Genomic DNA, 72,089 nt, shown 5'->3' on the forward strand with positions numbered 1-72,089 from the left:
TATTTTTTGCTTTTTTTGTAATTAAAAATTCTTGATGTAATCGCTAGTATGTTCCATGATTCGTATACGTTTCTCAGAATATTTTATGTCTAATATACATACATATATAATCCAGCCTTTACCTATTACCTGTACTAGTGCGATAGAGGCACGTGAGCACTCCAAGCAATAGACGGAGTGATAGAGAGATAGAATTTTTTTTGTTTTAATGATTTTCTCGATTAAAAAATAATCATTTAAAAATATGTATTAGATACTTTTCTGAATAGAAGAAAAAGTCATACATGTAACTAGGAGAGAAATAAACTTTTTCTTCCGCGTATGGATTGCCACCCAAGGTACAACTGATCCTTACTTCTATCTTACGTAGCGTAATATATTATAATTTATGTATAAAATAAATCTATTAATGCTTAACTATCCATGGTTTTATTAAGCCAGTGATAAGTCTTCATTAATAATGTGAACTGTAAATATTACAGCTTCTTGAAAATGAATTAGCGCTATGTACATTTAATTATGGAACATTTATTTAGTGGCAAGCGCGAAAGTTGGAAAAAGTTAACGAATTGTGGGTTTGATTCCCGTCAGAAAGTATTAATATTTGTCTCTGTTGTTTTTTTTTTTTTTTTTTTTTTTTTCATACAGTAAGTATCTAACATACCGAAAAATTACTTATCCCATTTTTAAGACGGACAGTAGATTTTTTCGGATAAAGTCTGGATCTCTAGAAGCTTCCTTTTCAAGAGAAACCAACACTTGATCATGTAATTGATAATGCTGCTATTATTTAAAAAAAATTCTGTACAGCAAATTAGATGATCAATTAAAGAGATCCTAATCACATAATTGTAGATGCAGATGATTAAACTGTCAAACATTTTATTTGTTGAACGACGTTTTGGTCCACACAGAAAAAGTTCAACGCCCTTATAAGGTTTAATAATTGATGACACAACACCTTCTGTCATAAGAGCTACTTAACATAAATGAAACATATACTTTCAGAAAATCTGATAACACGTAGAATTTCTTAATACCTATTTTTTATTGTTACTTCATTCATTGGTATATGATAATTGATATAATTATACTTTGCCTTCAAGAGTTTTATTTTAATATGTCGTATTACATTGCAACTGAACATTCCTTAAAAAACCGATGGTTATTTACTCATTAAGTCGAAAAGAAAAATATGATTAACCAACAGTCATTTTATGGTGCTTGATTACGAATCAGGCGTATAATATTTTTCTTTTTCTTTGTTGAAAAGTCTTTTTTTCTAATTTGAACATAAAAGTACGTTTAAAAGAAGATTGTTTTAGTTAAATAAAAAAAAAAAAATTCAAAGTAGTATCCCTGAGTAAAACCATAACCTTGATAAAAAGCAAATGACAAGTTATAATTAAACCACCACTTTAATAGTTCTCAGAAAAAAATTTATGAAAAACTGTGTAGTTAATTTTTATTACAATTAAGCACTCAAAAAACCGTGTATAAAAGAAGACATTGTTTTGTTTATGTAATAAAAATTGAAACATACTAAAACAAATTTAAAAAAAAAAAAAAAAAACTCAGTTGCACAGATAAAGAAGTCAGAAAACTTTTTATACGGTATTATTTGTAAATTAAATATCAGTGCTTAATATTCAGTAAAAAAAAAAAAAAAAATGAAAGTAATTTATTAAAGAACCATTGTGCTCTGATGGGAGTTAGAGAATTTTGATTTTTGTTACCTTTTTTCTGTAATATGTACGTTATTAATGTTTACAAGGCCTTAAATTTTATCGATTCTTTCGAGCTATTTTTTTAAATACAAAAGTTATCTGTATGAAGTGCATTTTATTCTTTAAAGATGTGACTTGCCATGAACCCACAAGACTTAAACTGAGTTATGTTTCCGTCAAAACTCATTAGTTTGTACACTTTTATTTATCTCTGAACCCTGATATAGTATGGACAGTGCTATACCTAGTGACCAGTTTTATATAATCTTTTAGTCGATGAATCGTTGAATGGTGAAAATGTATTTGTTAGCAACGTAGCTTAACTTTATGTGGCCCTTAAGAGAACCGATGAGATTGATGGTCAAGTAGAAAGCGTAAATACTTATAACAGCCAGGCAAAGGGCTAGTGAAGGAACTTCTAGCTGTTTCGTATTATTATTCTTGATGACTAAGAGCTGGTTGCGGTAAGCTTGACTCTTACTTCTGGAGTCTCTGGGTATGGAGACCGAGCTGGAGAAAGGTACGCCGCTGACCCAAAGAAAATTTCGTCTTCAGATCGTTCTCCAGATAACCAACCGCTTATAGTTAGTCGAGGAAGTAAGTTGGAGAATGCCTTCTTTGTGGGTATGCCGTTGGAACGACCACTGAGAATTCGGTCGTTGTGGCTACCTAAACTTCTCAGGATTGTTTTCCCTGGCTTGCTGTTGTAACAAAGTTGGCTCTGGTAACCCCAAGATGGTGAGAAAAATGGCCATGAAATCGCAAAATGCTAAAACAGATTGTGCTCTGGCTAGACATATCTCCTGATATTTTGCCAAAGACGTTAACATGTAGAACATCTTTTTATTGGTGACACTCGTCAATCTTGGTGGTTTGAGAAGTTTTACGTAAATTGCTCATCCATTACAGAACAGTATTGTCAGTAGCTTGGATACCCATCTGCACGACTCTCAGCTCTATGCTTCATGCACTGCCAATGATCGACTGTTGTATTCGGTACTTTGCTTCGGGATATAATAAATAGGCTTAATTTTATTGCAAGTAGCTTCGATATTACTTCTACGTTACCTATCGGATCTCACTGAACTAAAGTAAAAAGCTAGCGTATTTTTGCAAAACTTTGAGCTTATTGATAACTATTGTAATTAATTTTGTCAAGATAAAAACTATACTAAAATCATCTAGAAAGTGTCAAGAATCCGTGTACAAAACTTTAGCAAGTTCGGTTGAGTAGTTTTCGTAGTTAGCGATTACAACGGTTTTAGTGACTTTGCTTTATATATTGGTAAGATAAGATACTTATGAGAGCGCATATACACACTATTGTCCAGTGTTCTTTTAGCTCGCGCAGTTTCTTTAAAAGAAATTTTCAAGTCTCCATAGTAGTTTGTACGCTTATGTCCACAATACGGTCCACAGTGTACTATTAGTGTACAATGAAAATTTTTCTTAGTAAACAAGTTTACACAAGTAGTGAGTAGTCCCTAGCTTCTTGCAAAAGATAACACTGAATGCATCGTTTCTTATGTTTACTGTAAAAATAAACAGTTTTGGCAATATCCAATAATAATTACTTATAAGATTTGATAGCTTGCACACAAATTGTGATTAGGTGAAACGTCATATTTATGGGCAAAATAACATAGCTCTCAGGAGAGTAAAAATGGAAATAAGTTTTGAAATTTGATAGCTTTAACAAAGCTTTTAATCAGGCTAAACGTCATAATTTTAAGCAAAATGCAAGCATTTACTTAAAATATTAAGAGGGGAAATCATAGTTTTCATAGCTTAAATAAGCCTTTCGATTAGGCAAAATGTCATAAAAGAAAGTTTGTATTGCTAGTTTCAACAAGATATTTGATTAGTTGTAATGTCATGAATATTTGTCAAACTAACATAGATTTTAGGTAAAATTTAAAAAATTAGGCGTTATGACATACATTAAGTGATTTGACAATTAAGTGAAATGTCCACACCCCATTTCAACTGTTACTGCCTGACATCGAAGTTATGAGACATACAATTTTAATTTCAATTTTTTGGCATGCTTAATCGGTATAAAGTTATTTAAAATGTGTATAATAAGATAAAAATATAAATGCTTACGTATATCTCTGTTAATTTAATCTCTAACCAAATACATACATAGATGTATTGGCCTGGGGAGCTATTAACTTCAGTTTTTTTAATGTTTTGCAAAACGAATTCAATTATAAAAATTTTAAACTCTGATCAACGATATATGTACCGTTTTGATCAACGACTTTTTGACACTTTTGGATACAACTATAATTCTGTCACTACAGAACTTCTAACGTTTCTTGGCGAAAATCTGAATAAAGTGATTTGAAGCCTGTGTTAAAGCTAACTTTATACCACTAAGAGAATTCTGCAGGGATCAAAACAAATAGTAGTCAGACAGGGCAAGGTCCCGGCTATAAGGCGGATGCATTAAATTTTCCTGCCAAGCTTTTTCAGTTTTTAGCAACAATTGAACTCTATCATGCAACTCGATGATTTTTCAGTTTTTACCGAGTCATCAAAGATATGTGTGGTCTAGCAATGTTGTGATGGAAGACAACGCCTTTCTCACTGTTTAATTCTATCTGTTTTTTTTTATCACCTGATGAAATTGCATAAGTTGTTGACAGTAGAGAGTTGAATGAGTTGTTTGACCAGGTTCAAGCAGCGCATGATGAACAATTTCTTTTCCATCCCACCAAGTACTCAGCGCCACCTACCTTGGCATCAATACTGGCTTTGCAACCCTTTGTGAAGCTTCTCTAAGCTTCAACCACGATTTTTTTTGCACAGGAGTATCTTACATGATCCACTTTTTATCACTTGTAATCATTCGTTTCAAAAATAGCCCAAGTTCACTTCGTTGCAAGATGAAATACATCAGTCTACTTTTATTTTTTCATCCACTTTGTCAGCAATTGGCTGACCAAAGAGAAATTTATCTCTAACATCAAAATTTTCCAAACGGAAACGAGCAAACCAATTCTGATACTAGCGTTTACTTAAGCACTTATTATTATTAACACTACACAGTATTTGACTAGGTTGCACTGTATTTTTCCTTTTTCAGAAGTAAAAAGGAGAATATGACGAAAATGACTCTTTTGAATCTGCATTTTCAAAGCGCAATAACTTTTGCCTGAATGCCTGAATCGAATTATTTTGATAACTTTAATACTTCATAAATTGTTATCTATGAATTACACTATAGTATGGCTTCATTGAATAAGTATTAGTAGTCAAATGTGGTACAAGCGCGATCTATTTAGGAAAATTGAAGTACCTGTCTTCCCAACTCAATATATATCGATTACAATCTTACTCCATGCTACTACATGAACTTTTTAAAACAGTATTAAACTCTAAGCTAATAACTTTTTTGATTTATTATATTATTTTTTTAACAGCTACTACCTCCAATACAAAGTTTCTTATTTTAACGATACCGATCCGACCCCTTACTTTTAATTGACATTGAAAAGAAACTTAAATGCTTTGAGGTTAAAAACAAGTAGAATGCAAAAAAGCTGAATCGATCAATTTCTAAACTTTTTTATGTCTGTAGATCGCGAGGTACTGTTAAATGCTACGGCTGTCTCAGACACGTTAAAAAACCTTTAGAAGACATGGCCTCCATGCACTTGCTAAATATTTTTAGAAACAAGAAACTAAATCAATTCTATTAAAACATGTTATTCATTTTATATAAGTAGTGGAGTGAAACTACCTACATGTAATTCAATTATTACTAGTTTAAATTGTCAGAATACAATAGGTTCATTTGTATTCAATACTTTACGTGCACAAGTATTAAAAAAATTTTTTTTTCAATTGCAGTTAAAAATGACAGTGTTTAACGAATACAACTAATCCAAGCTTAGATAAGCCTTCTGGCGTTAGTTAAATTTCCTTTCCTGTAACATCAGAATGTACTAATCTTGCAGACGTATTTAAAAAGGTAAGTATCAGTGTGCATTTATAGTTAATATCATCATCTGGCCATACTACTGAGTTGAGCTAATGGTTTAGAATTAAAGAAGTTTGATCTCTTTGCTGGAAAAAACTTCTTGATCTGACTTTTTTAATTTATGTGCAAGTAAAGTCTTGTAAGCATATGATCCTTATTCACTATAAAAGTAAAAGTACAAGTACATGTTAAAAAAAAAACTAACATTTTTCTATTACTGATCATACTATTTTATAGAGTATTGTCAAGAAAATAGCCAATTAGTGCATTTTTTTGTTTTAGAAAAGTTATGTTTCTACATCTTATTGTCTTTGAGTTTGTTTTATTAAATAATTATATTGAATTTAAAAATACTTTCCCTAAAAAGATATACGTCTTTTTTATGTTGTGTACTAAAATAAGAGAAATTAAAAATAAACTAATGATAATTACAAATTTTAAGATCTTTCAAACTTCTACTCTGGCATTAAAATCGATGATCGTACTGAAAGTTTCTTGCAATTACCTCTCAAGTGACAAACTTTTTTACATAATCCTGTTTGTCACAGTGTATGAGCGTGTGACACTTCAGTTTACGTAAGTAATTAATACCAGTACACACTTTAATGGTAGGAGCACCCAAGCAGTTAAAATAGAGATTAGCTTTCAGCTGTTTGTCTCTTTTTTTCTCATGATTTTTAATTAAAATATTTGATAAGTAAAATACATTGCTCTGTGAGGTAGCGTCACCACACGGCAATAGCCACCAAATGGGATCAGCGGAGTCAGTCGAGTCCGATCCTTGCTATGGGACGCAGACTCACGTTCACTCAAGTCTTCCACCGAGTACTTTCCCATACGAGCACTTCTCATCCACCCACTCCCAGCTACTCCAACATAGTGGCATTCGTAAAACATCAACACTAAACGCGCAAAGATGAGATAAGCTTGCGCGCGAAAAAGAGTTTTGAAATCTAATTTCCGTAAACGGGTTATACAGGCACCTCATCGTGAAAATGGGAGAAAGCCAAAGAAACATTTCAGGGTCGGCCCCAAGCATTAGGCCACCCAACGAGTTTAACTTCAGCAAGCCAGAATCTTGGTCCACGTGAAAGAAAAGATTTCTAAGATACGTTTTAGTAGCAATATGTTGGAAATAGAAGAAAAAGAGAAAATCGATCTTCTATGCTACGTTATAGGCAAACAAACGGAAGACATTTTGAAAAAAATAATGCCTATCATCACGAGCATGACAACATTTGACGAAGTTGGACAAAAAATTCGACGAATATTTTTCTCCAAAGAAAAACACAATATTTAAAAGATTCAGATTTAATTCACGTATACAAAGAGAGCGTAGACTCTTTTGTTACAGCATTACAAACACTGGCGGAATCATGCGAGTATAGTACCGTTAAAGACGAGCTCATCCGAGATCGTATAGTCATTGGCATACGCAACCAACGTACGTCAAAGAGGTTTCAGCTTATATGTCTAATCTTACTCTGAAAGACGCGACAGCAACGGCACGCCAAGCAGAAGCCGAAGCTCGAGAGAACAAGACCATTTGACAAGACAAGGGGTTCAATTCCGACATAAGCAGAGTCACAAAACAAAAAACCAAAACAGAGAGAAAATATCAGCCAAGTTTGGACATCAAAGACAGAAAGGACGTCTAAGCATGCTACAGATGTGGTCACAAACAACATGAAGATATCAATACATGTCCTGCGATCAACTCCATTTGCCATAAATGCAACAAAACAGGACACTAGGGTCGAGTCTGCAGATCCAAGAAGGTATAACAAGTAGAAAGCAGACACAGCGATGAGAGCAGTGGCAATGACAACAACGACGGACTAGCGTTTCTCACTATAGTAAAAGGTAACTGCAAGCGTGTGGAGAATTTAGTTATTAACCTTAAAATTTCAGATCTCCAAGAAAAAATTTGTTTTCTAATCGACACTGGCGCGAACGTAACCTGCATTTCGTCTAAGTACGTTTCGAAGAATGCTTAAGTATATCCGACCGATAAAAAATTGCTTGCAGCAAGTAACACCAAGATACTTATCGAGGGTTCCATTACTGAAAACATTATATACAAAACCTAAAGCCGTTCATGCAAAAATGTACATCATAAGAAATCTTAAAAATAATTTACTAGGCCAACCAGAAATTCGTGAGTTCGATGTCTTGAGAAAAATTTTTAATATGCGTTTAATAGAAAATACACAGATAAAACCAAACGAAATATTAAAAGAGCTTAAGAATGTATTTAACGGTCTTGGTCGTTTCAAAAGAATTTAAAATCTACTTGAAAGGAAATACAAAGGCATACATACAGTCAACGCCCCACTCAGTGGTAATACCACTAATACCAAAATTAAGACGAGAGTTAGGTAGATTGCTAAGTCTTGGCATACTATTATCAGTAGACTTTCCAACAGATTGGTGTAGCTCAATCACCATCATGTCTAAGAAAGACAGCGATGAAATCCGGCTGTGCATCGACTTTATTGAACTAAATAAAGGCGTCAAATGCGCAGTCTACCCTCTCCCAAAAATGAACATACAGCTAGCAACATTGAAAGCGAAGAACAACTTTTCAAAACTGGATGCAAATTCTCGGTATCACAAAATTCGGCTTGTTAAAGAAAGTCAGACTTAAACATGCTTTATAACCCCATTTGGGAGATTTTAATTTACTTGTTTGCGTTTTGGAGTTAACTACGCTTTGGAATACTTTCTCCAAATATTTTTAGAATTGTTGGTCGGGCTACCTAACGTAAGCGTCTATGTAGACGACGTATTGATATATGCCCAAACCTGGAAGGGGCACGATGATGCCCTAAGGTTCGTACTCGAACATTTGCGCGAAGAAGGCGCCACATTAAATGGAAAGAAATGTACGATTACTACCAAAAGCCTTGACTTCCTAGGCCACAAAATGTCAAGCAGAGATGTGGATATCCTCCCACAACGGGTGTGAGCAATATTATAATCTCCTACTCCTCAAAGCAAAGAGGCACTGCAACAACTCCTCGGTGTTGTTAACTACGTAGGAAAATACATACCTAATAAATCGTCAATCCTGAAGTTCCTTAATGCTCTAATAAAAAATAATATCCCGTTCGAATGGCTCGATCCACAGCAAAAAGCCTATGATTCGATCAAAAATTTAATAAAAAAAACCTCCGACATTAGCTTATTTTGATTATAAAAAAAGTATTATTGTTCAAGCAGACGCATCTGGACTTGGTCTGGGGAGCGGCCCTCATGCAAAAAGCAGAGAACAATATTCGCGAGATAATCGTTTACGCCTCAAAAACTCTGACACCTTGCGAACAGAGATACAGCCAAATCGAAAAAGAGACTCTAGCTTTAGCATTTGCACTGGAGCGCATTAAAGAGTACATGTGTGGCATAAGTGTGACACTCGAAACCGATCATGAACCTTAACTTCAAAGATTACAAATATAACCTCTGGATAAACTCACTCCCAGACTGCAACAGATCCGTCTGTGCTTAATGCGATATACCTATAAAATCGTATACGTCCCAGGCAAGCAACTTATTATTGCCGATGTCCTATCACACCACCCGTCACACGACACCAAAATAAGCGCAGATGACCTGTCAGACGAGATTATCTATTACGTGAACTCAATCATTAGCAACTTACCAGTGATCACACCCATGCTAGACAGAATTGAAAAAGAACAAAATGAGGACCCTGTTTGTCAGAAACTTAAAAAATACTATCTCTACGAGTGGCCTACGAAAAACAAGACTCCTCTCAATGTCATTCCATACTACGAACACTAAAATAATTTTTCAGTTTGCAACGTACTTCTATCATACAATGCCAGATTAATAATCCCATCGCTCATGCAATTAGAGACTATTATATGACTTAAATCCATGGAGGCCACTCAGGTGTCAATAAATGTCGCGAGAGAGCAAAACAGTCACTGTGGTGGCTCGGTCTTAGTTTACAACTGCGAAACTTTATCGAAAACTTCCTGACATGTGTCGAGAAAACAAAAAACAGTCACAAACCGATTGTTAAAGGAGAATACCCCGATTGACCTTGGCAAAAATTATGACTGGACCTTTTTCATGAAAAACGCTGGTATTTAATCATAACCGATTACTACTCCAGATTTTTCAAAATTTTCCCTTTCAAATCAATGACAGAAAATGAAATAATTGCTTATTGTAAAACAGTGTTTGCTCGTTTCGGTATACTGAACGTCGTGCGAAGCGATTGCGGCACACAATTTTCCACAAGCTTTTGGCAGTTCAGAAAAGAATACGACTTCTTACATGTAACGAGCTCTTCCAAATACTCCCAGAGCGACGGAGCTGCTGAGGCTGCCGTCAAAATAGCAAAAAAAAACATCAAATAGTGCCCATGCCCAGACTTTGGTTTGTTAGCATGCCGAACGACACCCCTAGAAAACGGATTCTCACAAGCAGAGCTCATGTTCTTGAAAAAGATAAAATCACGCCTACAAAGCGTTAAAAGACACCTTAGAACTTTCGCGCAACACACCGAAGTTGCTTTAAAAGAAAAATCGAGAAAAGACAATCAGGAGAGTATGTACAATAAGCGTCATCGTGCATCAAAACTAAGCGATGTAAAAATAGGTGATAGCATATGGCTAATAGACATGCGCTTATGCGGTAGCATTGTGAATTGCGACGATCCGCCAAACTCGTTCATCATAGTGACCGAAAAAGGCATCAAAATACGCCGAAACCGTTGGCACATCAGTCCAGCCCCTTACAAACACGACCTAGACACCAATGCCACTCCGGCTCCGATCATCATAGATCCTGCTCCCTGCAATTACTCTCCCCCTCTAAATAATCACCTAAATCAAAATACGAATAATCTGAACCCCGGTCCCTTGAGCTATCCCGAGGATGCCAGTGCAGACGATAACGATACCCCCGGTGCTAACGATAAAATACCTGCTCCAACAAACACAAACCCGACGAACAAAAACAAAACATCTGTTATTACAAATGACAACATCACCCCACACTGGTCCACCCACAAGCCTAAGCCTTCAAAACGCTTAACAACTGACGAGTGAGACATCGAATTTTTATGTACTTCGTCCCAACTTCATTGTAGCTCAGCTACGTTTATCATAATGCAAAAATGTTATTTAACATGCATCGTCCGATCCTTGGTCTTCAATGTACGTCCTGTTCAATCGTTGGAACATATAAATGCGTACGTTAACTGTGATCAATATGTCAACATTGTGCTGAGTTAAAATAAGTGTTAACTGTTCTCTCTAGTTTACATTTGAACTTTGTAATAAATGATTAGTTTTATACATTTAATGCATATAAATATCACTTCCTTCCAAAGATATTTGCGATCTTCAGCTGTAATATATGGTTGCTTACTTTAAATGAAAGGAGGGAGATGTTGTGTGAGTGCGACTCTGTGAGGTGGTGCTGCCACTCGGTAATAGCCACCGCACAGGCTCAGTGGAGTCAGTTGAGTCCGATCCGTGCTACGGGACGCAGACTCACGCTCACTTAGGTCTTCCACCAAGTACACTTCCATACGAGCATATCTCATTAATCTACTCCCAGCTAATCCAACATAAACATTGAAAATTGACCTGGATTTAGGAGCATATGATTCTTTTCATCAATTAATTTCTTCAAATTTTTTTAAAGTGGTATCAAGTTTATTTTGCCTAGCAAGTGCCTAGCTTTAAGTCAATTTGTCTTTATTTAATTGAAGATGAAAAAAAAATATTCAACTTCCACTGTAACAATGGTTGCTTTTAACGTTTAATTGATAACTTATTTTGTTTTGAAATAAGATACGAAGAATTATATTCGATTTTGTTAAAATAACAAACAGGGCTATAACTAGTCTTACCATTTTACTTTGTCCTTGAAAATTGTTAAAGTTAATTTTACCACACATTATATAACTTTTAATGTGTTATGAGCCACTCAATAACTTATGCAGTAGTTCTTAGACTATGGAAAAAAAGATTCAGTACATAAGTATAAAACGTTTCGTTTTTATTATGTGAAACAGCTTATGGTGGGAAGTGGACAGCCACGTGAGGCGAAATGTGCAACGAAAAGTCTGGTCTGCTTCTCAGTTGCTGTTCAACCCACCACTGGGGCCTTGTTCTCTCTCGATGCGCCTTCTGTGCTGCGTCACTGCAAGCATCACATATATGCAGATGATCTCTCTCTGTACATAAAAGGACGTTATAGCGAAGTGCCTCGCTTAGTTGGTGATATGAATGAGGACCTTGATGCGTTTGGTCTGTGGGGCATTAACTGTGCCCTGAAAGTTCACTCGGAGAAGACGCAGGTTGCGTGGTATGGCTCCCATGGCTTTGTCAGCCGTATTCGTCATTCTAATTTACCGAAGGTTCGAGTAGGTGGTAATTTCATTGAGTACAGCGATGCAGTTGGGGTCCTGGGAGTTATCCTTGATGGGCCTCTGACTATGGCGCAGCAGATTACGGAGACCAGTAGGAAGTGCTACGCTGCTCTTTCTCGATTGCGTAAGTGTGGTGACTCTCTCGTGCCTGAAATGCGTTTGCTGCTTGTAATATCGCTTGTCCTCCCATACTACGATTATGCTGCCTGACTGTTTCTTGGCTTGTCATCAGAGCTGCTGGTGAAAATGCAGCGTTCTATGAACGGGGCAGTTAGATTTGTTGCGGGGCTCAAGAAAAATGAGCACATCACACCCACGTACATTTGCCTCAATCTCATGCCCTACAGTGTTCGTCGGGACTACATGTGTGTTGGCTTGCTTTGTAGCATTTTGAAATTTGGTGAGCCGTGGTATATATCTGAGAGGATAGTTTTCCGCTCATCTGATGCTGCAGGCTCTAAGAGAGCAAATACCTTGGATCTGGTTATCCCGTGGACGAGGACTGAGTTCTACAGTGACTCACTTAGAGCTTACGCTGCTCGACTTTGGAATCGCTTACCAATTGTCATTCGTGTGCAGTTTGACCGACCCTGTTTCAAGAGGAAACTGGCTGAATTTTTGCGGCAGGACCACTTCCGTTATTCTTAAGGGACGTGTCTGTAAATTTTGTGTGTGTGTTACCTGTGTGTACTTAATTATTGCTTTTAAAGACTTGTCGTCTGCCTATTTGGCTTACTTTAATTAATTTATTTATATGGTTAATTATTATTATTCATTTTATTGCTGTATTAATATTTGTTTAATATACAGTCTCTTTATTGTTGGTGCATATGACACCAGTGTTAATTAGTAATTAACCTTACAATTTTATTAAATTATATGTAACGAGCCGAGCTATGAAGAGCGCTCTGCTCTTAGCTCTTTAATAATCAATTCAATTCAATTCAATTCTCTCTCTCTCTCTCTCTATATATATATATTAAACTTGCAATTAAACTTGTTCATCGATATATACGTATTTATGGTACCTATAACTATAGTGTTGTGTATATGTACATAGCTTTGTAGTATTTTAGGGACTTTTACTAGCTTCCCTATAATTTTACTTGAAAGGTGAACTTACTTACTACAAAGTATTTTGGGACTTTCTATAACTTTATTTTATGTTTTTTGGGGGGGGGGGGTTCAATTATTTTCGTCAGATACTGTGGGACAAATTCCCGTAAGTGAGAACATCGGCTGAATTTCTAAAGACTATAGTGTGAGTCTACTGGGTTAGAACATCGTGAAGACGAGTGCAATACACCGTGTCAGTGCCTAAGTGGTGGTAACAGACGAGTGGGGACAATTTGGGACAACAGCTTGAAACATGAGGCCGCAAGTGAGTGAGGAGGCCATGCGCTTAGGGAAATTGGAACGAGAGTACCGAGCCGTAAAGAGGTCGGTAAATAAATTATCGGCAAAAGAAGTGGAAGAAGAACTTCAGGCGAGAAGTCTGAGTACTAGGGGGGAGGAAGAAGTGATTCGGGATCGGTTGTTGCGCTTCTGCTTGATAGAAATGCAACCCGAAAACACCGAAATTCCGGTTTATGCAGACGACCGAGCCGAATCAACACTGCAAGCAGCGTTACGGGAGAGCCTTGCTCTTTCAGATAAAGAGTTGTTGAACGAGGAGGAGCATCGACTAATAGAGCGAAGAAGTAAGGGGAGCCAGTATTCGGATAGAGAAAGTGATAAGGGACAAATGGAGAGAGATTTTAGGGGGACTACCCCTACGAGACGTGGAAGAGAAGAGACTCAAGAAGAGGGGGCACCAGAGAGATTGGCCCGCACCACAGGCGAACCTTCGTGTGGGTGGAGGGGAACGTTATATTCCCGAACTAACAAGGACATCGGGACTTGGAATGTTTCCGCCCCCGAGCCCCGGGTAAGACACACGAGGGCCTCGACGCAGGTGGGAGCCAGCGGACTCAACGGAGCTTTGGTGCCCGTCTCCGTTGCTACGGCCTCCACGACGACGACCGTCACGGCCACGACAAACACGGACCTGCATCTGTCAAAACCACGCGCAGGGATACCAACGCCGTTCACGTACCAAAGTATCATGGCGAAGGGAGACCACTCCACGCTGGCAGCCACCCTTAAGGTATTGAGTAATGTACAGGCCCCTCCATGGATGAAGGACCAATCCCAAAAATACTGGCGTGGATTGGAATCTCGGACACCGTCGAGGCCCATAACAGAGGATAGCGAGGGCCCAGAGTTGGATATGCGCGGTCAGTCTGATGCCAGTGGCCCCGAGGAGCCGGGTTGGAAGTCAGGCGAGACCTACCGGAGTGTGAAAGAAGGATCAGACGAAAGGTATAACGAAGGAGACCGAACTGGTGGGACCAAATATAGAACTGCGAACAGCTGGGAAGATTATAAGCAAAGGTTCGTAGAGACGCGGGACAGAGATAATGGGAGACAGGGATAGAGCGCGGCTAATCGGTTCTCGAAAAGCCAGTGGCCCCCTGTAACGAGTGAAAGGGATGACACAAGATTCATGAGAAGACGCGAAGGCGAAGAAGGGCCACCTCAAAGGGATGAGCTCAATCGCGACTCTGAAGGATACAGCGGGGAGGGCAAGGTCCAACCAAGTGATGAGACCCAACACATGGGCATGCCCTGGATGGATAGGATCTCTGCGGTATCAAGGAGAGAGGAGCATAAGCGGGACCAGCAGTTTGGGAGGGAGGGGAAAATGGGTACGGGGTTTTGGACCCCAAAAACTCCTCCCCCCAGAACTTCATACCTACGGGATAGAGCAACCGATCGAAGGGAACAACGGGCGTCAGAGACCCCGGGGTATGGAGAACGCCGTCTCCCCAAGACCCAAGGTAAAGGTGGAGACCAACGGGACATCTGACGCGCAGCCGAATGGCGACGGAGATACCTGCTTACTGAAAGTGAGAGCGACCCCGAACGAGTAAGTGGGATCCCAAGAGTGGTGACAGAAAGAAAGAGAAGCAGAGGAAGAAGGGAAGATGAGATTCACACGGATTCCAGAGTGGGAAGGAGAGAGAGGGAACCAGTAGGTAGACATCCGACACCGAGGGGTAGGTCCCCAAGTATCCCGAGACATCAACCTCAGAGAACAGGGCACCTGAGAACTGAACCCCGCTCTAATGTGACTTCGGCCGTAAAACAACTGAGAGACTAGGGATTCAAATTTTCGGGAGCCAAGGGTAGTGACCCTGCGACATTTTTAGATAACCTCAATGACTTTAGAGGTAGCTCGGACCTAATGGATGAACACATCTTAGGAGCACTACCTAGCGTTTTCTCCGACCATGCCACGCGCTGGTTTCGGGTCAAGAGAGAGTCCCTGACGATCTGGAAAGAGTTCGAGAGGGCGTTTGCCCTGCAGTTTGGGGGAGAGTTTGAGGAGAAGGATTTGAGACAAGACCTGTATGCTCGGACTCAAGGAAAAGGGGAGACAGTATCTGTGTTTTTGGCCAACTTGCAATACATTGTCTCCAAGTTCAAACGCCCTCCGTCAATCCAGGAACAGGCCGATCGAGCATACCGAAATCTACTCCCCGAATACCGGCGGGCGATGCAAGATAAGGTGATCAGCACACTCAAGAATATTCAAGAGTATGGACAACGATGGGAGAGGCAGAAGAACTTGAACGACAGATATGTCCCCCCTCCTGCCGCCAGCGCTATGCATGTGACCGGGGCCACGTACGTAGCGGAGCGTGCGAAGACCAAGGTATCTGAGGTCCAAGAGGTAAAGGGGACGGTCATCGGCAATGCGGAGATGACTCCAGGGAAGAAGAAGAGAAGACCGGATACGACAAAGTCGAGTGGAGAGGTGCGAGGAGATACTCAAGTACCTAATTCCAAAATGGCTACAGAAGCAACCGAGATAACCCCGACTTCTGCGGTTGCCATGCAAAAGTCAGGTGGGACGACTGGGACAGGAGGAAAAGGGAGCGGGTGGACGGGTAACCCCGCATGGAGGCAACAAACGGGACAAGGCAATCGTACACCTAAAACACAGAACACTCAACCTAAACTAGGGAAGCTTGAGGGGGGAGTTACCGAGGACTCCTTCCTCGGAGCCTGCTTCAAGTGCCAGACGGTAGGGCATGGAATGTCCGAGTGCCCCGTGACACTATGCTTTGCCTGTGGTCAAAAAGTGCACATAGCGCGGGAATGTCCAAGCAAACGGAACCAGGCTAGTCGTTCTTGTATATCTTGTGGGATGTCAGAGGTGACGATCACCACCTGTCCCAGGTGCAAACACATACGTGAGGCGTTGGGAAACGAAACAGCGGGAGGTGCGAAGTAAAAATCCCGACACCTTCCGACAGTGTAGGACCAGGGATCGGAAAAGGGGGCGTACTCGGAGATAAGTCCATATCCTTGGTGGCTCGGAACAACCCCTCCACGGAGAGGAGTTGTGAATCCCAGATCCAAAACTCAGGCCAAACCGCCAAGAATAGACGGAAGCCTATTCTAGGAACCGAAGAGACGGGTAAATTGGATACGCCCAAGGCTAAGGAACGCTATTACCTAACGGTGATCTTGGGAGGACAAAGATTTACAGCACTTTTCGACACGGGAGCTCAGAGTTCGATCTTGGGACCACGTGGAACCGAAGTTTTCAAGGATCACTTGAAACCTACGACCTTGGCTATGCAAAATGTTAATTGCGGAGTCACCCCGTTTCTTGGGACCCTTGATGTCATGCTGGAAGTAGCAGGAACTGCGAAACCACTAGTTTTCCGTGCCAGTGACCACATCAACGGTGAAATGATTCTAGGTATAGATTTTATCCGACTGTACAACTTAGAAGCGAAGTTGGGACAGGGACTTTGGAGAGCAGGGGAAGGGACATGGTGGGAATTCGAAGATGAGTCGAAAATTGCAGCGTTCACTATTCATGCTGAGTGCACAGGGCTCGAACAGATGGGCCCATTCGACAGACAAAGGGTAGACGAATTGGTAACGCGGATACTTTCTCATCAAGAAGGTGTAGTAGGCGAAACTTGGCTGACCAAGCACGTCATTGATGTACAGGGTACCCCGCCCATCAGACACTGACTCCGACGGATGTCACCTAAGATTCTGGAGATAGCGACCGAAGTAGTCCAGCGATTAGAAAGGAAAGGTGTCATCGAGAAGTCTAATAGTGACTACTCCAGCGCCCCTGTGATGATTCGGAAGCCTGATGGAACTTATAGGTTCTGTATAGACTATCGGGACCTTAATAAGGTGACCAAACGGGATGCCTACCCGCTTCCCAGCATGGACTCTATATTAGACTGTCTCAGGAAAGCGAAGTACATATCCAAGGTGGATCTGAGACAGGCGTACTACCAGATACAAATGGAAAGAACTAGTAGACGGTATACGGCATTCGCTATGCCGGGATCAGGACTTTGGCACTTTCGGAGGATGCCCTTTGGTCTCACCAATGCGCCCATGACCTTCCAGAGGCTGATTGATGCTCTTTTCGGACCGGAACTCCAGCCCTCCGTTTTTGGATATTTAGATGATATCATTGTAGTCACCGACTCATTCGAAGAACATCTTTATTTCCTGGAATTGGTACTAACGAGACTTAAGAAGGCGGGACTAGAAGTAAAAGGGGAGAAATGCGAATTTTTTGTCTCAGAAATAACCTACCTAGGTTACATTCTATATGAAAGAGGGTTAAGACCAGACCCGGTTAAAGCTCAACCAATTCTGGAATACCCGGCACCGACCAATGTCAAGCAGTTATGACGTTTCTTGGGCATGGTCGGATGATACGCCAGGTTCATAGACCGAGATTCGGACCTGAAGATACCCTTGACCCGGCTATTACGAAAGGGACACGAGTGGACGTGGGACCCCGAGCAGCAAGAAGCATTCGACGAGCTCAAAACAGCGCTAACTTCGGCACCCGTGTTAGCGCGTCCGAATTTCGAGCTAACGTTTACGTTGCAAACTGACGCTAGCGATTACGCCCTGGGAGCGGTGTTAACCCAGGAGGGACCAGACGGCGAGCACCCCATCGTTTATGTGAGCCGAGCTTTGATACCTGCCGAGAAAAACTACTCCACGACGGACAAGGAATGTCTTGCCGTAGTTTGGGCCATTAAAAAGCTGAGACCTTATTTGGAAGGATATGAATTTACCGTGATTACGGATCACAATTCTCTAAAATGGTTGTTTAACCTACCTGAACCGTCAGGGAGAGTGGCCAGGTGGATAATGGAACTGCAGCAGTGGGTTTTCAGGGTAGTCCATCGGAAGGGTGCCCTTAACAAGGTGCCAGATGCACTATCTCGCCTATATGAAGAAGAGTTAGAGGAAAGGGTATCGGCCTGCAGCTTCACCAATATTCAGGATGCTTGGTACACGTGGATGATCAACGAAGTGGTCAGGTTTCCCCTAAAGTATTCAGGGTGGAAGGTTGAATAGGGACAGCTTTATCGGTTTAGAAAAGACCCCTTGTTAGACCCCGTGCTCTTCAGAGAAGAAGGATAGAGGTTGGTAGTACCTAAGGAATATCGAGAACAGGTGTTAGAGGGTGCGCACTGTATGCCTTCTGTGGGACACATGGGGATCGAAAAGACGTACGATCGAATCGCGAGGGAGTACTACTGGAAGGGGGTGTATTACGATGTGCGGGACTTTGTGCGGAGCTGCGAAATTTGTCAACGGTATAAGGTATCGCAGGCGGGCGCTCAGGGACTTATAGGGACTAGGATAGTCGAACAGCCCTGGACAGTAGTAGCCGCCGACTATATGGAGTTTCCTCCCAGAAAAAGTGGATTTAAACATCTGATAGTGTTCCACGACCTGTTCACCAGATGGGTAGAATTGAAGCCACTGCGGAGGGCTGACGGTCGCTCGGTAGCTAGGGCCTTTGAGGAATTGGTACTCTTTCGTTGGGAGACCCCGATATACTTCCTGACAGACAATGGGAAGGAGTTTAATAATCAACTTCTGCCAAAAACACTAGAGGAATACGGAGTCAAACACGTGACTACCCCACCCTACCACGCTCAAGCTGATCCGGTCGAAAGGGACAATAGGACCCTTAAAACCATGATCGCATCGTTCGTCGGATCGGATCACCGAAATTGGGATCAACACCTCCATGAATTTCGACATGCGGTGAACACTGCCGTCCAAACGACTACGAAGGTGTCTCCGGCGTTTCTAAATTTTGGGTGGACTCCGAGACCGGTTAAGAGCTTGCGTAGACAAGTAGAGGGAGCGAGATTGTTATAGAGGCTTGACCCCAAGGACTGGGAGGATCACCTAAAACGCCTAGACGCCTTACGGGACCTAGTCTGCTGACATATAGACAAAGCGCGTGAGAAACAGGAAAAGCATTACAACCGCGGGAAGAAGAATGTGCGATTCTCTATAGGGACGCAAGTTCTAAGAAGGACGCACCCGTTATCCGATGCTTCTAAGAAATTCTCGGCTAAGTTAGCGCCAAAATATGAGGGACCCTACGAAATATTAGAAATACGATCCCCCACCGTATACATTCTGGGTGAGGGAGAGGGTACTTCTCGGAAAATTAATAAGGCGCATGTATCAGACCTGAAAAGATACATACCCTCCAGGTTACTCCAGGGAGGAAGTAAGTAGCGATAACATAATCTTCCAAATTATTAATTGTACCCCTGCTTGTTGTAGATCATATGGAGCAACCGACCCCGAGATCCAGCCAAATCACAGAGGAAATGAGTGAGACCGGGACTGCAATGAGGGACCCAGTAGAGGACTGCATCGTCAAGATAATCATGCCCGAGCATGATTACATTGAGGTCCCCAGTGATGGGCAATGTGGCTTACATGCTCTCAAGGCCTCTGCCGAGGACCGAGGAGTGCTACCGTCTATAGTCCAGGCCTTGAAAGATCTGAGATGGGACCAAGTGTCGCTGAAATGCCAGTGGACAGACGACGCATTGGGAGTGGTGGCAATCAAGGCGGGGCATCGATTAGTCATCCTCAACCCGTCAATGCAGGAAGCTGCCAGCTTTGGGCCCCGCCTCCCCATATGCGATTTGTTTGTCGTATTTCAAGGCGAGGAATTGCACGGGCACTACAGAGGTGTACAAATCCCCGGGAAACGGAAGACTCTGGTGTTTTAAGCAGTTCACGCCCTCGATGTAGACCCCGAAACTACGATGGCCAAGATGGTCGCCGGTCGCCCTGAGCACCATACCCAAACGGACCCGTAGAGTAGAACAGAGGATGGCGCCACCGCTCAGAGAGGACGCAAAGAAAGAAGAGGCCTCGGTGACCCCAACGCAAGAGTTACTGCGGATGGAGATAGACGAGGACGATATTGGCACCATAGAGCCTACGGAGCAGGCCGAGATCGATAAGATGCTAGAGGATACGTTATCTGAAGGACCCCCTAGCCCTGTCGATGCGACTCCAACTCTTCCCCGGAAGACATCCGTGGGGATGTTGGCCCTGGAAATCCGAAGGCTAGCTGAGGAGAGTGGGACCGCGGGACCAACAAAGCCACCGAGTCAGTCGAGATCCCTAGGCGAAGACTCCCAAGAATCTCCAGAGAACTCTTGGCAAAGATTTTTGAGAGGGCAGGAGTCCGATGCCCAGGAGACGCTCCTGACGAAGCGGACCAACGAGGGACCAACCGAACCACAGAGTCAGTCGAGATCCCTGGGCGACGATTCCCGGGAATTTAAAGAGACCACCTGGAAGGGCCTTTTGGGAGAACGGATGTCTCGTGCCCAGGAGACGCTCCTGATAACACGAACGGCTAAGGGACGTAAGGAGGTGCACCGGTTTAGGGTGCCGCTACCTAAGATACCGGAGCAGGATGAACCACGAGGGACTTTAGCCGTCGCTCTAAGCCAAGCTCCGTCCCGGGAGACAAGTTCCAGAGGGGACCAAAAGATCCAGGAGACCGGAAGACGACTTTTACCGCTGGCTCGACCCCCGGTCGAGTTGAAAGTTCCTCCAATGCCACCACCAAAGGAGAAAACCTTGTCCCAGTCATCTCGCCTTCCAAGGAAACCGGAACTGACGACTCCCTGGATCCCTTGGAACGTTCTTAAACCGAGGGAAACGACAACGGTGCCGAGGCCTCCAGCCAACAGTGAAGGCCGTACCTACCTTGACAGGACGGCGTCGACTTATGACGAGGAGACTACGTCGGATAGTAGTAGCGGTTAAACCCGACGAGGAAAAAGGGGAGGCAAAAAGCTCTCCCAAAAGAAACAGAGAAGAGAGGGACCAGAGACGCTAAAGTACGGAGATTACGTTTCAGGGAGTTCAAGGGAAAGCGAAGGGGACATCCTCTCGAAGACAGAGGAACCGGTAAGGAGGCACACCAGTCTTCGACTGGTAAACGCTACTACCTTGGGGGGTGAGGAATCTCTGCTACCGGTCATACGTTTCGGAGTATTATATAACAACATGCGCTCGATCCAGACCCGCTCCGAGCTTGATCCCATTCCAGGGGCCTGCTTCATATGCCGTAAGAGGGGGCGTGGTGCCAAAGCGTGTCAACAACCGTGGACAGAGCATTGCATGAACTGTGGACGAAGAGGGGTCAGTATGCAGACCTGTCCACGTTGCAGTGAGCGGTATCCTGAATATCGAAGCGGGCGAAAGATCCTCGACAGCTGGGAAAGACCCACGGTACCAGTAAAAGCCCTGATGGCAAACTCCACTGAGAGCCTCCAGAACTCTCACGAGCCAAGGAATAGGTTGTTCCAATATCGACCGATCACCCCAGAAAAGGGGGACAGCCCAGATCTTCGGGAGCACCTCAACCAACGACGAGAGGGGACGAACCCAGCAAGGGAAATCGGGCGACCGCGTCCAAGTGCGGGAAGTCAAGAGCTTTACGAAACCCGAATCCCAGAACTGAGCGAGGATCGAATTCAAGGGTGGGAACGTTGCGACTTGCCTGAAGAGCGACTACGACAGTTAGAGCGACTCACTCAGAGCTTACAGGAGTACCCCAAGGAGCTGCGAGAAGATATCGTTCGGCGCACTTTCTTGGGTCCAAAGCCGTAGTTAAAACTAGTGGGACCTAGGGGGGGAGAGAGGGACACCGGAGGCATGAGAGCAGAAGGAGTTGGGGACCAGACCGTGGGGACGAATCTAGACGACAGGGAAACGGAGGTAAAGAAATCATCGGTACACTCAGGTAATACGAAATAAAATATTGATTCATCACTAAACGATATTTATCATGTAGTAAAAGAGTAGGGGCGTCGACGGCACGAGATAGGCGTAAGAGCATCCAGAGGATGTCTAGCCTAGGGGGGGAGAGTTTGTGACGTGGTAAAATTTGCTTCACAATTTTTGCACGTCACTGTCGACGCCCCTATTCTGAAACCAATTAGTGTTCTGAATGGGCTCCTCGCATAACCGAAATCTTCGTGTGTTTTAGAAACGACCAACGGTAAACCAGAGAAGGAGGCACACACCTAGACCAGAAATGTAGCGTGCGTACGAGTGAATGTGAGAATGTAAGTTTCGAAGCGTCAGCACGTAAGAATGATCCGGAAGGTAAGGTAGGGTTCAGATAAACCGTTTGCGCACAAGTAGGTGATCGGACGAGGGACGAGGGGATACCGACCCAAGGGTCAGGGAGCAGAGCGTGAGACAAAAAGGGTGGAAAGAAAAGGCAGTAGAGTTTCGACCATCAAGAGAGAGAGCTGTCGAGCGCGAAGAGAGTGTCTGCGCCATTTTCTTTGCGGTTTCGTTTTTGTGGCCGGGACTCGAGACGAGCCTCTTGTTGGCGAATACTTTTTCCTGGGCGTACGCGGAGATCGGGAAAGGGGTCGAGCTGTACGACGGGAAAACGCGACGAGTGTGTGCAGGAGAGAAAATGATGGCACCTGAGGTACTGTGGGAGCGAGCGAGAAGAGAGGAGAAATAGTGCTGATCCAAGCCTGCTTGGCCCTGAGCGCTGGTCGCCCCGCTGACGAGACGTCCTCCTCTGACAACCCTAGCCAAGCCGAGAAGTAGGGAGCTTTACGCAGCTGGGGAACAGGATCAAGGGACTCCGGAGCGTCAACTTTCCGGACTACCATCCACGACGACCCAGCCGGCTCGCTCGCCTGCGAGAGACAAGTAGCATAAGTCAAGGTACTGTGAATAAGCTAGCGGGGACACAACAGGGGAGGGAAAAACATCGAGAGTCCATAGTGAGGGCGAGAGCCACGAGCCGGGAATAGGGAGCGTGTCGAGTGCGCCCCGATCGGGCCTTCACTGAGACGCAGAGACGGGCACGTCGTGCCAGCGGGTGTGAGCGAGAGAGAGAGAGAGAGAGAGAGAGAGAGGAGGAGAGGGGCGCATGAGACCGAGAGCGAGTGAGTGGTCGCATAGCCGTGGTGTAAGGGCGGGACGGTTCGAGAGCCGGCATCGGGACGCCGTGAGTGGTAAGGCGTGTTTGTGACCGTCTCTGGTCGTGACGGCAATCGGCAATCCACGCCCGGGACCTATAGGGTACACAGAGTGTGAGTGTGGGGGTGTATAGGTACGGACAGGCTACCACGCCAAGGAGACCTTATTCCATACCAAGAATAGTGTGAGAGGGGAAGGGGGTGTAAAGGCGCGTGAGTGTGTGTGCGTGTGAGTGGACTAGCGTGGCTCTCCGAGCGCACCTCTGGCGTTGTGGTGGCGATCGAGGGCCTGCGCTATAGCATCGGGATCGAGAGGAGGTACGTGAAGTGATTGTAGATAGCGGTTGTGGTTATTTTAAATAAATCTGTAAAAATAAAGTCAACATTGCCTTGTGTTCATTTGCCCAGACGTGAATCCCCTTTTGAGACAGGTCCAGTGAAGGGGCGAAGAGGGAGAGTGTTTTCGAGCAGAGACGTACGAGAGAGAATAATAACGATATTTTCTCTCCAACGGTAAGTCACCTTGGGGATGGTAAAAATCCACGTTATAGTACACATTTATTATATTTAGTGTATGTATATATTATACATAATATATTTATTTATATTGTACATAACATATGTGTAAGTAAAATTTCCAAATTTTACTGACTCCGAGAATCGAACCCCCATCCTTTGGATTCGTAGTTAGGGACCTTATCGACTGTGCTAAGCAGCAAGCCGAACTGTTCTCTGTTCTTAGTACTTATGAATACTAATAAACTGAGAAACTTCTGAGTTAGGAAACTGAACGTTAATTAGGCGTTTTTTGTATTATGTGTAATTCAGTCCGCTGATTTAAAATGAAATAGTTATAATCACTTTTAAGTGGTCGGATGATGTTGAAACCATGTTTTAAAATTCGTTTTGCTTATATCTTATAACGGTTTGATATACAGAATAAATAAAAATACCAGCGTATAGGGTGAAAAAATTTTCTACTAATAAGGATTTTTAATTTTGTTTTGACAAGCTCAAAATGTTGAGAAAAGTAACTTCCAAAATGAAAAAAGGCATTTTGACAGTACCTGTAAGAGTAAGTGAGATAGAGAAAGCCATTGATCATCTGCCTTTGCGCTCGATCTGTTTTTATTGTACTCATACAGGTAAGCCTTTTTCGTTGCTTTTTTTTTAATATTTTGAGCTTGTAGAAAATGATGCATTAATGTTAGAATAGGTATTATTTTTTCACGATTTCAAGACGATTTTTCCTTTGTGAACAGGATTATTTCAAAATATAAATATTTGACCGTAATGCAAAGTTTTCCTGGTGTCTTTCAATTGTATTTATTCAAACCCCATCTCAACCCGTCCTTAGTGAAGAGGCAACGAAATTTGTGCACGTGCGTAACTACGCACGGGTATCTGAAAAGAGACAAAAAGACGCAGAAAGTAATACACGTGAATATATTGTTAAACATGCATGTACCTATGTATAGGTTGGTAGTATAGATACACTTCGATAATTGTTCTTTCTTGTTCTCGTTGCTTATACCTTAATTAACAAAAAAAATATAAACACAATTCAATATTTGCTCTTTTCTAATCTACAATATTCACTGATAAAAATACGTATTTGTGAATTCGTAAGGTCTTTGCAGGTCCCTTGAACTGTAAAATAGCCCCAGAGATAATGGCATTTATCCAATGGTATTAACAACTATTTTTATCATAGACAAACAAATACCACCAAGTTCAATAACACATTCTTTAACGTTTTACATTTGTCGGGGGTCCCAAGACCCACACTTGGTTTTTTTTAAACTTTAAGTTACTTTTGAATAACATAAGTTTAAGCATATAACAGAAAATACAAATTAATGGTGGTTAACGATTCAGTTTATGTGAAAATTTTTTCAAATCCCCCATACCTTACTCAGTCCCCTGTTGAAATACCTTCATTCGTTAAATCTTAACTCGTCAGTCTAGATTACAAAACAATGACAGATGAACAAAGGTAACTCACAGTAGCAACAATTACAGCTCACATGGTTTACAGTGCTAGGGAAAGAGATGACCGTATCCTACAGCCACAGAAGTAATGATGACCCATGACAACAATAATAATAACGACTCCAAACAAGTCAGTCAATAATAGCTTCGTGGTTTATTTTATACTGTGTATGCTTACTTGTCCACATCACGCGTTCTAAAGTACAGTGATTCTTGTGCATATTACGGTGCAGAGATTCAATGCTAAAATGAGAAAGAGAGAGAGAGAGAGAGAGATTCTAAGGTCAAGAGAACTAGCCAAATGGTAACATGGACATACTTGTTAAGCAACAATAATATACACATATGTATACCTCTGCACAAATGAACAGCAATCAGAAACATTGGGCGTGCGTGCAAGACTACACCAATAACAGACATACTGCTTAAAAAAGTACTCAAACAGCTTCGATGTACAAAAAGGAGAGAAAAATGTATGTAATAGGACCAAAACACTGTAGAAAAAATGCACACTGAAAAAAATACACAAATACATATTGATATATACCTACCATACAGATTGCATGTTAACGGTAAATGATGTGAGTACATGTGGAGAATTTTTTCTCAACTGCCCCAGCACCACCGCAAGTGGGTGTACATGGGCTACTGCAACGCATAGCGGCTGCTAATGCCACACACCGCAGGACACTTTGATTTTTTTTTTGGACAGTACAAATAACAATTATTAAGTATAGATAGAAGTTTAATAATTAGTAGACATAGTAGTTACAACATAATTTTATTATTTATAATCAATGAACAATATGAGACTAGAAATAGAGATCAAACATGGTTTATCTACATAAATATAAAAAAAATTTAACGATAAAGGTCACTTGCAGAAGTCTTTTTATAATGTATTTATTGTCACCAGTACTTATGAAAGCATGATAATTTAATGTCCCTAGAATCACTTTTGAATTTGAAATTTAATTTTTTAACTTTTTTGCAGTATCTTTGTAGTCAGTTTTACCACTATAAGATTGTTGGTTCCTTGCAATATTTTTAGGGCTAATGAAATAAATCTTCTACAAATAAAGTATGACTTTCTGCCAAGAGCTGCAAACACGATCATTGAGCACCACCTTTTGTATTCACTTCTATTCTATTACAGGCTTCTTTTCTATGGGCTTTGATGTGAAAATGCTAATCTGATGAAATTTTAACATTGTTTGCATGATTAAAAGGAATGTGTAAAAGGAATTTGCTTTGCTTTTGAAGTATTCTTCTGCGCTGATACTCACTTATATGTAATATAAAGTAAATTTTTTTTCTGGATCCAAGTACTTTAGTTGAAGATGTATAATAATTTTTTAATATACGTGTACAGCGGTCGTATCATGGGGCGGACTATCTGATTTTATTGCAAAACTTTTGTACCGTAACTTATTATCTTTCAAGTAAAAAAGTTCAGAGAAAAATGTGGCCTTATTGTTATTCCAATAAAATGACTACACTAAATTTTTAACCATGAACGCAAACTTCTTCACAAAATCAAGGCAGACTATGAAATTGCAATCGGTTAAATTAATTTGCGAATTCTTAATTAATTCAAATTTTTTTTTTAAAGATATATTTATTTCAACTTTATCAACTTCTCTCTTAGTAAATTTAAGTATTCAGGTATTCTCAATAAATTAACAGTTATTTTGCATTCATTGTTTTAAGTCAATGAAACATAATTTACCTTAGAAATATCTTCCACTTTCTCCCTAGCAAAACTGATTTCTTTCTCTAAAACTAAGACAATTCAAACAGTTTCCTAAGAAACTAGTTTCGGAAGAATCGCCAAACATAGCTATATTGAAGAAGTCTCTGTTAGATTTTAGAAGTAACGATTAAGAGTCAGGTCTAAACTTATGCAGTACAATTTTAATAAAAATGATTGATAAACATATTTCTTAAATAAATTAATTTTAAATAAATAATCAATAATATGATGAAACGAGATTTAAGAAAGTGAAAGTATTGACCAGTAATTTTAAAATGAAAATAATAAGTGGTAAAAAAGAAAAATAGACTGTATCACACGTATAATCTCATGCTCAGAAAATTCAACATCTTTACTATTTACATCATAGTAAGACCAATTTTCGCTTTTTTTAGCATTTTCTACGACAATTAGTAAATCACCAGATGAAATCTTACCTAAAGCGGTTTGTACTTATAAACACCTTTATTTCAACATAGACAGTTATATGTTTAAATGCAGATGTTAAAATCCAAGCCATATTTTTTTACAAATGTAGTCAGAAAATCATTCACACATAAGTAATGTAGTATGTCATATGGGAAGACCTTTTTGTAAATGACTTTTTCATTATAAAAAGAATCATAAGAATGGATGTTATCCATATTTCAAGAGAAAAAATTTCGTCTATTTTATTTTAAGATTTTTGTTACCAATAAGAAAAAGTACCGATATCCAACCATAATACATTTCGTTAAAACTACACTTGATTTGATTTAGATCCAACATTTCGTGTATCATATGGTTCTATATATTTGAACACTTACCTCATATTTCATATGCAACATCTAATAACGGTTTTCTTTGATTCACCAAGAATTTTGAGAAGCCCTAAGCCCCCTTTTTGGATAAAACACCTTGCTTTTTTTCAGCCTCGTGTATAAAATGCACATAATGATTCATTTTTTTTCTTTTTCTGGTAGAAAAAATTAGTTATTTTATTACTTAAATAACTAAATATTTAATTTAAACTTATTTTAGAGATTACAGTTTCAAAATACTTGAGTACAAAAGAGAATTATCAAGTATTTAATCATTCTAGTATTTAATACTCCGAGTTTTTTTTGTCAGACGTGACTTATATTGCTACCACCTCTACAGCATCATTAACATAGTTGACTGATTGAACATAAAGTGCAACAAAATAAGAAATTTTCAGAAATATTTATAATAAAGAAGAATTTTGTAATTATGTAATTAAATAAGTGTTTTACAAATGAAAATATGCAGTCAAATTCCACTTTCGAAGACAACAGCATATAAATTAAAGCACATTGTTAATTAAAACAAAACAGCATATAAATTGATGAAATTTCTTCCATATTTATTAACTATATTCATACTGTTTTAAATAATAATCTTATATGCCGTAAGTCTTAAAGAACGATCAAAATAAAGGCCATCACATTTTTGACCAAAAAAAAAGAAAATAACTTTTGTATAAAAGAATACATTATTTGTCGATAATTATATGCACAGATATCTTGAAAACATAACTGTAAAAAAAATTGTTCAAAATCGAAATATAATCTACGTAAATTCATTTAATTTTTTTTAATACTTACCAACATCTTATAACATAAAAAATTTTTTAAACAATTTAAGAAGTAAGTATATTCATTTAAAAGTGTGAGAATTGCACTGTTAGTTTATAAAAAAAAAATGTTTTAGAATAATGGATCAAGTATCGTTTGTTTTTCAAATTTTCCGGGACATTATACAAATTTAATTTTCTTTTTAATTAGGAATACTTTTTTTTAAATTTTCTCGTTTTTCAAGCAAATATCAATACTTGATTCTAAAATATAAGACTTACACCAACAATTTGGTTATTGATTTTTTTTTAAGGATCATGCTCTTATTTTTAGCTATAACGTGATTTTTCGATTTGTATATAGATAAAGGGGTGGTTTGTAGTAAGGTTACTTCATTAGAACTTCTTATCTATGATAGATCGGGTATTGGTTATTTTTTAGTTCCTGGGACATTATACGAATTTAATGTTCTTTTTCATTTAGAATACTTTGCTTTGAATTTGCTTGCTTTCAGAGCAAATATTAATATTTGATTCTAAAATATGAGACTTAACCCAACAACTTAGTTATTGATTATCTTCTTTAAGGATCATACTCTTATCCTTAGCTATTACGTGAGTTTCTCGGTTTGCGAATGAATATAGGGGCAGCTTGTAGTTAGGTTCCTTTGTTAGATCGTCGTATCTGTGTGGAAAGTAGCGCATGTCTTCTGGTGTCGCAGGTATGATCCTCTCGCTCTCATGGCTTTTTTATTTTATTCGTATTAAGTACTATCTTTACAGTACAGTCATACTAATACATTTCTCGATTTTTGGATTTTTGTCAAGTATGTTGAGGGTCAACGACTCACTACTTTGATTTATTTATAGTATCGTTGTAAGTACCATGTCTAATTGTTTATTTTATTGTTAATTTTTTTATTTTTATAGCTATTTTCATTACAATTCTTATTAGGTATACAAATTTTTCTCCCTTTTATTCTTGTACTGATTTTCTTGTTATGAACTCTATATATACACACAATAGTACAGGGTGCTTTGAAAATATTTTAGTAATGAGAATACAATTCTTACTATATTTAAGTTACAAAATATATTTGTTGTTGAGGATGTGTTGATCAAGGTCTTACTGCGATTAACTAAATATTATTACAATTATTGTTATGATTACTATTATTATAACTATTATTGTTATTATAATTATTATTATCATTATTATTACTTTTTATATAGATGACTAAAGTAACTGTCAGTTTAACTTATTATTATACAAATATTTTCATTATTACTTTCATCTTTTAGTTGCCGCTCAAGTTTTGCTTCTATTATCAGATATTCATTGACAATAAGTCGTTAGCTTCTGTTTAATCGCAAGGTGCTCTAAGGTTGTATGCTTGGATTGTTGCCTGGCCGTTTATCGCCCATGTATCTGTACTTCACTCAGATGTTTCTTAGTTTCTTCTTGATGTATTATTACTAGTCTCAGTAGTAGGCTATAGTCCGGTGGCATCTCGTAGACTCTACAATTGGTATTTTTCCATCTGTTACCTGAAATTGTTATATGACAAATCAGTAGCGCCTTCCCCTCTTTATTGCAAAAGGCACTTGGGCATAAAATGTTGAAACAAAGAAAGAGAAGATGTGAAGAGTAACTTTATTGAATCTTTGCACCCAACGTACTATGGTTAAAATAGTCGATTAACTACATTTCATGTTATAATAATTTCTTTGTTAGTTGATTATATTGTTCACCTATTTAACACATGTTTTTCCTTGACGTATGTTAAATTATTATTTTTCTATAGCCAACTTTTTTTGTGTACAAACTGCTTAGACTACTTTTCTTGTTATATGTGGCATCGTTTTTGTTTCTTTTTTCATTAGTTACACTAGTAGACTATAAAAAATGTTTTGGTTGCGTACGTGATTGAATCATATCAAAGATGTGTCTTTTCTGCACCTGATGTTAATTAAAACTGCTTCAATATCTGTTGTAAATACTTGTTTTTTTTCTGATTTGTGACTGTTTGTTTTCTTAGAAGAAAAATGTATAGGCAAACGGTTGGTATTTTTAGCTAAGAATCCGTTGTTTTTTTTTCTTTATTTCTGATTGATACGCCAATATAAGGCTCTTTTCCTACTAGACACATACTCTTATTAAAAAATTTTAAGGTTCTCGACCTCCTTTTACATTGTCATTCATCGATCTGTATCTTTCTCTTCACAATGGTGTGTATGCCTTCTGCCATGGTAGTACTGATATTCACTGATAGTACCATGAGATATTTATATAGCAGGATTGCTAAATTGTTCTGGTAACTTATGTTTTATGATTGTTATGGAACTTTTTTTTTTATACCGTTGCTGTCCCTGCTAAGGATATTCTGACTTCGTTTATGAGACTGATGACTCATATTATTCTCTTGAGTAGGATTTATTCATATAAATACGTATGCATATGTGTATGTGTAACTATAGATATTAGTATTTTTCTTTGCTTGGTTTTATTTAAGTTTCATTGCATAAAACGAATTTTAAGAATTTCCAGTTGTTGTTACTATTCTTTGATTACTGTAAAATCTGAATCTTATGATTAATCATGCAATCATAGTTTTCTTTGTAATCGTAAGATAGAAAATTCTTCTAGTTGAACAATCGTATATTTTTGTTGCTGCTAATTTTATTGGTAGGTGGGAAACATTAGGATCTTTAAGAATAAAATAATTAGAGGACTGTCATTAAGTGCTTGATTAGTAAGGTGTTAACTTTAAACCATATTTCTTGATAACTTGAACCAAAATAACTTAAAAATAGTTTTTTCTTAATAATTAGAACATTGCACACCTTTAAAGATCTGCTAATTATTTAAATCTTAAGTAGACCTTATATGCCAGCAAGCAATATTATGAATTTATTGTTAACATTTTTTTTGTTCAATATTGTTACTAACGTTCATCTCGTCTAAGTATTTTTTTCAATAAATTTTCTTTGCTCTCATAAAAACGAAATAGTTCTTCTTTCTAACATTTGGAAGTGCTAACATATAATTTTGTTATAAACAATCTCTCTAATTGCTAATGGTTTATCCTTAGAGATTGAAAATAAAACTAATCATTTTTAAAATTATTTGTCTTTCTAAACGTTGCGTGTACATCAAAAAATTTTTTACTTAAGTATTGTTCTCTCTTCTTCTCTTTCTTATTTTTTTTGGACTGAAACGGGAGAAAAATTATAATAAAGTAGTTAATTTTAGTCTTTGTGCGTAGAGAAATAAAATATCGTGTAAGTATTATTTAAAGATCTTTTTTGTGACGGGTTGAGGCATTGCATAATAAAAAAAAATTTGCATAAATGTTTAACATACCATTTTATTGAAATTGCTTATATTTTAATTATTTATTATCATTTTTGCCTTATCTCTAAGCCTTTTCTTTGTTTTTGTTTTTTTTGTAATTGATTTTGGTTATATTTTACGTAGTACGTCCAGAGGTGGCAAACGAGAGATGCTCCTGACAAGTAGTTTTCGTTATGTGTGTTCATTTTATCTTTGTTCGTATTATATCTTTTTTTATTATTAACACGAGGTGAACGTTTCAGCACTGCTATCGTTCATACGATCAGTCTATGGATGTTTTACGTGCCGGGTGACAGGGAATGATGGTAGTCATCAGGGCCAAGTAATCGGGGCAGCATCAAGGTATCTTTATCGAAAATAACGTGGAGAAGGACGAAAAGGAGTAAAGGAGGATTTCCTTTCTTTCGTACGTGGGGGTTACTAAACGTTCACTCGTTATTGATCTGACGATCAAATAAAATTTCAATGCATCACCATAGCAACAAATGTACTAAAAAAAAAAGATGGACAGCATTCGTTTTTGTGAGTTTCCGTTTAGCCTTTGACCAAAGTGGTCGTATTTGTTATCTTAAGTCTACAATAAACTTTTGTTACAAAAAAATGGCTTCTAGTCTTTCTCCCTTTGTGCGAAGTAGCCGGTTAACTACATTTTGTTGCCAAAACCTGGGAATTAGCCCAGAAAATTACGCACAGAATGAAACGACAAGCTCTGGTCCTACAAGAAGATACCGAGAAAAAAAAACAGTGGACTGTAGCGGCTTTTTCCAGTTTTTACCAAGTTTCAGCTCCCATTTCTGCTCCCAAGGTTGGTTTGCTCGAGTGTGACAAGTACACTTCGACGAACTGCCACAACCTTCAACCCGTCCTGCCACCCGACGTCGTAAATGAACATTTGATCATCCTCTTGTTCTTGTGACTGACATTGCCAGAGGGCTACCATCACCATCACCAATTCCTACATTATGGTGAGTTCGTGCGCCATGACACTATCCCGCTACGGCGATCTACGCGATCGGTATCGAGCCACTACGCGCTCTCACTTGCCATGCCAGTATGCAGTTAATCCTGCCCTCACGGTTGGCTTCTTCAATGAGCCACTGCCACTCCAGCTCCCACAACATTGGCCACGCACTCTTGCGTGTCACGATGCCATGCACCGCTGACACTATCCCCAGCTCCTATAATATCGATCACATGCTCCCGCGTAATTCCTCCAAATCTTGCCATTGTTGCTAGCTTTTTGAACGAGACACTCTCTTCACCATCTTCTTTGGAGTCTGAAATTAATGAGACTTATGACAAAAAAATTGTGAAATGTCTCTGTCACGTTTCCATTTCATTGATGGCGATTCTAAAAATTACGCTATCAATAATCGAGTCACATCATCTACTACAACAACAGAAAAATACTTGAAAAATTTCCAGTGTCTCAGTGAAATTACGAGTATGAGAAATTTCACTGCAACTCAAATTCCAATTCTTACATCATAATATATAGTATGACTAATTTTTACAAAAATATAAATCGTTTTTCAGGTGAAAGAAATAAATGGGCCAATCTACTTGACTGTCAAACATGCCAGTCAAATGATGATCCAGGGTCAAAATTTTTTACTATTTTGAAAGAAACATTAGCCATTATAAAAAAAATGTCCTTAAACACATCCAATGCTTATTTATTTAATCGAGTTTTACAGACCAAAAACCTTTTATCACTTTGGAGACCCACTTGACTTAATTTACTTTAAAGAAGGTTTTGAACATTCAAGCTAACTTAGAAATTTGTCTGATCAAGAAAATATAAGCAGACCATTTAATTGCCTGCAGAGTAAAGTGCTTAATGCAGTTAAAACTCGTTTTGTTAGTGGAGGTAGTGCTGAAGATATAATGTCAACATTATAAATGAGTTTTGTTCATCCACGTGTTATTTTATTAAAAGTAGCACAAGAAATTCAAGATTCGCCACGCATCGAGCCAAACAGAATAAATTTCTTAGAATTTGTTTCAAACCTAAGAAATGCATTTCCAGCTATTAAAGTGTTTAACAGTGAAAGTGACGTTTACAGTGCTGACTTAGCCAATGACGTCATTAAGAAGTTTTCTGACTCTATACTAATAAGCAATTGTGTACGCTTTATAGCCAATGAAAATTCTGAAAAATTTGACTTAGAAAAACTATCAGATTTTATATTTAAAGAAGCAGAAATGAGCTTAGTTGCTGAGGTGATTTAAGTTTGCTCGAATAATATACTGTATAAGTTAGTGAGCTTGAATAATATACTGTATCAGTAAGTAAGCTAATACCTAGATAGTGCTATCACTGACATTGAAAATGTTACTACTAATCAAAGCAATTGACTAGAGTTGATGTCTCTGTTACGTGTCATGCCTATCGTTCTTGTTGGAGAAAATTTTTTTTTTTTAATTTTTGTGCTTCTTAATGATGGCTTAACTGTAACTGTTTTAAGTGAAAACGCAGTGAAAAAAGTATAAGTTGAATGCTTGATTATACATATGAGCTTAAAAGGTATCGGAGATCTAAGTGCATATCTATTATCAATAGAAAAAACTTGTTCTTGAATAAAAGCTGACTGCAGAATTCATGAAAGGAGTGAAGTAAGATTCCCTTTTTTTCGTGCGTGGTGTCTTTGAAACGTTCACTTGTTACTGATCTGACGTTTTAACGAAATTTAAAGCTATCACAATAGCAAAAAATGTAATAAAAAAAAAAAAAAAAAAAAAAAAAATAAGATGGATAGCATTCGTTTTTGTTATTTTCCGCCTAGCCTTTGACTACAGTGGTTGTAAGTGTTACCTTAAGCTTACAAAAAACTTTTGATTAAAAAGCAAAGTTATCTAGTCTTCTTCCCCTTGAGTATGATATCCAGTTGGCTACAAAAGAAGAACATTACTTGTTTATACAGATTTGCACACATGTATGTTTGTATGTATCCCACCATCCTATATGATTCTACATGAATGCATTAGCTTTAATCTCATTATATTGAGTATAACTTTTTTTATTCCTGTAATAATTAGTACTTTTATGATACTTGATATGTTTATTTTTACTATAATTTTAAGTATTTTTATTGTATTATCGTTTAATCTTCGAAAGTTTTCGTGAGTTAGTTGCTTGAACTCATTTTGAGGATCTGGTGGTAAGGGTAGTTTATATGAAGGCATATTCTTTTCCTCGTGAAGGAGTTCTCGTGTATAATTTGTTTTGGTAAATTCAACTTTCTAGTGCCTTGAACCAGTACCTTTTTTTTTGAATTTATTATTTCTTTGAAACGCTGTTTATGTGGTCATCGAATTATCACTTATACTTTTCAACAGATTGCTAAGTAGACGATCTGTGGTAGAATTGAATTTTTATGCATCAATGCTGATGTCTGGCTTTCCTATGAAACCTCAGCAATTGACGCCTAGTCTTACATTTGCTCAAAAATTGTTTATAGAATCGTCAAGTATTATCTTAGTTTTTTTGTTTATTCCAGCATCCTTTTCTGTGCCCTCTTTCACTTGTATGTATGGTAGTGAGTCATTTATTCGCTCCCCATCATTTACTTTGTCACTTTTGAGCTTGATCTGGGCCTTTTTCTTTGTATCAATCAACTTAATTCAGCCTTACTTGGTATATTCTGCAGCTATTTATTATTGTGGTCAATCAAATCTCATACGTAAGCCTCTAGGTCGCTCTTCATCTTATTGTTCTCAGTTATGCTTGGTACACCTGCACCCGTATACGTCATCTTTGAAGTATTTATTGGATTAAAGATTATCTCTCTCTTTTCAACTGCCTTGGCTGCTAAGCTTGACTATGCTAGTTAGTGTCCCCAGTATGTTTGGGCATCTGGACTTTATTTTGTTTTCTGTCTTGTTGTTTTATTCGCCAAACATTCTTCAGCTAGTTTAAGCCCCTAATGTTCTGCTGAGTTAGGATTCTTGCACGTTGCCGCTGGTGTGTTGCATAATATATACACGTTATGATAATTTCCTTTGAGTTGTGTTATTGCGAGACGATGTTAGAAAAACCTGGGATTTTTTTATGTAACTTATCCCACTGGTGTTAATGAGTTTTGTGTTGTATTTTTTTAAATATATTCTTACTTATAAACGATGTGCTCGTTATTTTCCCGTATTTTTCCACGTTTTCCACTTTGTATGTGTACGTTTTTAATTGCTAGTTTTTGTGATATTATATTATCTTCTCCCGCATTTCCGTCTACTATGGGTATTATCACCGGGTGCATTTTAGTAGTAATTTTTTTTGGTCAGCCTCTTCTTCTTGTTATATTCTTTTTTTGAGTAGTTTTCTTTTGTGATCTTAAGTTTCCTTCAGATTTAGAGTCCACGTTACCCATGGATTGCCTATCTACACTCTTATCTAGTTCTTCTTTGTTCTTTCTGTTTTTACATTATTTTTTCTTCTGTACTTTATTATCGGAGTTTTCTGAATCTGAGCAATTAGTATTGACTTTTTTTGGTTTACTTTGGAGCCTTCTTCGAAAAGTTGCGCGCATTTTGAATAAACGCGCTGGCAGTCTGTCACTGTCAGCAAATCCTTTACTCTTTTGTTCGTCTGCCAGCTGACGTAAATCATGGATTGGTCGATTAGGATTTGCTTCTCCTTTCTAAAGTATTGAGTTTTGAAATAGTGTGTCTGATCCGTAGTTATAGTAAACTTGCGTCAAAAAGTATATAGCTGCAATTTTTCTTTTGCAGACACTATCACCAACAGATCTTTGTTGTATGTGGAATAGAGTAGCTCACTGCCTTTTAAGTACTTTTTCTTTTCTGTACGTGCCAATATTATTTTTCCAGATTTGGTGGGAACTTTAAGATATTATGGTTTCAATCAAGAAATTCTGATGCTTTTTAATTCTAAATATTTTTTTTGGTGCTTATGAGACCATTATGTAACTTAAAAGTGTTCCAGCCGATAGTGCCTTCCATGTCGATTGGAAAGTCATCTGGGACTTCATACAGAGATATTATGATACCGTTAATAGGTATTTTAGTCGTCCCTAACATGCAGCATTCTCCGTGTATTGCACCAGTTATTAGGACCTCCTCTCTGCCATCTATACAAGTGTCTGTATAAGAACGGCTTTTCTTAATCATTGTTATTTCAGCACCAGTGTCTGCGTAGAATATTAAGATTTACCATTTTAGCTTGTTGTTGCTCAATTTAATCGATGGTGGTGTGCTTCCTGCAGTTGACGTATTAACACTGTGGAGAAGTAGATTCTTGTTTTTGTTAATTCTGTCTTTATCAGCTAAAGGGCTACTAGCTATATGTTATAATTAAAATTTTTTTTTTTCCTATTCTTTTTCAGCCATTTAAGGAGTTTTTTCAGGGTTTGCTTCTAGCGGTACTTTAATTTTTTTCTCTTTAGTACATTTATTTGTATATAATATCTCGCTATATTTACCTTTAATTCATGTTTTATTTGACTTTATCGGTTCCTTATTTTTCTTAGATGCCTCTTTTTTGTTCTAATGCTCTATATCTCTTTTTATTATCGGGGCTTACTTGGCACTTGTGGAGCACAACAAGCATCCTGTGAGTTTTAATGCTCTGTAATATGACAACTTTTTTTTCGTCAGATACATCATCGTTTGTATTCATGAATCCTCTGTAGTGATAATTCTATCTTCTGTTATAATATCTATAATGGTTATAGTTATCTCTATAATTATCGAAGTGACAATTCCGGTTGTTGTAACCATTTCTGTTATTTCTTAAATAATAAGCGTTCCTGTTGTAGTATTTATATCTGTTGTAACCCACATTGTTATAGGGGTTCCTTCCACAATCGTTATTATACGTTAGATTATTCGTATTAAAAGGGTTATTATGATTATTCTAGAAGTAAGAAGTAACTTCATACGATTTGAGTACGTTTATAAAGTGACGACTTGCGTAAATAAATAAATTTTTGTTGCTTATTCTATTTTGTTCCCAATCTATTCCCAATGGTAAAATTTTAAGACTCTCAAAAGAGTCATACTTAATGAAAGTCGTCCCCTAACAAAGCTAACTGTTTTTCATGGCTCTCGAAAGTGTCAAGTGACAGTCGAAGCCAGCCCCGTAGTATATAAGACAAAGAAGTTCTAACTAAAGCTTCGTGCAAGGTGCATATCTTTGCGCGATATTTTAGTTAGTAGCCCGCTGTCGCTCATCAAGAGCAGTACTGAATTATACAAATAACTTGCTCAACATTTCTATTAAAAAATAACTTAGTGTTCTTCTCTTCTCTTTATCACTTTGTACGATTAATTTGTATCCATACCAAATAGAAGATAAATCGATTGAAAACAAATCACATAAATCAACAGTGATTAAAATTGTTTAACTGACTCAACTGAAGAGGCTATAAATAGAGAAAAAGCCACCGGACGTTGGATTGACCTCAAAAGCGTAGAATACAGACAAAAGGAATATCTTAACTTACATTTTACAACCAAAGAGAAGAAATGGAAGAGGGATGGGAGGCCTCCCATTACTGGGAGGGGGGTAGGGGGAAATAAGGCGAGTTTTGCTGCGAGAAGGTCGCCTAAGCCCTCCTCGAGGAGCATTGCGTGGTGAAAAAGCACATGTGAAAATTCACAGAGGTACTTGCCCGGAAAGTCGTACCGGCCGGAAATCGAACCACGGTCTCCCGCTTGCCAATCCACGACCTAGCTGACCGAGCCACCGCGCGCTATATATATATATATATATATATGTGTGTGTGTGTGTGTGTGTGTGTGTGTGTGTGGGTGGGTGTGTGTGTGTGTATTAAAAATCACATTTTACTAAGGAAAGTAAGCAACTGAATAGTTGGGCATACTCCTGGTCCTGCGGCCCGTCAGAGAGCGTGAGACTAAAGTCCACAAACACCCAGTTATTACCAGATAATAATGTTAAAAAATTACGATCAAGTATTTTAAAAAATTGGTAGCAGGGTAAGGCTTATAGTCTTTAGCTACTTGAGTGTTTGTTATATGTTATCTTATTACTATTTTTAAGGAAACACCAAACATCATTTTAGGAAGCATCCTAATGAATAATGCGTAAGACCCCATATAGTGTATTGGGCGCGGACGCGTGTATGCTGTCTTTGCAGAGAACATGGTATATGTGGTATTCCGTTATAATTTAAAGATCGCAAGTAAGTAAAAAATAATAAATATAATACTACATTAATGAATAAACAAAAAAAAAGGCTTACTATGGTAAGAATAACAGGAAAAATAAAATAATATTGTGTTTTAAATAACAATAGAAAAATATAAATTAGTGATCTGTTGTACTACACATCCAGATATACACCTTAACATAAGATCTGCTAACTAAAGTGGTCTATCTATTCCTACCTTGAATCTGCTCATCAAATCGATACGTTTTCTTGGTCCTGCTTCGATAGCAGACATTCTTAGTCTAGGGTCTGCTTATGAAAGCAATTTTTTCCAAATTTACAAAAACACGATGACACAGTGGATACATTAAAAAAAATTGTAAATAAAGATTCAAAGTACAAATAATACCAGCACATGAGTTCTTTAATGTGAACGGGTAATAAGAAAAACAAAAGAAGTGGCAAAAAACTTAACTTACAAAAACTATTAGCCAAAAAAAATTATCTAGAGAAAAAATTAGACTATATTAATAATCAATTACAACATGACTATAACTCTGATACATTAAACAGTAGTTTATTAAAAAATAGAAGAATCTAAACACGAGTAGTATGTACCCTTCAGAAAAATAGTTTATATAATTGAGAAACGAACTTTCAGCAGAAATGCAATAATTTTAAAATTTGATTAAATACACAATTAGATAAATAAATTGTTTTCGCGGAAAAATAATTTCTTAAAGGCCTTCAAGAACGTATAAACGCATGGATAAAAAATTACTCATTTTCACATGAATATATAAAATTATTAGTACTGTATTCAAACGTGGACTATCGTGCTCCCTCCCAACTTAAAGAGGTTAAAGTATTAAGTTATGTCGGATACTTTCTGTTGCGCATAAGGAGCCTTCAATCTTACACCACGCACTACACGATGCTCGCGTAGCAATCTGGATGTATAGCCACACATGCAGTGTTAAAATTTCCTACGCAATATGCTCCCTCCCTAGCTTCAATTAGAGGGTATCATATACGCACGCTTGATTGCACTCTTTTACTTTAGTTTCTAGACATTAGACATGGTAAGCTATTCGTTCCATTGGCTGGCGTATGTTTATAAAATAAACTGCAATTTTGTTATACATGCACGTGCCCAACAAATCCTTATAGTATATATGTTGTTAGTGTAAATGGGACGACACAATTAAAAAATTTACCCTTAGATTGAATTTTAGTTTAAGTTTTAACTTAATCCGCGGCTCGTGACACAGGTAAGTGGACAGATTGCACCTCACTGATTGATACTGCACTGTCACACCCATGACACATGCTCGACGTACACGTCCCACCAGCACCGGATCACTTTACTTACTATGAGGCAGCGCATCTTGCCAGCGTACCTCTGGGTAATCCCCAGCAGCTTGATGACCACCTTGTTACAGGGGGACCTGGCCTCCCAGTGCCCCCCACCATAAACGCCTCCACTCTAACTGTATATCCTTCTTCCAGGTGCTCTTCGGCTAGTGGTAACCTCAGGTGACTACCTCATACCAAAAACTTACGTGAGATCTCTGCTGAGATTAATTAAAAAATATTTATACAAAAAAAAAGAATCAAAAATTGATTTACGGTGCTCAAAATTACCTTGTTGGTGTTATTATTAGTATGGTACATCCAAAAACACATCAATAGAGGTATTTGTGTCAATTTAAAAAAAATAAAATAAATTTTTTTAAATCTTATTTGATATCTCATCTGAAAAAACACTTGTGAATCATAGAAGTTTATTATTTTTTTTTTAAATATACATAAAACACCTTTATAAATGTGTTTTTCGATATACCATCCTAATTGTAATACCAACGTGGCAATTTTTAATACCGTAAAATTTATTTTTAATGTTTCTTTTTTAGCATAAATATTTTTTAATCAATTTTAGCTAAGATGTCAGTTGAATTTTTGGCACGAGATAGTCACCTGAGGTCTCAGGTGCAATCTCAGGTGAGATGTATCAGAAGCGCGTTTCTCTGTCACTCCGAAGAAAGTGATTGAAGACGGCCGAATTCCTTGTGATTTCACGTACCTTGCCTTAAAGGCGTTCAGCAAGGAGTCTCTGTGCATAATGCTCCACTATGGTAAGGCACAAAGCCCCTATGACTCGCTTTTGGGCCCCCGGGAGCAGTATCTCACCTTGCTTCCCGCACTCTAGGCCAAGCACCCCTCTGTGCGCACCACTCCCACCGCAAGTCGATCCTTCTTTCGAAAGTAATTACTGCTTTACGAATTTCAGCCGAGAAGGAGGTTTTCGCACCAGATGGGCGCAGATTTGTGACACCTAAGAGATAGCGTGCGATGTTACCGTTGTTTGCGTGCCTCCTTAGCTTTTTCGATGCCAATCAGAATTCCCTGCGGCGCTGTCACCTTCCACGAATTTCTTGAGGAAAGCGGTCACTCACGGCTTGGGCTGCTTTATCTGATCCCGGCCGCGTATGCCATTTAATTCCACAACCAGGGCCTCCTGCTGGGCCGTGCACCAGTAGTGGAAGTCATTCTGCCCACTCGTTGAGCCCGCCATCTGTTGTGCTTCTCTGTTGGTGGCTAGGGGTGCAACCACAAGTAACATCCCCTTGACAGCATTGATGTCACCAGGACGCACCCTATCAACGCGCTCTACCCACTGCCTGTCCCGGGGCCCGGGACTACTAAGGGTCAACGCTCCTCCCTGGCATCGCTCACCAAGTTGTTGCTCGAGTCTACGCGTGCTTGTCTTCAGTAACGCCGTACGGGCGTAGAATGACCCACGAGAACAGAGGCCACATCGAGAGCTTGAGTCAAGCCGTAGATGCCGTCCAGTATCGTTGTTGTTGTGCAGGCTGTTCGCGCCCGGGAAGCAGCTCCCACACTATATTGGTGCGTCTCACCACGCCCATGGCACCTGACCATACTTCCCGAAACTCGGTCACGCACTCTTCACAGTGGTCAGAGGCGATCTTTCTTGAGTAGTGCTTATCAGCTAGCATCGCGTAGCTGCATCTTTAACACGCGTACGGCGTGGGTGTGGGCATGCCCAGATGTCGCTGCTCTGCATGGCGGACGAACTTTCCGATTTCCGCACACACCTCTATTCATAGTTTATACACAGCAGGCACTCAAGTCGTTCAAGGTGGTTATAGTGGGAAAATTGCGCGTATTTTACTTTTTTTTAATTTATTTTATCGTTATAGTTATATTAGAAACAGTATCCATGTAACAAATGGAATAAAAAAAATATTTTATTTTTAATCACAGTAGCAGGGCAAGAAAAAAAATATAGAAGAGATAGTCCGAGCAAAAAGTATAGTCTCATGTTGTAAAATAATCGTAACCATAAAAAACTTGTACCAACATATTGTCAGTAATGTAAATAAAAAAATTACATATGACAAAAATATTTTTTGGCCATTTTAAAACCATTTCAGTTATTCATTACTGTATAAAATAATTTTTGGCTTCTTCAAGACAATTTTTTAAATATAATTTTAGTATCTTTGACCTTCGAATAAAAAGTATCATCTCATTAGCAATAATTTAAGTTAGCATTATGCTTCTCCAAGGACACAATTGCCAAAAAAGGTTTACACAAAACACCGTTTATATAAGATCTGAAACTTTTGTATTTAACATGTCGTCTAAAATACAACAGCAAAGTAGAAAAGTTCAATGTCATAAAGTAAAATTATTTTTGTAGATAATATGCGATTTCACGTACCTCACAAGTTACACTCGGAAGAGCTACGTAAGCAATCCATATTAGGCATCATTTGCGTATGCTAACGGGATAGAAACTCAAATACCTACTCTGTGAGCTTCGGATGCTTACCACAATGTATAAAGATAGAGAGAGTGACAGTACTAATATTGGAGAGCCTACTCTTACAGACAACAAAATTCACCAACCTATGTTAATTTACATTGCTATAATATTGTCACTTTAACCGAATTTAAATTCCACTACACATACATGATATTGGGCGTCAACAAAAACTTTAAAAAATGGAAAAAAGCTACTCACAATGGAAGGTCTCTTTTTTTTTCTTAAAAAAAATCTTGCACAAGATACACTCCTTCTCTGGCTCTCAACTTTCTGTGTGGCAAGATTCGTTTTTTGTTTCACAGAAAAAGAAAAGCACATGCAGTGGTAGCTCATTTTTGTACTTTTCGCACGTATGGCGCTGTCCTGGTATTCCACCATCGTTCTTCCATTGCTTTTTTTGGCACATTAGATATGATTTAAATAATGCCGGAATCGTTACTAAATAGTAGTTTTTTTATCTTAATGTACATATAAGCGGGATTAGATGGTATTTTCAGCCTTACATTTGTATTTATAACTTATTTAATACGAAGGTGCTTAAAGAAACCAAAAAATTAGAAGCACTGGATAAATATTACATTAAAAAACTATGAGGCTGAGTATTTTATCGTTTTTCATACACTGATTGAAATATTTTACATTTTTACAATTAGATGTTATTCAGCTTTGTGACACTAAACGATAATATAATAAGCTCTTTTTTCTTTTCTCCTTCTTTTGTTCTTGGTTTGTTTTTGTTTTTGGCTGTGTTTTTTTATTTATGTATCATTATGTTTTTTACACGAAAAAAAAACGATTATCAGTTTTAAAATTGAAATTGAAGAATCCGACAATACTAATAGTTAAAGCACTAATTAAATTAGTAGAAGCTTCTACCGTACCAACAGCCATTCGTTAATACATTTTTTTAGTACAGACAGCTGGTAATCTGAAAAATCATTGAAGCCTCAGTTTACAGTAAAAAAAAAAAAAATTATTGTGATGTAGTTGCATTTGCGAGGTCGTATGCATCCAATGGATAAGCGTGTATAAGTACAGATTATAAGCAATTTTGCAAATTATATACATATAAATACGTATAATACATATATGTATATTTGTAGTAAGTATATATACATTTATATATATGTATATTGCTTCTAAATTTCTAAATAAGTACAAACATTTATATTGAAAATTTATCGTAGAAAGGGTGTATGCATGTGTTGTTGAGAAATCAATGCTAGCCCAGTGCATGTTCATGCTTCGATTTGAGAGGGTGCACTTACTATTTCATTTTTTAAATTTTTTCTGTATCATCGAACCTCGCAGTTATTACCGTGGACAACATTTTAATGCATTATAAAAAACTCGAAAAATGTACCCAAGAAAAAAAACTGACGTTGAAAAATTTTGTAAAAATGCTGCATCCATCAGCTGCTCTTCTTGCAAAAGACTTTCCAACCCAAAGTCACGGAGAGCTAAATTTTAATAAAAATGGCAGTCTTTTTTCCTAGTTCTGACATACAAGTGGTGTATACAGGCTGAATTAATGACAAAACAGCACAAGACCTATACTGAGCTTGCATTTAATTAAGCTCGTTCGATTACAACATCGTATAAGAAGATATTGATATTAAAACTTTTTCAAATAATCAAGGGAGATTCTCTGCTTAAAGTACCATAAAATTCAGATTTAAAAAAAAAGTAGTGCTTCAGTTGAAGGTACAAAAAAGGGTAAAAAGGAAAGGGCTTGTGTCTCACTCGACAATTCATACTTTTGACGACGCTTGCAACCAAAGCATAGATTTTTTAATTTTTTCTACGTCATGGACTCTCAAAGTTATCTTCATGCAGTTAAGATTTTTAGTCTTGACTTGTATGCTATTAAGGTTGTGGAACCAAAAATTTACAAATTAAGGATTTTTTAATTATGATAATTCAGCGATACATACAGGCTCGCGAATTTGGAAGGCCAGCATTCCTAAAATAAAAACTGAGAACCTGTAACACTATGGAATATTTTGTATTTTCGCAAAGCGTTTGGTTATTGTCTTGCAAGGTAATGAGTTTTTGTTAGTAATTATTTTCTAACAGTTGGTAGAATAACATCAGAAACCACAAAAAAAAAAAAAAAAAAAAAAAAAAAAAATGACAAAGTGAGAAGTCCAAGGTCCATTCAGTGTGTGTTTCAAGATTAAGAAGTAAATGTTATTGATAAAATTATTTGATTTTTAAAGTTTCTCGATAACTTAATAATTTTTATTTGAATAAAAATTTTGCATAAAGTAATTGTTTTGAATTTTACAAATTAATACAAGTTATTGTTTTGGGTATCTTACTTGTTCTTAAACAATTTATGAAATCTACGCTCATGGCGTGAGAAGTGTACGCATACATCACAGTCTGGCATGAACAACTTTTTAGGTAAGTACCTAAAAGAGGTATCAAAATTATCATATGCTTGTTACACGAACACATATCATGGCTGTGACTGTGAATTCTTACTTATATTAGTGTGATAAGCTTAGAGAGACTTATACCTATTACAAATTAAAGATATGTTCGCTAATGCCACTGTAGGCTGCTCTGTTTAGCTTTGGGCAGCTCTAAGCAATGTATATGTAAGCTTTTACAGCAAACTTTGTTTTTATGTACTTATTTTTAAGTAAACGGACTCAACTTAAGTAGCGAAAAACTGATGCAAGAAAAAAAAACCATATGGTACTTTACAATAAATAAATTGAACAACATTTAATTTTCTATAAAATAGGGTTCAACAGAAAAAAATACCTTGATTGTGTGAAAATACATGAGAGGAAAGAAAATGAGAACAAAAATACATATTTTAACAAAGCAAACAAATTCATGAGGGAGTCAAGTAGCCCTAATGCACAGTATCCCGTTTATTTGGTATTATAAAATTACAACAGAATAACGTAAAACTCTCGAAGTAACTCAAACTTTTTAAGAAAATGTAAAAGAAAATTAACTTAAACAATAAAAGTCTATTCATAGATTTGTGTCTTGGATTATGAGCCAGTTGTAAGACAGTGTTTCGCCCGTTACTTGCAGCGACACGTGCGCTTCAGCGCTAGACTAAGCCAAACTATTTTTAACTGCATACTATTTAAGATGGCTAATCGCGATGAAATTTGCAATACATGTCTTTCAAATTTCCTATTTTCGAACATTTTAATCTCACTGTAATGCCTCGTAAACATCCCGCTCTTACGATGAATGCGTAAATGAAAAAAGCAATCATTGCTTTCTATACATCGGCTGTATTCGTGAAAGGCTCCGTTCAGTTAAGTCAGTTAAGGTCTCGTAATTAATATGATATCACCGTCTCCCTCACACTCATGATAAATGATCACGCGACCTTAACTAACTTAACCAAAACATCATTTCCAAATACACTCACGTTTGATATCCGTTACTTCATTTAAATTTCCCGTGCATAGGTAGAGTGTCTACTTATTCACGGCAGATATTTGTTAAACTATTGGCCCATGTAAAAATGTAATATGCAGTTTCCATATAAATTGTATATAGTCCTTTGTGCACAATTCATGTATTGACTACATATAGGAACGAACATGCATGATCCATATATAAACTTTACACAAATTATATACAAACTTATACAAAATGTTATCAGTATTTCTGCCTCTTTTTACAAGCAATATTTTCTGCTCCATGTAATATACAATGAAAACAGTTTGGAAAGTAACCTATAGACTTAATGTATTTATTAATTAATATTTAACTTAATACATTTGAATACAAAATTGAAGTAATAAAAATCGTAAGAAACCCTCATACATGTAGAAGCGTATTTATGTGCTGTTTTGAACGGTAAAATAGAATGAGAAATTCTTCTTTTTCTCCAAAACAATTGAAACAAAAAAAATTTAACTGTAAAAAAACAAACTTATTCAATTCGGATGCGCTGTTTCTCTAACTTCGTTCAAATATGAACTCATACTTCTCCGAATTGTTTGTTGATGTTTAGAAATCCAGCCATATTTTTGTCCATAAGCTTGCACATAAACTGTAGAGAAAGAATTTTTATATAAATACTTAGCTAAATTATTACTAAAATTTTTTATCGGAGATACTGAAAAAATTCTTATTTCACTTGAAATAGATCGATAAAAAAAATTTCTTAATTTAAAAAAAAATGAGACACTTTGATGAGAGAATGATAGTGTAAATAGATCTGGTAAATACTGTACAATCTCGTAATTATGACAACGATATAAATAATGCCTATTTTTTTAATGCTTATACTATATTTCCTTTTTCCTAACGACTCATCATGATTAACAAATGTTTTTTTTTTTAATTATTGATAAATTTTCTATTTTAAGAAAATATTTACGATATATTGCATCAACTTCTTTTGAATACAGCCCAAGTCTAGTAGTCTCAGATTTTCCTTGTCCTTAAGCTTTCTGTCCTGTCAGCGAACAGCTTCCTAATGCATGCTCTGTAAAGACAACCTTTAACAAAGCTCTTGCCTAGTCAGTCTGTTTAGTAGATTTGTGTAGATCGGTTCTCATTTCGAAAGTGCTAAGGTAAATGTTTGAACCTTTCATCAGTTCTGAAACCTGTTAACAATATAAACATATATTAGATTTGATATTATGTGACTAAATTTTAATCAAGCGTGGTATATTGACAAGGAAGACACGTTATATATCTTTTTACAGCCTTGCATTCTAAGTTTAAAGAATTTTAAAGATAATATAAGAATTTACATTACTTTTAATTTTATGTCGTTTTAACGTCCATTTATTTTCCTCATTACTGTCTTTTTTTTGTGTTCCTGATGTTGACGGCCGGCTAATACTATTTCCAACATTGTTGGTACCTTAATTTTTTTTCAAAGATCGGTAATTTTCTTTGAATTTAGTGTTATTGATGCGAAGCAAATACATATTTTTAATGGTCATTCAACTTGAATTGGCATTTTTAGCAAAACCAACCATTAACACTTTTATAGAATCCCCACACATATTGATTTTTTTGTTCTCTCTGTAATAAATTTTATTACACCACACACACTTGTCCCCAGGTTGAACTTTTATTTTTCTGAACATCCGTATATAATTGAGATGAAGTTTTGTTGATATATTTCACAGTCATAGTTACCTTTGCTAAATCCTTTAAAATTATTTTCAATGTCACTATCACTACCGTACTCTTTACTATTGTTTCTCTACTGACTATATTTTTTAAAGATATTGAACAAAAATTGTTTTCAGCCATAGTTTTAAAAAAATGTATCAGCGTTTAACTAACCTTTCATATTTCTTCATTAAACAATGTTTTATTAATAAAAAACTATTTTTACTAAAAAAAATCACTGCACTGGTTGACGATTCTTTCGGGCCCTGTAAAATGTTCTTCTGGAAAGCCATTGTGGATTAACGAGTCCAAAATCTCTTACCGCAATATCAAAACTCACTAAACTGGTTTAATACGCTCTAAAACAAGTCTGAAACAAAAAAATTTCAGTGATTATATGCACTCCCGCAAAATTAGTAAATGGGTATAGTCGTTCACGGTGCGCCAGTAAAATTTCCAAAAAAATTGGATCAGGCTGCGGTTCGCTTGCACTCTTGGTTACAACGTCACGATTTAGAATTCTTTAAGCTTCCGAAGGCTCCTTATGCTCCGGAAGCACATTGTCAACTGACCTGATGGTACACATCGTACCAATAATGTAGTAAGTCGAAGTTTCATAGTCAGCACAATTTTATACGCGAGGCACATACGAAAATTTTTCACTACGTATGTTTTCTTTCGTTAGACAAAATGACTATGAGTAACATGTCAAAAGTTACATACGAACACTCACACGTATGTATAATTTTCACTGTGCAAAAAATACCATGAGACTCGAGAAATGGAGTCTCCACGGAGAGGGTGGTGATCATATCGTAGAAATAAAAAATTGTAATCAGCTTGTTGAGTCTTTTACGTTAAATGGATACAGTTGTCGACTTTCTTTATCAATACGATTCGCATGACATACGATCTTTCTATTAACAGCATCACAAAATTGTATTCTATTGTGAGGTATAAAAAAGAAAAATTACAAAAATTGTATTTTTTTTTTTTCTATAATGATCGTGTCATACACGATTCTTTCATTAAAACAGTCCACCAGCGATCTCAAAAGCAGCGACGGACCTTGGCGCGAGATATAAATACTTGCAAGTGCTATAAACTAAAAATTATTTGTTCAGACACTGATTACAAAAAATTAATCGTACTGAATTATTAATACGTATATTTCAGCTATAACCTTATAATTTTTCATTTAAATAATTTATCTGAAGCCTAAATTGATAATAGTATTAGAACTGTACTGTTTTTCAAAAGAAATGTGAAACCTAATAAACAATATCTTATTACCAAAATAAACAAAACCCTCGTATAACTTTCTAACTTAAATAAATATTTAAGTAAGAAATATTATACTATATTATTAGTTAGATACCGATCAAAGTCAGGTTTTCTCCAGCAATCGGTAAGGTAGAAAGTCTAGTCAGTAGAATCCACCTGTGGTGATTTTTATGACCAAAATCTGATGTTTGTCGCATTGAGTTTGCAAATATATATGTCGTCTGTTTATTTTTTGTCTCAAGAAGTGGGAAAACAGCGTTCTTTTAAAATTTTTATAGATTGAATTTCTCATAGCTCATTATTCTGTTAATTGTGTTAAATCACAGCTTTAATCTGGTATAAATTGACATTTTTCCAAGAAGTGTTTGTTTACCTTGTAAATATCACCAAGCTTGTAACATTATGTCACATAAGTTAACAAACTGATTACACTTTTACTGCTATGACAATTTACAATTCAACTTGCATCCACTTACTTTTGAAAAAATTTGTGTATAATTTTAAATTAATACTTTTGGTTGCCTAGCCTTGGCTTTTATTATGATATTTGAAGAACTGATACTTTTTGTGCATGATTATTTGCAGAGCTGACAATTGTTTTATCGGTGGTTTTACTTGCTACAGTTTGATGTTACAAAGTGTTCGTGCAACCAAATCCTGGATTACTGAAGGACACTGATAGCTCTTCTTTGTGCTGGTGACATCCGATGACTTGTAAAAAAATATATGCAGAAGGTTGAAGATTGTTGATAGATGAATACAGGAAAGTTAAAAAATTGTCATTATTTTCATGCAATATAATCTCGAAGTGAATGTGGATTTGTCTCTCACAAGTAAATGCGTATCGATTCGTTTTTAATTTTTTAACACGTGCCAATGAGTATTTTTTTATTTTTTAATAGCTTCGTATGGCTTTGTCGTCTAAAGATTCTACGTATGGAGCCATCGCATCTCATTGATTTACCTAGCTTTTCATCCAAGTTATTAAACATGCACTAGCTTTTGCAGTCAATTACTTGCCAGGTTTTACGCACCAGGGAAGTTACTAGGAATGAAACACTATGAGGAATCCATTTTTGAAGCTGTGGACTTTTCAAAAACTTTTTTATTTTTATTTCTGTGCATACTCAATACACGTCGCTTACATTAACTTCTCTTTTTTATTATAGGGAGTGCAGTGCGACAGACAAAGTTTATTTGAAAATAGTAATTAACATTATATTGATAACTTTTCTTTCTGATACATTATGTTTGCAAACGTTTTAGTTTGTATTTAGAGTATTCCAACGACAAACTGTATATTAGCTTCTGGAAGAAAGCTCTTTTCATCAGGATAACAGACTCGTTGAACCAATTTTGCAAAGATGGGATGCTGACGAAGTTATTAATAGGATTCTGAAAAATATTTATGTTACTCCATTGCCACTTTGAACATAAAATATTTTGAAAACTTTTCAATGCTTACCATGAAAAAACTTTTGGCATACTGAAGCAAGTATATAACTAAGTCACTGCTATTCTGCTGCTGTGTTACATCTGTCATAACGACTTCTAACTTTTTAAAAGGTGATACTTTTATGCTTCGATTGATTTTTTTAATAGTTGAACTTTGTTGTTCTTTCCACAATAAACATGGAAAGCAAATTACAGCCAAACACTAATGATTGCTGAAAATTATGTTAAAATGTATTTATGTATATTTATATGTATATATATGTACGCAAATACGTATTTGTAAGGCATATGAAATTCTTTTTTAATATTTTTTCATACCCTTCATTGAAAGGTATCAAAATGAAGTCTTTTTCTATAATATTTTGATCGTTTGTCCACTTCCTAATTGCTACGAAGTTATCGACTGCACTTTCATCAATAATATTACATAATTTCGAGAAGAAAAATAAACTGTGAATAAAGGTTTTTCTCCTTTCTTCGTCATCAAGCATACTTGCATAAATGTATTTCAAGAAAAAGTCTATAATAATCTCATTTAGATACTCATTAGGAGCCAAACACTATAAAAGCTGTTATCTGATAGATAGCCCACCCTTGCAAGGTGGAATCGGCCATGTTAGTAAACTGAAACAAAAACCACTATTATCTTACTATGGGCACAAAGCGGCAGTTATTTACTTAAGCAGCAGTTTAGACTGGGAAGTGATTCAGAAGCTGGGGCTTAATCTTGAAAACGTAAAGTTTATTTTTTTTTTACTGATTTTCGTCAACAGCATATGTGCAGAAGGTAAAGCACATCCGCAGTTGACAAAAATCAGTCAAAAAAAGATGCACTTTACGTTTTCGAGATTAAGCTCCTGGACCTCAAGTGATTTAAGGGCCCAAAGTGTGGCTCTAGAGCGCTCAGCAACAACGACGCCGTTTACATCCTGAGCACAAACATACAAAAACCACACCCTTTGAGCGCACATTTTGTACTTTGCACCCTAGGTACAAAATACTACTTCTTTCCTTGGGTGCAGCGCTTTAAGGCACTAAGGTACACTTTTCGCCTTTAAATCACTTTGCGCCCACGAGCGTAATGGTATATTACGGTCCAAAGGAAAAAAGAACGGCATTCCTTCTCAGGTGAGAAGTGACAAACACCCTGGAGGTGATGTCGGACTTTCTTTCCAAAGTACGGATACGAGTTTTTTCCTTCCTTCACCGAAAATACGATGTTTTTCACTGATTTGAGGGTGTAAAGTGCTACATAACTTCTCTGGTATAAATCGCATTGACTGCTTCCTAGTAGGAAAAGTATTTTGGTATCTTTTGCGAGGAAATTGCCTCTTGAGCTGAAGGTGAGGGTAGCAACCACGCAGAGGATACAATAAAAACTTTCCTACGAGCAGTAAATGCGATGTTTTACCTAGGAGGAATGTGGCGCTTTGCTCCTTGAAAACGAAACGTCATACTTTTGAAGGGGGTATGAATAGTAGTTTTCCTCCGAGTTTGAAAAGTCTTTGGTTGCGAATCGAGAGATTTGCGGCCCGAGCCAAAGGCGAGGTCCGTAACGAGGTTCGTAAAAGAGACTTTTCGAACGAGTATCGGAAAACTGCTTTTTTACCCGAGGAAGTACCAGCCTCCCAAAACCACCCGAGGGCGGAAAATAGTTGTTTTCGGTGGGTAAACGCCATCGTCTCCAGGGAGATTTCGTTTATGTGACATAAATCCTACTGTTCCTTCAAAAACGCCCGAAGTGAGAACAAATAATGGCAAAGTATTATCAGTAACACTCAATGCATGGATGATTTCTCCAGGTATTGCGTAACTTAAGTATCCGACAATTAAACTAAACTACAATCTGAGCTTTAACTTAGAAACTTATTTAAATCACGTTATCATGTAGGATAACATTTTAAGTTGACGTAAAGAATGATAGTAAATTCTAACAGTGGAGCTAAGGGCAGATACTAAAGTTACTCAATACTTTCCCTCTTGCCCGCGAATATGTGCCTCCTTATTGTACATTTCAGAGCTTGCTGCGCTCTCTGTAAGAAATTCAGAATTTGTCACTAACGTGCATGCAGTCAGATGTTGCATGCAGCATGCATCCTCGAGCCGAGTGATCGACATGCATGGATTTATTTTTGTAAAGAAAACTAGAGGTACTATTCAGGAGAGAAACATCTTCTATTGATAGATTTGAAGCAAGATTACCACTTTTCCTTTTTCGGAAATATGTTAAAAAAATTATTTAGATCAGAAAAATGCAATAAACGATTTCTGAAGATGTATTTCTCGTCAAGTCACTCGGTAAGGATCACGCCACAAACTTTACGGCTCGCTCAGTTTTCATACACCCTTCAATATTAAACGAACAAATGCGTCGTACTCTTATCAGTATATTTAAACATTTTATCACTTTTACTTACATGTCTTCATCATCCGTGTATGCTTCGTCATCGACTGTTTTAACTACAATTGACTCATTTTCAATGGCTGAACATTTATTTTTATTTGAGCACCCTTCCGTATTCTTTAATTGGTTTTAATTATAAATTTATTTCGTAATTTGTTTTGAAATATTAAAAATTATGATATTCAGCATGCAATAGTATGTTGAAATACAAAAGGATACTCCAGAGGCGGTGCGATACAGTAATATTTATTTTTTAAATTCACAGTGACTTTTTTACCTGCATGGCTATATTCTCTTCTGACCAAAATGTTAATGTTGTCATTGTTTCGACATCGTCTGGCAGTTTTTTACGACATCTTAAGCAACAATAAGGACATTTTGCAAGAGTTCCTTTCTTATATCTCGGCTCCTACAAGTTAAAAAATAACGTTTAATGTAGTAACGTAATTCTTATTACTTTGTTTACCGTTCGTTACAATTCGTTACAATTCGTTACAACTGATTATTTCTACATTTATGATGTTTTCCACATTAAATCTAAGTAGATAGACTTCGCTATGATTATCAGCCTGAAATCCATCTCCATTCGCCACATATTTTATATGGATTTTCCATTGAATTCAGTTGGATTCATACAAGATCTTATGTTGATCTTTTACCTTAAAAATATAATAATTTTTAAAGTTGAACAAAAAGTAGTAGCTAGATATCTGGAATTATCCCCTATTCTAGGATTTATCATTCATATGATGACAAACAACGTACGTTTTTCATTCTTTTAATTTTAAGTGTCATAGTAAAAGTTCTTATGCTTTTTTTAAATTTAATACTTAAAAATATTGAAGGCTTCAAGACGTGTGTTTTTTGTCTGCCATATGGATAATAATATCAAATACGGCAGACAATGTTGTATATCTAACTATTATTGTTTATTCGACTTTAAGAAAATTTTCAGGTCAAAGATCAACATATGATTTTTTATAACTCAAACTTAATTTAATATCAAATCCACCAAAAATCAACGTGGCAAATTAAGACGTATTTCAGAAACTATTTGTAAAACTTATTTATTTTATTTATTATATCAGTTAAATGTTTCACTTTTTTTTCTTTTGCTTTAATTTATTTATTAACTTCGAAATTTTTCAATGTTATGGAACTTTATATATTTTTTCTCAAAGCTAGGGCCATTCTAAATCCTTAAATCTACAACCTACGTAAAAAAATATATCTGTTTAAATAATTAACATTAAACTTTTTTAGGGTTACGGCAGTGACAGTTACGGTAATGACAAATCGTCTTAAAAAATGGATTTCTATGCAAAATAATTATTTTAAATTGTTTTCCGCGTATAAATAACTTGTACTTACCATCTCGTTCGATCTCTCATCATTTAAAATATGTATATACGCCTTGTTGACAAGATACAGCCTGTTACGGTAATGAGCGATTTCATTATTTTTTTAAGTGCACGAAAAAAAAGACTGTCGCAAAAAAGAGTTTTTCAATTTTTCAACCGCCTTGCAGGTTTGTCAACATATTCCATACTAATAAAGATAGATAACGTTAGTGGTGACCTCACTGAAGTCAAAAAAGCGATTGTACTCCAAGAATTCGTGCGAAAAGTTCGAAATTAACAAAATAGAGAGACACAATTCGAAAGATAATTTGTACTACGGAGAATTTTTTAAGAATTTTCTTTTCCATACAGTTACGTAGGTATTTAACTTAACTTTAAGATATTTAGATATAAAAAATTTAAAGAATCGAAATTTGTTTATAATGAAGGTAGAGAATCTGAAATTCTTATCAGAGACAAGGTACGGTAATGCCATTTTAACATTATATCCTTTGTTCAAGCTTGCAAATCATACCTGATTCGAGATTTTTCATATGAACATAAGAAAACACAATTACTTTTAATAAATATTATCTTATCAATTTAACGGTTTGTGAAGAGCAAGTACATTGTTATACACGTAAGTGATATAGAATGCGAGTTCTCTGTTTTGTGTTGATTCTCCCCCTCCCCCGAGGTTGGATCCACCCTTATATATAGTTTCCGTAATGTAAGTATAAGGTATACAAAATAGCAGCTTCAGCAACGATGTCCGATCTGCAGTAGTAAGTAAAGGGTACAGTTTCAAGTAGGTATTATGTCAGTAATCGCCTTCACGCGTTACCTTATTAATTTATAAAGTGAACCGATCTTTCTCTTACATTTCTTAATTAAAACCTACGCAGTCACTAAGATATCAAAAATCGGCTGAGGGTGCCTCAATGTAATGACTCAAACACCTTAGATTTATGCAAGTTCAGTTAGCTTAGATAAATGTAGTAGTATTTTTGAGATTTTTTGATACCTTATTAATTATATTTTTTAGAATATTACTCTAAATAATCACTGTCTAAGGGCCCTGATTTTATGCAAACATGGCTTCTGCGAGCCGTTTGATACGGATACTTGAAGAAGTCACCGAACGTTACATAGTACGCATTTTATATATTATGATTTGTAAAGACTAATTTTGGTTAATGACCGTCACCATTTACATAATGTGCATGAGGATTCTTTTTTTTTTTTTTTAATTGAAAATGTTCATAAGTTCGAGAATATTCGAAATGAAACAAGTACACACCTGTCTTGTCTGATAATATATCGCTGTAAAATTGATTTCTGCTCGTTTCACAACTCCTTTTCAAAGAATATCTTTTCTCAATTTTTTGTTTTCTCAACATATTACTTGTACTTATTATTCCTTCCATTGGCTGAGAATGTACGTTGAACGTATTAGATGTAGAACATGCTTCGGGTATTATTTTTTGTAGCCACGATTCTACTTTAAACAATGTGTTGTTCAGTTCTTCCTTGTAAGGCTGAAAGAATGAGTATTGTCAATTTATAAGCAGATCCGTTGTACAGTATTTATTATTTTTATTTTTTTATTTCAACACATATGGGCATAGACAATATATCTTTATGAAATGAATTGATAATTAATTTGTGTTTGCAATGAAAAGTTATACCGTTCAAATGTCGTACGTAAATGACTCATGTGTCATTGTTTGTGTTGCTACGAAATAATATGGCATCAATTTTTGTTACTATACTAATGCCCGGTAAAAGCAACACAGTGGCAGCGGTGTTGTAAATACCACTAAAAGTTATTATACATCAAGTTGTCCATTATTCACATTTTTTTTTTTATATACCCCGTTAAATCTCTTCATTATATATCCCATAATGAGAATTCGTCCCATGAAAATTACAAAATTTTTGAGTTTACACAGAACGATATCTCATTTTAATAACATGGGACTTTTATTTTTCATTTTTGTTAAATTTTTGGTTGCCACTACAGTATTTTTTCAGCATACTGCGCCAAAAGTAGGAACTTTCGTCCCGCTTTGTGGAACGAAAATTAGGAGGAATCAAAGAATCCCTCAGATCGCATGCTTATGGCCCTCGGCTTCGCCTCAAGCGTCAGTTGCCTGCGATCCGAGACATTCTTTATTTTTTCTTCCTAGGTGAATAATATACTATTTCTAAATTTTTTAACTATTAAACGTTGTTACAGAATCCTTGAACGATACACATTACTTTTCAGCTTAAAAGGACTAGGGGTAGATTACATACGTACTGCGCACTGAAATTTTTGACTGTGCTAAACTTCTTATTTCTCCATGTAAATTAAAGCAGTTTTACTTCATCTTTATCTGCAGCATCTTATGTAATTAAAACGACAAACATTATTCTGTTATGCAACTAATTTTTTTTTTGTAAATAATTGTTTTAGTGCTGATATCACTTGCTGGTATTAATACGCACGGTTATAAAATCAGCACCAGTCGTTGCGCCCCCACTTACAGTGCGAGTTTCTCCTACTAGGTTTTCATGCTGAAGCTCCAGATCCAATTACTGCGAGTACAAAGTCTTGTAGGTTACTGAGATTTTATAATTTAGATTATTATTTAGATTCGTTTAGAGTCACTTAGTTAACCAATTATAAATGTCATGATGTAAAGTATGATTTTGGATTGAACGTTGTTAATGTCCGAACGTGTTACAATATGAAAGCACCCGAATTTTCCAGTCTGTTATTCTTCTAATCTATTACGGTCAATTGCGCAGTAATTAGGTCATTTATCCCTATGCTAAAAAAATTCGATTTAGGCCTTCCAAGGAAAAAAAATTAAGAAAATCAAATTTTTGTAACTTAATTGTTTTGAGACAAGTTAAAATGTGTATCAAGTTTCAGCTCTATATAATAAAGTTTAATAGTTACAAAATCCTAAAAAGTGTTTAAAGGGGTAAATAAAGTTAAACAAAGTTTAAAAATTGAAATTACATGCTATTAAAATGGGAAATAATTTTTTGTTTAGTGGCACGTGTTAACTCGAGAATTTTTAGCTTAGCATGGAATGGATTTTTGTTTTTTCTAAACAATTAATTTCTTCCATTATATAGATGGACAAATATAACTTACTTTACTCTCTCAGTCTTAGGCTCACGATCCTCTACATGAGAAGACCCAAGCGGTTCGATAAGCTGTAACTGTTGTACCGTTCTTTTCTTTACAGTTTTTCTCTTTGCTACGACATTATTACTTGTACATTTATCATCTTTGTTACATAACGTATCCTGAAAAAGTAGATTTTTAATTAAGTACCTTTCGAATGTTTTAATTTTATATTAATTTTAGAAATATCAGAATTTTCGGATGAACAGTTGTAAATTGTATTTACAATGCTAAAACGTAACTATAAAAAAATAAGTACAGCTACCGTGACATGATACCTACAGTTCGCTGGGAAACAGTTGTGTTGAAGGGGTCTCGTGAAACCCCCTTCCAAAAGTGAGGTCGCTTTAGCATTGTAATATACGGAGATGTGACTGAAATTGCTTATATATGTATCACATAAACATGTAACTATCAAAGTTTTGCTTCATATTTATTTTTTTTTTAATCACAAAATTCATTATTTAATTATAAGAAAGTTACACTAGATGTACTCAAGGATCAAGAACTGTACGGACGGTTCCATGTCAGTGGTACATCTATATCTATATCGAGAACTAGTTCCTTTCATAGATACAAAAGCGAGGTTAACTTGTTTTGAGAAAAAAACCTTACTCCACTATTTCACCACGAATTTTTACAAGCTACAACGCAATAATATGCGTGATGAGGCATTTCTTAGAAAAAAATTTGTTGCTGGGTGATAAGGAGGAGAGAAAGTATGCTTTACGCCGCTCTGCTTAAGAAACATACCAAATTCCTTGCTCCTAAACTGTGGACCATTGTCTGTTACCAAGCGTAATGGATAACCGTATCTAGCAAATAACTCTTTAATTTTAATCACTAAATTAGTTGCCTTCGTATTTTGTTTAAAGTTAATTATTTCCGCCCATTTCGAGTGCGCATCTAACACGAAGAGTTACTTGCTACCATAAAACGGCCCCAAAAAATCAGCATGCACACGGCTCCAAACTTTCTCTGGCCATGGCCAAGGTGTTAAAACAGTGTCAGCTGGTTTTTTTTGCTCTTCCAAACAAATTCCACACGATTTATCCATTACTTCAATGTCGCCATCAATACCCGGCCACCACACATAAGACCTGGCTAATATTTTTATCTTAACTATTCCCATATGGGATAAATGAAATTCGCGCAATACCACGTCTTGCAGCCTTTCAGGAATAATAATCCTGTTTTCCCACAAAAAGCAACCCTTTTCTATTGCTAATTCGATTAGTTTAGTAAAAAATTCATTTTCTATTTCTTATAATTCACTGTTTTCCGGCCAACCTAAAGTGCAGTATCTCATAATTTTACTTAAAACAGTATCATTTTTGGTTTCTTTCGCAATTTCGATACAGTGAACTCTCTAAAGGCCTTCCTTAATGTTGTGAATCGGAGTGAAATTTGCCTCAAAAATATTCAGATCGTTTTGCACTGGAAGCCTTGAAAGATCGTAACAATTAAAATTTTTTTCGGATTTTATAAACTCAATTGTATACTGAAATCCTGACAGAAAATAAGACCATCTTTGTAGCCTGCTAGTCGCAGTAAGTGAAATGCCTTTATTTTTTCCTAGTATGTACTCTAGCGGCTTATGATCTGTTTTGAGAATAATTTCCTTGCCGTCAATATAATTATAGAATTTCTTGAACCCGAATACTATCGCACTAGCTTCCTTATCAATTATCGCCCTACTGATTTCTTGTTTCGGAATTTTTTTGACGCGTAGGCGATCGGACACTTGCTACCATCCTTATATCTATGAGACAGTACAGCTGACAGACCGTACGCAAAAGCATCGTATGCGAGTACAATTTTCTCACGTGGATTATAATGAGCCAAGACGCGCGGTGATATCAACTCTCTCTTTACCCATTCAAACGCCTTGTCACACTCTGCATTTCATTTAAAGTCTGTATTGTTTGCACATTCGTACAAGGCTTTGAGATTTTCGGAACGATTTGGCAAAAATCGAGCATAAAAATTAATTAACCCAAGAAATGCAAGCAATTGCTTTGAACTCACAGGCTTAGGCGCTTCCACCATGGCTTTCACCTTTGATTTAGCCTTATGTAGCCCACGCTCATCAATCTCAAAACCTAGCACCTCGATACTCACTTTAAAATACTCACATTTTAATCTATTAAGTCGCAACCCACATTCCTCTAAACGCGTACAAACTTTCACTAAATTTTCAACATGTTTTTCATCCGTGTCCCCAGTTATATAAAGATTATCCAGATAAGCAGTAACGCCTTGTATCCCGCTCAGAACGTTTTCCATTATCTTTTGAAACTCCCCTGGGCCTGACGCAATTCCCTCAGCGGCTATTGTGTATCGTAAGTAACCAATGTGCGTTGCTACAGTCAACAGTGGCCTAGAACTTTTTTCTACCGGTACCTGCATATACGCGTGCTTTAAGTCAAGTTGCGAGTATCTTTTGCCGCCTTAAAGTACGCCAAATATGTCTTCAATGAGTGGTAGCGGGTGATTATGCATAATAATAAATGGGTTAATAGTTAATTTAAAATCCCCGTATACCCTTACCTCGCCGTTACTCTTTATAATCGGAACTATGGGAGTCGCCTATTCGCTCGACTCAACTCGCTCTAAATGACCAGCTTTTATCAATCTTTCTAATTCGTTTTTGATTTTCTCTTTTAACGCATACGGTGCATGCCTAGCCCTTAAAGCTATCGGAGTCGTCCCTTCTTTAATTTTAATCGAAATTTCCCCTTTGTTATAATATCCGGGCTCCGGGCTAAACAATTTTGGAAATTTTACACTTATTTCTTCGCTAATACTGATTGAATCTAGCTTAAAAATTTTGCTCTGTTCGTTTACAAACAATTTGAGAGGCCACAAACTGAACGCTCGCAGCCCCTGTCGACCAATCAACGGCGGTCCTGTTCCCAACATTACCAAGCAACCTTATGTTACTCGCAAATTATTCAATTGGCCTATCGGATACAACAAATCATGATCATAGCCGCGCAAGTACGTATTCGTTTCGCTCAAATTAAAATTAATTAATTTATCATCTCTAGTTTTTTCCGAAATAACCGAAAAATACGTGCCCAAATCTATTTCCATTAACAATCATGTACCATTAATCATGACTTCGACATACATCAGCTTTGCGTCGCACGCAGTTACATTTTGCTCCAATTATCGTTAATATACCTAAAACTACGCTCTCTTAAACAAAAAAAATCTGTTTCACCGTACAAATTCGCTGTGCCACTGCTTGAAGCTTCTTCTCCGTCCTCTTCTTCGCCTTGCAGAAAATTCATTTGATTACCTTTAAGTTTCTTTCTACATGCTGCTTCTAAGTGGCCCCAGATTTTACAAAAGTTACAGGTTTTGAATCTATGTTGACAAACATTGGCCCGATGATTGGCGTTACCACAGCAGTAACAGAGACTTTGTATATTTCGATTTCCTTCGTTGCTGGCTCGCTGTTGTATTGCTCTCGTGTGTACACTCGCGTCGCACAAGCTTTCTCTTCGCACATGCTGGCCTCCAGCTTTGCTTGACTGTCTAAATTTTATCATTATAGCTAGTTCTCACACGTAAAATAATTTTGAATACTGAAAGCTGGTACATTGTGGCTGTGAGAGTTCAAAGTATGTTGAACTGTGATAGCACGTCAGTATGCGTTGCTATAGTTCAATGCATTGTGTATGTACAGTTCAACATAGTATTGAGCTGCATGAGCCCGAAGATTGTGCTCTCACAGCACAATCTCTAGGCTTGAGACAACACAACTCCGGGCTCGTACAGCTCAATACTACGTTGAACTGTACGTACACAATGCATTGAACTATAGCAGCGCATACTGACGTGCTATCACAGTTCAACATACTTTGAACTCTCACAGCCACAGTGTACCAGCTTTCAGTGTTTAAAATTATTTTACGTGCAGTGCAAAGATTTGCTCTTGAGAATTGTTGTGGCCTAATGTTTGTTTTGAACCAGCCGCATTTTTCAGCGCGCTTTCTCTTGCTGTAGCCTCAGCTAGGGCGAAATCAAACGTTAATTTACTGGATTTAAATAGTTCCACGCGAGTCGTTTCGTCTCTGATACCACACACCAATTGATCTCGCAAAGACTCCTTTAGGTCCTTAAAATTACAATGCAAAGACATACTTTTCAACCGTGCTGCGAATTCCGCCACCTACTCCGTTGCGTTTTGCTTTGCTTGATTGAATCGACATCTCTAAATAACCTCCGATGGTTTTGGGCATAAGTGGTCATCCATTAATTTCTTGAGTTCGTCGTACGTTTTCGTAGCCGGTTTGCTTGGTGCGCACAAATTTCTTAATAGCATAAATTTTTTTTCATCAAGTTTGGTTAACATTGTTACAACCGTTTTCTTATCAGTGGCAACTTCTTTAGCTTCGAAACAGATCTCCATTTGTTCTATGAACAACTCCCAAGTGTCGCTCTTGAGCCGAAACTCTAGCCTGGATGACTCTGCCTACATTTCGCTGCCACTATAGCTTGTGTCCGAATCCTCACCTTCAGTGGCGGGTGTCTCTGACCTTTCTCTTTCTTCACGGGCTATCTCCTCGCGTACCACGTCAGCTAGCCTTCTTCGTAACCTGTCCAAGGTCTCACTCTCAGTTACATTTAAATTCCTGGCTTTTAACTCGCTCATTGCCTGTTCCTTATTTAAATAGTAAACCCAATTAACACCTTTGACCTTGTTACTATTCTCCTGTTCCTCGACGTTTATGTCATCACGCATTAACTATAATTTGTACGCTCACTCATGACACTTGAACTTAACGATACGTGCACCAAATCCGACTTAATTTTATTTAATTAATCCCATCCTCGTCGGCAGTGTAAAGTATTGATGTTGGGCGTATGGGAAGGAGGAACCGGAGCAATAAGAAGGCAGGCACCTTAACTAGAATGTATATATATATATTTATGATTTTGATTACAGTAGAGAGTACATATCGTGTATTCGTGTACAGAGCAGGGCAGAGACTGCCGAAAATTCGGTGCTCAACTAAGATAATCGGCGCTCGGAACTGTACGCGTGTGACTCACTCACATATACATTACACTATCCAACAAGCATCAGCCGTCCTCACTTTTTAAAATCGTCTGCCACCATGCGAAGCACGGTCAAATTCTTTATCCCCACCACGCCAACCCTCTGAGTGAATATTTATTTTGTATTTGATGTATGCAAAGAAATAACGTTCTATGATCACTGTCATTCATACGTCGTACATTGGAGAAATACCCCAAAAAAATTAATGAATTACGATAATCTACCAAATTTAGCACATTGCTTATCTATTTGGACAAATAACATGCGTTACATTGTATATCCTATGCCTTGTAATTCAAATTCACGTATTTTTTATATCAACGATTTAAACTAGGGGAACGGAAGTAAATAATTTTCAATAAATAAGAAATTTCTTTAATTACATTTTTTTGCGAATAGTTATTAAAAAATACCTAATTCCAATCATGTTTATAATAAGTTAGTAATTGCACCAATTTTGATAGCTCAGTCCAGTCGAAAATTGAGAGAACTGCTTCACCAAGCATTTGAGGATGCTGTTTATAGTGAAATTTAACAGAAGGTCCACCCAACTTTTTCCCAGTGTATTTATATCTCGCTAATACTACTATGTTTTGTTGCTGTTGTGCCGAAGATGTTATCAGGTACGTAAAAGATTTTTTGGACGACTTCTATTCGGCATATGTTATAGCGACCATTTTCATCATACTTTTGAGTACTTACAATTTGGAACATACTTATCAAGATGATTACATTTCAGAAAAAGTTGCTCGTATTATTTGTATTGGTTTTTATTCTAATGAAATCAGAAGAAATGTACACTCTAAGGCAAGAAGATCAGAAAATGGCAAATGAAATATTAAAATTATGATATCGCCTTTCAGAAAATATTGATTTTCCGAGTTTTGTTACTTTCCAGAGATAATTCATTATTACTTTTTCTACAAAGTCAATATTGTGTAAAATCATTGTTTTCGAAAGCGCAGACACCCAGAAATTTAATCCTTCTGATCGTTGACATCGCTTACTTCACGTTTCACTCTTTTAAGAGTGAACCGTACAACTTTTAGTAGCTCATTTTCAATGCTATGTTTCGAAGCAAAATATATTTACGTTATTTTTAAATAATTCAGAAGCATTTTCTTAGATGACGGCACAAACCTTGCATACTTTGTGCATTTTAAAAAAGATTAATACGCACACACATTCATGTACATTTAAAAACTACAGCCTTACGTCCAAGATTAAGATGACAAACCCATCATTAATATTATTAAAAAAAAATTATTTAAAATTACCTTTACATGTTTTAGGATATCTGTTGAAAACATACCAGAAGAATTATGCTCAAGACATGCCTAACGATACATCAGTATGTACGGTTTTGCATCGTCACTGTCGCTACAATTATAAATATTTATGTAATTTTTCTCACACAGCCTTTTGATATCCTCTCGTGACACCTATTTAGAACACATCAATCAGTTGCGCACAAAAGCAATTATCTAATGATTCATCATACTTTGAGCCTTTTTCAGTACTTGCTGCATCCTCGACAGGAAGAATGACAAATAGCATTCGTCACAAATTTAATACGCATATCTCTAGGTTGGTCCCAACAGCCCACAGACCACCCTCGAGAGATGCGCATTCGTAACGAAAAGTACTCTTAAACAATATAGTTACATTTTACCAAACAACTATCAAAAGTTGCTTACGTTTAATTGGACTTACTGTAGTAATCTCGGTATCATTACAGCATAACCAAGTATTACTTCTGAAATCGAGTACAACTGACAAATAATGTCCATGAGATGGATTACCAACATGGATTATTACTGCGAAAAGTGTATAATCATTGTACGTTGGTTGCAATATCAAGTCACTCTCTGGAAAATACATAAGATAGTTTTATACGAAATCTACGGAAGTGTACAGCTATTGTAATATTTCCTTATTTTTACCTGTACAATCAGTGATACAACTCAGATTCTGAGGGTCAACTTGTACTGGAATATACGATTCTAATGAGAGTAGTTCAGGAATTGTTATCCTAAAAATAAAAATATTAACAAATTGTATACCTAACGCCACCAATTATATTATCCATTGATGAAAAAATAGTATCATTATACCACAAGGAGCGACAGTGCGGCATTTCCTCCCGGGTGTGAGAGGAAGCTTGCTCAAATATAATTGGATCAAAAATCACGTGAAATTAAGTAAATAACTGTATGTACACTTAGGGGGAGTTGAGACTCACTATATATTCGTCCATGCAACTATATAATATAGGAATATATATATACTAGTGAGGCTCTGTCCTCTACGCGCTCCGCGCGCCAACCCCCTAATTTTTGTAAGTAATTGTAAGAGTCAAAACAGAAGTGGTGTTAATTGAATAAATATTTTTTTCTAAATTTATAAGATAATAATTTCCCTGGTTTTTTATCTTAAAAAATATCTTAGAAAATAAAATTTGGAAAACATTATAAATCATTTCATAGATTTTACACTGTTTACGGAAAAAAAGGTCTAATATGTTTTTTCTACTTTACTTTATTATCCTAGACTTTCAAATTTATATTTGAACAAAAAGATCGTGGAAAAAAAATACTTTATCTATTTATTCATTATAAAACTAATACTATCTAAACAATTAGAAGATATTTCAACAAATATGGGTTTAAACGACACATGTTATATCACAAGATTAAATTAACAGAATAAATCATTGTTCCAAAAGCTTGATTGTATTTGTCCATTTAATTATACCTTTTCCTGAATTTTGTCTGTTAATAAAATCCTAAATAAATCAAGAATTTTATCATTATAAAAAGTAGATATAGACCAGAAAGAGAGTATCTAAATAAAATAGTTAAATAACGTTAAATAAATTACGTTACCTAAGTAAAATCTAGTGAGTAAGAGAGGAGAGTATAGACGGAGGGGGACTAATGATCAGTGACTCGAAAAACTATAAGAACTAGGTGCGACTTGGGTACTAAACTATATATAAATTTTTCATACGAGGTGCGACTAAATTACATATATTTTTTAAAATTTCAGAGGGTAAAATACTCTACAAATATACGTATTTTTGTGGGGAGGTGGAGGGGAAGTGGGGGGGAGTTCGATTAGAAATAATTAGATCAAAAACTATACGTGAAAACAAGAAAATAACTACGTGAATGGAGAGGGAGCGGGGGGAGCTGAAGCTCACTTTTGTCAATAAAACTATATAATACAGGGATATATATATACTAGATATTGAGAAACTGTTTATTCATGCAGTATAATAAATAAGTAACCAATACTTACGTATCCTTCATTTTAACAGTTTCATTTGTCGAGCGACTAAATGTGAACCGTTTCAAATAAAAAACGAGAGCATTCGGAGATTTGGTTATAATAGGTAATATAGAAGAATCACATTGTTCCTCACAAATATTACAGTAATATTTTATGTCTCCACTAAAGGTGGTGGCTTGCATAGTAGATTTAAAAGATTCCGTCTAAAAAAAATGAATATATTACCTTTAAAACACATATTTGTTAATATTACTTATTTATATTTGCGTTTCCATATAATAATAACTTACAATACTGCAAAATGGTTTGTTGTCAATTGGAAATCTAACTGGTAATGGAATGTCGCAAAAATTTTCTGTCATGTTACTCAAAGAACCACATTTCAAGCAAGTTTTAATATCAGTTTTGTCTCCTAAAAATGTGAATAATATCAATTATTTAGACAACAAAGTTTTTTGTCACCCCCATTTTAGATTACTTATTTAAAAAAATTAATTCACTGTACTCAAGGGACTTGACGAAAAACGTAATAAAACAATTCAGCAACGATTGTTGGGTTCATTACGCCTGAACATATTAAATTAACTTCAAACAAAAAAAAAGAGTAAATAAATAGTTATGTGTATACAGACATCACACTAAACGAAGCCATTGATTCATGATATCATTAAGGGAGTTTCGTAACTAAATGATAATGACATAGCGATTTTCTTATCTGGGACGTCTTCGATGGTCCAGTGTACCCTCGGTAGAAACGCCGGTGTTTACCACTTTCCTTACTAACACGCACCATTCAACCGGGTTACCAGGGCTACTATATGGCTTGTGGCGTATAAAGTAGTCCTGGCAATGCAAGCGCTCATGTAACGAAAACTACTACTAATGTATAATTTTTTTTTAATGGTTCTATGATAATTTTTATTGTACAAAAGCCAAATAAGAGATCTTTCAAAAGTTTTTCAAATGAAAATTTTTTAAAATATTAAATCTCTTCTGTCGTACCACATCCTTTGATTATTGTTTATAAACGAAATATCTTATGGCTTTGGCTACGGCAAAAGTCCAATGGTCCTGCAAAACGCCCGAAGTAGGATGTTATACCACTAGATTGAAAAGTAGCAATTTCTGCTCACGCGTGCCTTTGGGCCCACCAAAATTGTTGGCCCTAAGACCAAAGCATTCAAGGAGCTGAAAGGGTACCCATGGCTGCAGAAGCTTCTGCCAGTGTTGCTTACATATTTTTTTTACCAAAGAATGAGTTTCGCGATAGAGTTTTGTTTTTGATGTTAAGGATAAACATTATAAAAAGAGTGTTGCATGGATTATTGATGATTTGGGATACTTGTGAATCGTACGTCATCATATACTTGTGTGTATGAATATTCTTTAAAATGTTATATGTTAATTGAAATTTTTACATCTTAATAGTTATGTATTCATAATCGCCTCACGTGCAAAATAAATAAAGCGGTTTTATTTGAATTCTGGTATCTTCTAATTTAAATTGATATTTACTGACTGTAGATGAAGAAAATAAATATAAAATAACGTGAGTGAAGAAAAATTGAAAAATGTTTTACGAGAAAAGTTGTGCAAGGTCTAGGGGCAGAAGATTCCCCCACCCTCTACTTCATAAAATCAAATAATCGTTCTGTAAAATAAATTCAATTGGGCATTTTTAAACGTCAGGTGTGCCCTGATAGAAAAAACAGTTTTCGATCTATAAGCGCTATCCAGGGCTTTAACTTAAGATGTTAAAGTATTCTTGATAGTGGTAACTCTTATACGATAAAAACCATACCTTAAAGATCGTAAATGATTGTAACAATGAAATTTTTTGTGTTTGTAATAAATTAATAGTACATCACGCCACTAGAGCACAAAGTGTGACTTTTTGCGCTCACGGGCGTACTTTGCGCCCGCCAACTACTTTAGACCCGTGGGTAGAAAAAGTACTTTTCCGCCCTCAGGTGGTTTTGGGAGGCTGGTACTTCCTTGGACAAAAAAGCAGTTTTCCGGAACTCGTTCGAAAAGTCTCCTTTACGAACCTCGTTACGTCCCTCACCTTCGGCTCGGGCCACAAACATCTTGGTTCGCAAACAGAGACTTTTTAAACTCGTAGGAAAACTACTAATTTCCTACCTTGGGCGTTTTTGTGGGTCGAGTGTGCCTTCGGTAGAAAAAATAGGGTTCGCACCTGGTGCGCATCCAAACAGCGCAAGCACAAGAAGTGCCTCGGGCCCTGCTTCGCAGGTCCCTTGGGCCTGGTGTCTTCACTGGCGACATGCACCACCAGATACGAAAACTACCATTTCATCCCTCGGGTGCAGTGCTTTCCGCCCTAGGGCACACTTTCCGCCCGCCAATTACTTTCCGCCCACGGGCGGGAAGAAACATTGTGGCCCTGCCGGGTCTCGATACAAAAAATGTCGTTCTCACCACGGGCAGAAACATACAACAACCGTGCCCTTCGAGCGCGCAAGTTGTACTTTCCGCCATAGGTAAGAAATATACTATAACATACTGAAACAGTACAAACCATAGTTTTTTTCAAAAATTCATCTAAGGAATATTAAAAAAAAAAAATTATAATTTGAAACTGTTAAAAAAAACATGGAGAAGATCACATGCTATTAAAAAATAAAAATACAATTATTGTGGAACTGGAAAAAATGCGCTGTAATTTCTTTAATGTTTTTAGGTATTTCTTGAGCCGAAAACTAGACCGAAAATGTTTTCTACCTCAGAAGTGAAAAAATTTCTCCAATAGAGCCGTAAATTGTACTTTGAGCCCAGGATGCAAGACATAAGAAATTTTTCGTAATTTTGCATGATTTTGTATAAACCAAAAAGACATTTTTTTTAAAGCAATGTTTTATTATTCTTCTTTGATTCCGACCGTGGTATATATAATTTTGCATGTAGTAGTATCCGGGAAGTGAATATTGACACTCATTGTACCAAGCATGTAAAATCTGAACAATCCTTACAGCACATATTCACATAACGTAATAAACGTACCCATATAGATATTCTTTATTCCATCGTCAAACTCTGTTGTATTTCCACCGATTGTTAGCGAATCCAATAATGAAAAAAAAAAGAAATTCATGAGCATCTTGCTGACCATGACGTCCCTAATTTATCATACTGCTTATCAAAGATTGACTTCCAACTGCTGTCCGTGAAGTCTACAAATCATATGATATTTATCTGTCAATGACAGCCATCGAATACAATTATATATTGTTAGCTTGTTGAACATTTTATTTAATGACCTGAAGTTGCATGAATAAACATTGTAACTCATATGGCGTATTGGCGATTGTCACGTCAATCTTTGAAAAATTCCAACAGTATATAAGATGCCACATCTCAGGAGTCATAAATAATGCCTGAATTACTGCATTGACGTAGCAAGTTGTACTGTGATTCAAAAGCCCAATATGATCTACACTAAAGTGTTAAATATAATGAAGCATTTAAAATGTCAGTATGGGATCTATACATGTAAAGTAAAAAAAATCAATTTTGCTGTTGAGTTGCTTCACAAGCGTTGTCGGGCCCAGGGTTCTTGGGTGCCAATTATGGACGGAATGCATTATATCATTATCGAGGTTAATGATCATTATTGTTATAGGGACTAATAAATTAAAAACAAATAGTATACATTTCGATAGTAGGGTAACAAAGGGTGACGTTGTTGTATATTTCTGCCCAAGTTGCGAATCTATTTTTTCTTACCAGAGGCAGAAAGGCTCTACCGCACTTTTTACCTGAGGTAGGAAAATTGTTTTCCATACTTAATAAGGTTTTATTCAGTTGTACTTGTAATTATAGCGATTATACGGAGCTCGGACAAATTTTTACCTTTTTTTAACGCTCTGAGTATTTTGTAGTAGTTTTCGTCATAAATTTGAAACTGTTCAGCATAGCCCAGCGCCCAAAAACGCTTGCAAAGCAATCCACCATCAAAAACGTACAAGTTACTTATTGCAATTAAGAAAAAAAAAAAATTCTTAATGCTTACTAAGTTCTTTTGGGATGTACTTCTCACTATGTTGCCTTTTCTGTTTCATGTTGACTGTGGAAAATATATCAACACCAGATGAACCCGAGAAATAATATGATTATATTTAAAAGTGAAAGTTCTTTTCATTCATTTTTTTTTCCTCTGTTGTCTAGAACGACATTTATAACGGAAAAAAATAAAATAATGACTGATAATAAAAAATAATATTACTGATTAAATTAAGTTAGTTCAACAGCAGGGAAGTAGAGATCACACGTAACCTGTATAATCGTACGCGATTTTAATAGATAGTACAAACAAATACCCAAAAAATGTTTTTAGTTAATCTCGTTGTAAAAGCCGTGGAGAAATACTTTCAGGATTTCCGTGAATTTTTCTCAGAAACTAATGTTTGAGGTAAGTAAGTTAAAGGTACCGATGCTGGAAAGATTTTTGGTAAATTTTGTTTGAAAATTTATATGTAAAAGCACATGTAGAAGATAACACGAACATTTAAATCATTATTTATACATTTCGTGTGTCTACTTATCATACAATTTTTCTTCTAATTTTAAATGAAAAAAAAAGTTACTACGTAATTTTGTACCTAATGCAAAACACCACTGAATTCGCTTTGTAGTCGAGGAAATAAAGCAATGCACTATCAATTTTTTGAGCGGTTTTTTGCATTCGATTCGTGAGAACATCCGCAAACTTTGTGACTGGGTGTGGTTAATTACTTTCTTGGAATGCATTTTTTCATGAATAATAAGCATTTAATAATGAATTTTCAAGAAGCAGTAAATACAAAATTAATTAATTCGGTAAGCACCGATAGAAACGACTCCTGTTTTGCTACTCGGGGGTTTGCCAGGTCGCTGAGCACGAATATGCCGACGACGACGCTCCCCGAGGTACCTGGGGCCCAGGGTGGACCGCATCGGCGTCGTCTCCAAGAGTTTTACGAAATAATGATAAAAAATTGCTTTAACCTTGTTACTCGGGGGTTTTCGAGGTCGCTGAGCACGAATATACCAACGGCGACTCTCTCCGAGGTACCTGGGGCCCAGGGTGGACTAATTAAAACGATATATTAAAAAGTAAGTTCCAAGTATAATTTATATCAGGTTTATTAAGCACATGTTAATATATTCTACAAATATTTCAATTATTCTGCTCATTATCTTCCTCCGTGCATTCCAATTCCATCGCTAATTTTTTATTATTCTTTCGTAAAACTCTCGGAGACGACGCCGATGCGGTCCACCCTGGGCCCCAGGTACCTCGGAGAGAGTCGCCGTTGGCATATTTGTGCTCAGCGACCTCGCAAACTCCCGAGTAGCAAAACGGGACTTGTTTCTGTCGGTGCTTACCAAATGAGTAAATTTTGTATTTACTGCTTCTTGAAAATTCATTAATAAATGCTTATTATTTATGCAGAAATAAAAAATTTCAAAAAGTAATTAACCACACCCGGTCACAAAGTTTGCGGATGCTCTCACGAATCAAATGCAAAAAACCGTACTACGATTCGTGTTACTGTTCAAAAAATTGATAGTGCATTGCTTTATTTCCTCGACTATTATTACGAGTACCCAGCGACACATAGTGGGCAAGTATAGTACTGAGATAAGTAGGTGATTGAAATGAGATCACATTACAAACCACTTCAAAATCACAAAAAGACAAAATAAAAGGCTTTGACAGGAAAGAGAAAAACGTTTTTAAGTGCTTGAGTTTAAAATGTCAGTGTAGAGTTAGTTTTTTTG

General features: G+C 36.8%; 1 protein-coding gene across 1 annotated transcript; it reads left to right on the plus strand.

Annotated features, from left to right (window-relative positions):
• Window positions 1–11,773: 11,773 nt before the first annotated feature.
• LOC149374687 (uncharacterized) lies at window positions 11,774–12,775 on the plus strand. The gene is made up of 2 exons (XM_089592332.1): window positions 11,774–12,251; window positions 12,360–12,775. Exons 1-2 carry the CDS (start codon window positions 11,774–11,776, stop codon window positions 12,773–12,775), a joined length of 894 nt encoding a protein of 297 aa, XP_089448458.1.
• The last annotated feature ends 59,314 nt before the right edge of the window (window positions 12,776–72,089 follow it).

The sequence above is a fragment of the Copidosoma floridanum genome, unplaced genomic scaffold, assembly GCF_036245765.1.
Source record: "Copidosoma floridanum isolate Cflo_tuat_1 unplaced genomic scaffold, Cflo_Japanese_pri ptg000016l, whole genome shotgun sequence".
NCBI lineage: Eukaryota > Metazoa > Arthropoda > Insecta > Hymenoptera > Encyrtidae > Copidosoma > Copidosoma floridanum.

Coding starts and splice junctions, on each gene's coding strand:
- LOC149374687 (XM_089592332.1), top strand. CDS start 11,774: ATGGTGGGAAGTGGACAGCCACGTGAGGCGAAATGTGCAACGAAAAGT. Junction 12,252..12,359: donor CGCTGCTCTTTCTCGATTGC/GTAAGTGTGGTG, acceptor GCTTGTCATCAG/AGCTGCTGGTGAAAATGCAG.